The sequence below is a fragment of the Anastrepha obliqua genome, chromosome 4 (assembly GCF_027943255.1).
Source record: "Anastrepha obliqua isolate idAnaObli1 chromosome 4, idAnaObli1_1.0, whole genome shotgun sequence".
Lineage (NCBI taxonomy): Eukaryota > Metazoa > Arthropoda > Insecta > Diptera > Tephritidae > Anastrepha > Anastrepha obliqua.
In genome coordinates, this window is record NC_072895.1 from 68142772 (window position 1) to 68206763 (window position 63992).

At 38.0% G+C, this 63992-nt stretch overlaps 4 protein-coding genes across 4 annotated transcripts; 2 read left to right on the forward strand and 2 right to left on the reverse strand.

Annotated features, from left to right (window-relative positions):
• The first annotated feature begins 1894 nt into the window (after positions 1-1894).
• On the forward strand, positions 1895-14403 carry LOC129244204 (dynein regulatory complex subunit 2). Its single transcript, XM_054881817.1, has 7 exons — positions 1895-2029; positions 2104-2356; positions 2779-3002; positions 5996-6388; positions 6462-6659; positions 8566-8994; positions 14215-14403. The coding sequence occupies exons 1-7, from the start codon at positions 1895-1897 to the stop codon at positions 14401-14403; spliced, it is 1821 nt and encodes a 606-aa protein (XP_054737792.1).
• Positions 4597-5675, reverse strand: LOC129245006 (odorant-binding protein 59a). Its single transcript, XM_054882946.1, has 2 exons — positions 4982-5675; positions 4597-4919 (listed from the first exon to the last, which is right to left on the reverse strand). The coding sequence occupies exons 1-2, from the start codon at positions 5669-5671 to the stop codon at positions 4683-4685; spliced, it is 927 nt and encodes a 308-aa protein (XP_054738921.1). The 5' UTR covers positions 5672-5675; the 3' UTR covers positions 4597-4682.
• Positions 14404-21338: 6935 nt separating the features above from the next.
• LOC129244965 (cilia- and flagella-associated protein 61-like) lies at positions 21339-49571 on the forward strand. The gene is made up of 17 exons (XM_054882896.1): positions 21339-21796; positions 21868-22049; positions 22120-22264; positions 24072-24216; positions 29946-30091; positions 30865-30975; positions 31055-31221; positions 31293-31585; positions 36906-37264; positions 37362-37554; positions 39971-40254; positions 40327-40557; positions 40968-41542; positions 41617-41780; positions 46344-46595; positions 49007-49219; positions 49306-49571. Exons 1-17 carry the CDS (start codon positions 21456-21458, stop codon positions 49489-49491), a joined length of 3987 nt encoding a protein of 1328 aa, XP_054738871.1. The 5' UTR covers positions 21339-21455; the 3' UTR covers positions 49492-49571.
• Positions 49572-49658: 87 nt separating this feature from the next.
• Positions 49659-60703, reverse strand: LOC129244966 (uncharacterized). The gene is made up of 4 exons (XM_054882897.1): positions 59926-60703; positions 59775-59822; positions 50095-50211; positions 49659-50031 (listed from the first exon to the last, which is right to left on the reverse strand). The coding sequence occupies exons 1-4, from the start codon at positions 59980-59982 to the stop codon at positions 49669-49671; spliced, it is 585 nt and encodes a 194-aa protein (XP_054738872.1). The 5' UTR covers positions 59983-60703; the 3' UTR covers positions 49659-49668.
• Positions 60704-63992: the final 3289 nt, after the last annotated feature.

Sequence of the window (63992 nt, forward strand, 5' to 3'; positions counted from 1 at the left end):
CATCAATGGCACACATACACAACTAGGAGGCAGTAGTGAAATGTTGAGATGTTGAGCGAAAACCAGCAAATGGCAATGATGGAAATCGAGGTAGCGACGTGAAATTGCCTCCGGCTGAGTGACTGGTTGGCTGCTTCTTTATAGATGTTGCCGCTTTGGTTTGTGTTTGTTGTTATTGTTGTGTCTGTCAAATGCTTTACTGTCAAGATTGTTGTCATTTTTCAATGCAACACTTCCCATGTACAAATGTGGTTCCTGCAAAGGCGTCTGTGTGCGTAAGTAGTGTTTTGCGTAAACACCAACTAGTGCAGCGGGAAATTGTTTATGCCACGCAACAACATCTGCTCACTTTACTGTGTTTTAGCTTACGGTTTTTTTAGTTTATGTGATTTATATATATATATTTTTTTTTGGCATTTTATCGCCCTCATTGCCATGTTAAAGTAAATTGAATGCGTTTTTTTTTTCTGCTCTATCTTTTGCCACTTTGAAACAAAACAGAAAACTAAGAGCTGGATGGGAAAGTTCGCAGGATGTCGGGTGGCAAGTGCTACTATCTTGTGTGCATGTGGCTGACAGCAATCATGAGTGCGCGAAAATCACAATGAAATATTTTTTTTTCCTACTTCCCTCTTTTATCCATTTGTGAAGCCATTGTCAATCCACGCCCATTCTCGAGTTTTCTTTCTGTCAAATTTTTGTCTTTATTTTCCTTCTTTCGGCACCTCTTGCCATCATGCGAAACGTTATTCTTCTTCCTTTGTCGGGACAAAATCTAATTTTCATGTTGGAAATGATGCGCCGCATATGGGACACTCACGCACTCTCATGGTACGCTCAGTTTTTATTTTGTAAAAATATGTTGCATACCCACAGGCGACTACTCGTCTGACTGGATGAGCGTCTCTTGATGCTGCCATAATCTAAGGCAATTTGGTTGATTTGATTTGTGCTTGAAGATGATGTGACCAACACTAATGCGCATTACGTATTTAAGTATGTGTGCATTGAACACCCAAACCGGCATATATGTATGTATATGAGCATAAGTGTATTTTATAAATATTTATGTATCAGTACATATAGTATATATGCACTTGATTCTTCTAATAAATGTGTGCTATAGATTTACGGCACTTTTCCCATTATCCCACTTGCATTACGTAAAGCAACTTCTGAGTTTTTCATTCAGTGAAAGTGACTGAAAAAATTAAATAGGCTGGGTGAGACCAATGAGATAATTTCAGAGCAAATACTTAACGGCTTTCTTGTATTGTATATTAATGTAGCAATGTATGCTAATAATGCTTTGCTCACCCTTGTTGCTATATATTATATTACATCCCATACAAAATGAAGCTGTTTTTGCACCCGTAAGTAAATCGGAATATGTGCGACACTAGAACCCAATTTTGGTAAATCAGCGTATTTGAGTTTTTAACAGCACGACAGAATTTTTTTAAATGGCTTTAAAGTAATTTATTTTATTTTTTTTAAATGGCTTTAAAGTATAATATATGATAATGACATATGGGTAACAAATGATGAATAAGAAGAAAATTAAAAAGTGTTTTGAAGCATGTTATATCCTTAAAAATTTTTCAAAATTTTCACAAAAAATCATAAAAACTTGTGAATTTTTTCTCATCCAACTATAATAACAACTGTGCTTTTTAACGGCAAAAATAATAAAAGCATTCAAAATGCTGCGTTACAAGCAACAGCAACTTACTCATGTCACCATGGCATTATTGCGCCCTTTTGTTTTGCCAAAATAAACAATCACCAACCTCGTAGCTGACTAGACTAGCTGACCGCAGCTGAACTCAAATTGTATAACGGTTTAAAGTTTTAATAAAATAAATACAATTTCTAAATTTAAATAAAAAACAAAATGGGCAAGAAGAGCAAAGCCAACAAATTAGCCAAAATGTCGGAGGAGGAACGGGCGCGTTATATGCAAATGCGCGCCGATATCGAGGAGGAGGCAAGACGCCGCAAGGTGCAACTGCTGTCACTCTTCATGAAGGTGCTGTGAAGTGAAAAATTTCCCACATAATTATTACTCCATTTTCCAATAAACTTTATTTTTACACTCCATAGAATAAGCTGAAACGTGAGGAGGCTTTCTGTCGCCTAAATATGGCGAAAATCAATCAGGAATGGCGTTCGATACTTCGCCAAGTGAAAGTGCAAGAACTGCGCAAAGAAATCGAGGAACTGCAAAAATTCTTTCAAGAGCAGCTCGATCGCAAAGATCACATTATTAAGCGGCTACTGAACGATATAGATATAGCTGAGGATATGTATTCGACACTGCAGCAATCGCATATGGAAATTGTTAATAAAATGATTGGTAGGATAAATTTAAATGTAAAGGCATACACAAAATATAATAGCTTCCTCGACAAGTGCGCCGAGTAGACGAGATAGCAAGATAATGTCCTAAAGTACCCTTGGTAGTCGATGATAAAGAAGTGGAGAATCTAGAGTATTACTTCTGTTACTGTCCCGCTCTAGCCAAAATGTGAAACAATTACCTACATAACTACTACTTTGAAATAAAACGGATCTAAAATCGGCGGACATACGCAACATTTTTCGCTCTATTAAGTGCAACTTACATAAAATTAAAGAAAGTTCTAAGTTAGAACTCTCCCTCTGTTGGTATTACAATAGGCCCTCCCGCCTTAGCTAGCACGTGTTTATTTATTTAAAGAATATTTTCATTCAAATTGTAATGTTTTAATTTTTTACTACAAAATTCTTTCTTTCTAGGTCTTCAGCAGCAACGTATGCAATTCTTCAAGCAGTCTTATGAACAAAATAAAACTACTGTACTAGAAGAATATGCAAAGGATTTGATTGATTTTCAACAAAAACGACAATGCGCCGTGGACGAATTGGAATGTGTTAAATATCAGCTGGAAGACGAAAGTGATAAACGAGCAATGGAACGTGAGGAAAGACACTTGCAAAACTTAGATGATCTTAAGAGTGAGGTAGGAAAGAAAATTTCAATGTTTCTATTTGTATTTGCATAAGGTGCTCGATATATTGCAAAGTTTTGACTATTTATTTATTTTTTATTTAACTTTTTTATTTTTCATACTACAACAAAAATCATATAACTTTAAGATTCATACTTTACACAAAATTTTCAAAAATTCAACGAACTTCCTTAAAAATTTGAAACGTGTAGATGTGTTTTCAGCCTGAGCAGGGGAACACTAAGATGTTTTTTTAGCAATAGCATTACTTACAGTAGTAGGAGCGCTTACAACGAGTGCATCATTGAAAACAATGTAAGAAGAGTGCGAGACAACTTCAATAGCCACACTAGGAGATAATGAAGAGTTCGGGAGATCAGTGCTTTACTTACTGTTGTTTATCTTAACAGCGACAACAGTTGGCTTGGTTAATTTAGCGATATACATATATTTATAAAACATTGAAATCTGAAACTAAAACATTTTTATGATTTTCACAACTTGCAAGATTTGCAGGGGCAATACTTTCGTGGTCACCAATTTTATTTTTCATTTCACCAATTTGGCCAAATATCACATCCAGCCCTTTTTTCTTTTGAAACGCCGATAGTGAGTTTTTTTCGGGCTTAAATAGTAAATATGTCTATTCAACTTAAAAACTTCAAAGTCATAGTCATAATTGAAAATCATAGGGCCAACACAAGACGCCCGGTATAATAAGAAACCACTGCACATCACTTTAAACGAGTTATTCCGCGCAAATAAATTGTCGTATTTTCAGAAACAAATATGAAGCAATAGAAGCAAACGAATTTACAGAAGCTAAATAAAAGCTTGGATGATTAATTATTAGGTTTGGCCAATAACTATGGTGAAAAAAAATTGCGAAGGGAATTTTGGCTACCACGTAACGGGAGGGATTCTCCAGCCGAGTTCTGCATGATCATTTCACATGTATTTATATTCCCACGCTCGTCCAATCCGTCGTTGTCCAGACGCCAACGAAATGACATTGTGTCAATTTTTCGTATATCACTAACATATTCTTAGTTTTTTTCGCAAATAAACCGATTCATTACCCCTACTACGTCAGCCGAACTGATTCTATCAAATTCGCTAAGAGCCGGCTAATGGTTTTACATCTTTCTCCATGAAATAAAAGTATGTTCGCACTGTAGCACAGCTGCAAGTATTTTAAAATCATTCAACTATAGAGAGAATTATTATAATTTTTTATAATGTTCCTTTAATTGCAACGAATTTTGGTTTGTATTTAATATTCATATTACTCTACATTGATTTCCTATTAGTCTACAGTTTATTATTGTTGTATTTAAAAATGATTGGTTTTTGCCGCACTTGGATATAATACATTTTTCCACACAAAATATTCAATCTATGCTAATTTCTCCCACCCCTGCCGTAACCTACATAATCCCGGTACGTTACTACTACATAATGAAATACTATGTACACCACAGAGAGCAAACCCAAAGGGGGATGCGGATGTGGGTCCTAACTTTGAGCACACAACTTGCATAAAGGCTGTGTATTTCTATCTGTTAGTTTCCTCATCATTCAAAACACGATAGTTTTTTAAGTTGCTAAATTCTTTTTATAGCTTTGAGGTGCACAAAAAGTCCTTGTGTTATAGTTCATATGCACACTTGCATATATGTGTACATATATAATTTAATTAAAAACCATATTAAATTCCTGCCAGTCGTCACAATTCACCTTCGCATATTCACTCATACAATTTATGAGATCACGTGAGTAGTGACATTTGTCACGTCGACGCTGTGACTCCAAATAATGAAAGCAATCCTGTATTGTGTCTGTATAGAAATTGCGTAGCTCACGATCACGCATATCGCGCGTGAGCCCATATTGTACCTTATACCGATCCGGATAGTCGTCGGAGTTAAGCTGTAAGCACAAAGTAGGTTTCTTTAAAATATCAATTGCGCCAATTGCTTACCCACACGCACCATATTCATCTCCTCAAAGAAACAATGCACCACGCAAGCGGCATCTGCAGTGTCGTTGTTGGAACTTTTGTTATTGTTGTTACTGTTTGAATTTCTCTGCCCATAACTCCTTTGGCTGTTACCACTACCACTACCGCTGCCATTTCCTCCACCACTGCCACCATTGCCATTTCCATTCTCATGGCGGCCCCCATTATTATTTCCACCTGCTGATGAAGCTGATGATACAGATCTGTTGCTATCTCCGCGATTATTTTGTTGACGTTCACGATTGCGTTGCTGCAGCGCATTCCGATTGCCTTGATCGCGTTCGTAATTCCCATTGTTGTAGTTATAATTGTTATTGTTGTATTTGTTGTTATAATTGTTGTTATTGCTATTATAGCGATCGTTATCATCATCCTCATAATCATAATTATAATCGTAGCTCGAATTGCTGTTATACTGCGCGCCGAAATTCGATTGGTGCAATGGTCCATAGTGTCGGTTATTGGAAGAACTCTTTGAGCCGCCTTTGCTTGAATGCGCATTCTCACCGATCTTGCGCATACAACTGCGCGTAATTCGTTTTAGTTCAACCTCAGAGGGGCCATCGTCGGTGCGGCACTTCAATGCGTAGCAAATGGAGACTAAGAGTAGCACTGAAATCCCAGTACAACAAAAATTAAAGACAAGCGATCGCTTCGACATGATGGCCTAACTTGTTGCTTTGAACCAAAATGCAAGCATTTGTGTGCCTATTTATAGTAGCGATTTTGCCAGAATTATATAAAATATACACTCAATTTCACTTGATGATTGTCAATCAAAGCAGCATGCGATCGTTAATGTGACTACGATGGACATTTTTAGAGATACTCGTTGTATTGTGCTGCTGTCTGAAAATCATTGCCGTGAAGCAGATTTTTTTATGCATACATAATTGTGCATAATAAATTAATTTGCATTCTACTCATCCTCACTATCTTCACATCCCTCTCTCTCTCTCTCTCTTTCTCTCTCTCTTTCGCACAGATGCAACTCTACATTGAAAATGTCACTCAAAGTGGTGAAACAAAACTCGAACGCCTCTGGCAGGAATATCAGGATGTGCTCGCTGGTTACATGCAGCACACCGAGAGCTTCTACACTGAGTATATGGATCTGAAGGAGCGCGATGAAGAGAGTACAAATCTCATACGCGATCATTGCCACGAAATCGAACGTGCCAGCGATCAATTGGCCCATCTTAAAATCGTCTATGCCGATACTGCAGATCAAAATGACACGAAAACAGTTTATTTCATTAAGATGAGAGATGATCTGCAGCGTCGTATGACGGAGTCCAAAGCCGAATTCGAATCGGAACAGAAGGCTGATGAAGAGCGTTTCAAACTGATGAGCGTTGTGAGCTACAATACGCTGAAGGTATGTATTGTACAAAGTAGTATTTGCCACTTCAGTGTGAGTGCATTTGAAAGCTGTGTTATCCGGTTTACAGCAACTTAAAAGCATCGCCGCTGAGGGAGAGACGCTGTTGCAGTTGGCATTCGTTTGTCGCAAATATGAAACCGAAAGAGAGCAACTGATGCCTTTGGGCTTGCCACCACTTACGAAACCGATGTTCGAGGAGGCGCAGAGCCCTGAGGAAATGGAAGGGCTGAAGGGTTCAGAACATCCGTCAAAGCATTTGGAAGAAGTGAGTTTATTTTTAAGATTGAGTTTTATTAATTGATACTTTTCTCATATTTCGTTTATCAGGAAGAAGCCTCTAAGCATCTTAAGTGAAAAGCGGAAAGTAATAATCCGAAAACGGATTTTTCATGTAACTTCCGATATTTTTTTCAAATTCTCTACAAATTTCACTCCGAAAACTTTATTGAACTCTCTGAAATAAATCAATTCTGCAAGACATGCAAAATAGTTTTCATTTGACTGGAAAGTTGTACATCATTATACCCATTTTTCCATAATTATGCCCATTATCCAGTTAATTTCAAACTAGGGATGCTAAAGATATAAATGAAAGGGTACCTCAAAAACAAAGGTGCTGCGATTTCAAATATCTTTTATAGCCCACTAATAAGGGGTCCTTGATGGAGGAATCTCTTTAAACGATAACCAGATAAGATCACAGAATTGTTCCGTTATCAGTAAAATTGCTGATAAACCACTTCTTGTTAGCTCGAGGACAGTTTCTAATATCCCTCAAAATATCTCGAGAAATGCATTATGTTATAGCGATCCTCGGCAATCATTCGATTGGAGGAAATACTTAGGACTGCTTAGCTCTCTGAAAATAAAATAAAACTTTTTTCACCTGAAAAACGTTAGCCCACTCACCATCTCAAGGAAGAGTTTGATCAATCTATGCACCAAAGTAAGTATTTGGCATACAGATGTGGGCAGGCATGGTATTTCCAGCCGATGCAGATTCCCCTATTCATTAAGGCAATAATCCAGTACATTTCCAACCAAACAATATTTTCGACTTATTACTCAGAAATATCTCATTAGAGTATGAGATAATTTTTTCGGCCATTTAAAGATAGACTCTTTAAACTTTTCGGATTCACTTCTTCTACGACCTTTCGTCCTTTCATGACTCATGAAGTTCTGAAAGACGTTTTCTTCTGCAGGTAATTGAACTATATTCCTCGAGTTTCTATGAAAAATGTCATCTTTAGACGAGATTTATGGTCATCATTTACATATTAGCTCTCGGGCGCCAACGGACGTATAGAGATTGATTAGAGTAGAGCATGCGTGACTTTTCCTGTCAAATATCACTTTCAAATAGTAGGCAACACAACCTCTCGAATAGCAGGACTTCTCGGATATATCTTCTATGTTTGTTGCGATTTTGGTCGAGATACGGTTAAGGACCTAAATTTTGAAGGGTATTTTGAAGTTTAAGCTTTAGTGGGCTTGGTGAGGTTTCATCACGGATACTAAGTTTTTCAACTTTCCTTGAGCTTCCCTTGCAAAGAGGCGACGAAATGGAAAAAACATAGTTATCTTCCTTTTGAAAACAAATGGGCTCGCCTACCATTTTTGCAAAACTATAATATTCCAGGACTTCGCCGTATATGCATGGGCTTGTACATGATAACATTCAGGAGAGCCTGAGTTTGAGCCCCACCGTCGGCATGAAACCACAAATGATAGAAAAGGTTTTTTATGATGACGGTTGCTTCTCGGCTGGAAATGGCAAACCTCCGAAAGTATTTATACTGTGAAGAAATTTCATAAAATAATAACCTGCCCTTCGGATGCGGCATAATGCTGTAGATCTCTCCATTTGTCAAGGCACACCTCAGAAATTGCAAGAGAATTTCGGCCAAACACCTAACAAAGGATATGAGAATGTGCAAGAACATTTCTCTCTGAATTAAGTTTTTAATGCTCAACAATCCTTTTAGACCTCTTTTCACGCAGTCTGTATCCATACAATCTGTATTCAACATCCTTTAGGCCAAATTTGTCTAAGATGAACAAATCTATACACCAAAAGTTTAGAAATCCATTCTAAAATAGCTTCTAGCTTCTTAAGCTTTGTATTAAATATTTTTTTGTTTATCCCTGCTCTTATCTCTTCTATACAGAACACCTTCGTCAATTGGGTGTTGATGGAGAACTTTTGGCGTCGTGTCAACAATGCACGCGTTGATGTAGTCTGCATGAAGCGACAGAAGAAATCGCTCGAAGCCGAGAATGCCCAACTCAAAACTCAACTCCAGGAGTACCTCATAAATTTGAACATCAGCAATGGTTCTAATCTTCACATCAATGACTATCTCGCAAAACGACCTAGCAGCATGCGTGTGGATCGTGTGCAGCGGCTAACTAGCAGCGACCAACGTCAATCGAAATGTCACAGCGCTACCGAGGCGCGGCGATTATCCGGCAATTTTCGTAGCAACATCGGCTATCGGCGACCCATCACCGCTTGCATTGAAGCGAATTTCACGAACACTGTGCGGACAGCGCGTTTGTTACGCGGCAAACCCAAACTAGCGAAAATTGAGTCATTCGTGCGCCTATAAAAAAATTGCTTTTTCACTTCCCTTTTTTGCTTGGAAGCTACTTTTCTAACTGGCATGACATTAATTGTGGCGGATGAAATGGATAATTAATTTCTTAGCTTTTAAGTTATATGTTGTAATTTATGTGTATGTTTAAATTGCCATAAATCGTCGCGCGACAGTGCACAATAAAAAATAATAATAATATATTCAATCAGTAAGTTGTTATCCTTTTATATCCGTTCGATGATATATAGTTGAATGCGAGCTGTCATAAATTTGGTGGCGATGATTTATTGAAATTGCGAAATTTTCCATTAAACGTGAGAGATTTGCGTATGAATGAGTCGTGAGGCGGAGCGTTTGTGGTTTTTTGTTATATTTGTTGCTAGGTAGGTGGCTGTACGACATTTATTGTTGTGATTTAGAATCAAAAATTTAATTCTGCTAGGTACTGAGGTACCGAGCTGCAGAGGAGCAGAGTGCGAATGTAAATGCGAATGCGAATGCGGTTGTTTATCTATGAGCTCCGACTATGTCTGGCGAGCCTATTATTGTCTCACATCCTTGCCCTGTTGCTGTGGCTAAAATGTCGCTCACATGCCGTGTCATTGAAAGTTATAAAACAAAAATTACTGACAACAAATCAATTTCAGCGCAACAGCAAAAGCAGTGCCACTGATAGCGACAACAGACAGCTGGAAGCCCTAAAAGTCAACAATAACAACAATATTATGCAGCAACAAATTTTGCTGGATTGCTGTTCCCTGCTGGAGCGTGCTCTTCATTGAATATTCATGTCAAATGATGAAAGCCATTTGTCAAAAATCAGTAAAACAACAGAACTACAGAAATAAACAATTGCAATGCGGAGAGATTTGCAAAACGCAAACAAAAATTGGCAAAATTTTGGACGAAATTATTTCGAATGTCATCGTCTGGCCACGGCGCCGTCTGGCTGATTTTTGGCTGTTATTGCGGCCACCCGGCGCTTCAAAGTGACGATTCCCGCCAACTACCGCTATGCAACCAGCTGCAACATTATGTATTATGTAAGTAAATACTTTAATAAGTAAAGGATAGTCCAAGTTTTTTGTTTGTAGTAAAATAAAATGTAAAAAAATGAAATTTCCGTTTCTGAATTTTAATGAATTTTTTAGTTTTTAGAAATAAATTTTATAAGCGATTATTGTACGATCTTTGTGCAAGACTTTCCACAGTCCGGGACGGAAACTGTTTAGTAATTATAATCAATAGCGAAACGATATTCGTGCAAATAGGAAAGCGCTGTCCTGCCAAAGCAAAATTTTATTCAAATAAATACTTAGGTGTGAACCTCCCTGTATGAGTACAAAAATGCAAAAAAGGGTTTTCCAATAACAGGTGTTATTTTGAATAGCCCGCTATTTCGATTGATGCGACTTTTGAAGCTGTCATTTTTTTGATATTTGACAAGTAGAAACTACGCCATTAATAAAAATGGAACGATTCACGCTTAAACAACGCATTGAAATTATTAAAATTCACTATAAAAATGGTGAAAATTTGGCAGAGACGGTTCGTAAAACTCGAACATTTCTGGGTCATCGTGAAGCACCTTGTCGGACCGCAATACAGAAATTCGTGCAAAAATTCGAGCTGTTGCGACAAATTAGTGATGTACAGAATAAAACCCGTGCACGTCGCTTAAGAACAGCCGAAAATATTGCTGTTGTAGACGAAAGTGTTGAAGAAAAACCAGGTTTGTCCATTCCTCGTCGTTCTTTGGAATTAGGCATTCCACAAACGTCATTACACCGTATTTTGGATAAAGATTTGGGCTTATAAAGTCCAGTTAACGCAAGAACTCAAGCCGGCCGATCATCAACAACATCGTGTCTTTGCTGATTGGGTCGTTGAAATGCATGAAAATGATCCGGAATTTCATCGAAAAATCATCTTGAGTGATAAGGCCCATATCCACCTCGGATCTGGGGCTCAGAAAATCCAAGAGCTATTGTTGAAAAGCCTCTCTATCCTCAACGTGTGACTGTTTGGTGCGGTTTATGGTCCGGCGGGGCCACTAGATCTTACTTTTTCAAAAATGAAGCTGGAGCAACAGTTAAGGTGAATGGATTGCGCTATCGACAGATGATTAACGATTTTTTAAGGCCGGAATTACATAGTATTGATATTTTCAACAAGACGGCGCTACGTACCACACAAGCAACGAAACCAGTGATCTTTTATCAAAATAACACCTCTTATTGGAAAACCCTTTATAAATGTACATCTAAGCATATGCTCATGCTCGCATACGCATGTAGCCCAAATAAAGTCAGTCACAATTTCAATTTTATTCACTAGCTGTAATCAGTTTTACTTATCATTTAATATGATTTTATTCCAAAATTACTTATCCATATTTCGAAATTAAAACCACTAAGCCGGAAATTGAATGCTAATTCATTGTTGACATAATGCTCATAACGCATTTTACCTATTTTTTGGGAGTACGAATGTTATAAATGTATATAATGTAGGTCTCATACTCTCATAATACTCGTATTAGCAGAGCTAAACAAAACGTTTACTTTTATATGGTATATTTCAATATATTATAATTATCATAAATTTCAATATATGTAACTAGTTTAGGATTTTTCCAACAAAAACTTTATATATATAATATATATATATAATTATTATTTTGAAACCCTAGTAAGATTTTAAGTAAAGCTTTCAGCCGAAAAGTGGAAAGAATCTAAAACTATTATAGTTACATATATTGAAATTTATAATAATTATATTGAAATATAATGGCAACTCTATTTAAAAATATCTCCGAATTAAAGCTTATATACTCATGTTGTAGTATTTTACTTAGCTTAGAAATAGTTTGAAAAAGGAAGCAACATTCTACGAGGGATTTTAATGATATCTAAGCATAAAACATTATCTATAAATAAAAACAAATTTTGTGGCCAAATCATTAGATATTTCGTACATCTAATACTCCATTTTTTCGTTGAAAGTATTAAAAAAGAGTATATTTAAAAATCGAAATAAAAAGAAATTCGGCACACTATAAATTCATGGGAAATTTGTTAAAAATAATTTGAACTTTTTTAAGGACTTTCAATGGGATAACCATCGGTTATTATTGTCCTCATTTAAATTTATGCTTTAATACACCCAAGAATCTTTTGATTTTCTTCAAATACTGTGTTTTGCTAAGCCTGTAGATCAAGTTTCATAAATGTCAACACAAATCGGGAAAAGTCTATCTAAAACTATTAAAAGGCCTCGTCTTTCAGACCAACACTTTAGTGATAAATCATGAAAATGTTGTAGATTATTTGTTAAATGGTGGCCGTCCTTAGAAGGGTAATGCAAATTCACAAAAACCAACTTTCATTCAGAGGTAATATAAAGCTGAAGATATCCTCATAAGCAAATTTGAGAGAAGCTCGGACCCAGTTATTACATTTTATTGACAGATTGTTATTATTGCTTCACCTTATCTCTACTTTCATAAACATTTGTTTTGCCATTTTGCATAATCAAAAAATTATTTGTATTTTTATTCATCAGTTAAAAAGTGAAGAAATTTAAATGCCTAGTATTGTCAAAGTACAGACCACCCTTATGTGTTGGCATACGAACAGTCGTGTGAGAAATTTACTTTTGTGTGAATAGCGAAAATAATCTACGTCATTATATGTAAATTTTTCGTATTCAATTGTGCGGGTGCTGCGTTGCCGCTGTTTCGCTTTTACGAGGGTTTCCCCTATATTTTTATAGTAAAATAAAAGTGAAAATGGCTTTATAGTTTTTTATAAATATCTCCTAATTTCCAAAGTACTTTTGCCACTCAGAAGTTCAGAAGTAGATACCTCCAAAACGAGCTGTTTGATGGTTTCAACAGTTTCCTCAGACGTTCTTTTTTTTTTTTTTTTTTTTTTTTTTGGCGGTGAGGTTGGGTTAAAAATGCCTTCGCACTATATAGTAACCGTCGCTACTACGTGTGTGGTGATTCCACTAAAAATATCCCTCCTCTTCTCTTGGATTTTTCCCTCCACCCCGGGACTGCTTCCGCATTGCTTCGAGGTAGAGGGCCAAGACGGCGTCCTAAGAAGGACACTTACTTACTCACCCTGCGTCCAGGGTCGCCTGTTTTGAGAAGCCTATGCTCAATGCTCTTCAGCATAGCTTTCCATTTCGCGCTTCTTTTTTCGGATAATATCATCATTTTCTCAATAATTTCTTCAGGTGTAAATACACCAATAGCTCGCTGCAGACCTGATCTCTCTACGTTCCACCTCTCGCATTTAAAGAAGGTGTGTTTCGCATCATCATACTCAGTATCTCCATATATGCAGTTTAGTTGGCTCACTTTTCCCATTCGCCACAAATACTTACGAAAGGACCCATGTCCGGACAAAAACTGTGTGAGGTAATAGTTAACCTCACCGTGCTTTCTTTCTATCCACTTTTTTAGATCGGGTATTAGCCTCGCTGTCTATCTACCATACCTTTCAGAGTTCCATCTTGCCTGCCAAGGTGTGAGTGTTTGAACTCTATTATCGGAGAAGTATGGTACTGGGATTCTTGTGTTTTTTGCCTCCCATCTCCGTTTACGCTCTTGTGCTAGAATATCTATAGGGATGGTTCCGCTGATAACTAACACCGCTGCTTCAGATACTGTTCTGTATGACGAAGACACTCTGCACTTTCCTCAGACGTTGGAAATCATTGACCTGCCATTTTATTTTCGATGGTAGGGAATAAAAATTAATCACTAGGTGCCAAATCAGGGCTGTAAGATAAAGAACCCATTATTCCGATCTTTTCAGGGCTCAAAAACTCTTTTGAGTGAGCCGATATTTGAGAATTGGCGTTGTCATGGTCAAATATGGTTCGAATTCAGCGGTTGGTTTTTTTGATTCTTCGAAAACTTCTTGCACATAAATGGTTGCACATGACTCAGATGGAATACTTTAAGTTTTTCTAGTGGTGCAGTTGCGACATAGCCAGATTTTATGAAAATGCAGGCAATCAGTTATTTTGAGGTGCGAACAACTTTGTTGGATTAAGCGCGTCATAAAACGACTCATACATGGTGATTACTTGTTTCCGGCTCCCATGCATAAATCCAAGATTCATCACTTTTTTTCGTATGATGTCTACTCATCCCCACTATCTTCACATCCCTCTCTCTCTCTCTCTTTCTCTCTCTCTTTCGCACAGATGCAACTCTACATTGAAAATGTCACTCAAAGTGGTGAAACAAAACTCGAACGCCTCTGGCAGGAATATCAGGATGTGCTCGCTGGTTATATGCAGCACACCGAGAGCTTCTATACTGAGTACATGGATCTGAAGGAGCGCGATGAAGAGAGTACAAATCTCATACGCGATCATTGTCACATTAATTAAACTAATGGAAACTGTTATTGGTGGTATTTTCGACCAGAGAGGTACTAGTTCTTTAAAAGTTCTGACACTACTTCATGTCCTCAGATATGAATTACAATAGTGTTAGATCTTTTCATTCATGTTCAATGGTCAAACGTTAGAAGACAAAAGATTAAAAGTGAATGGAATAGCTGTATTGTTTGTACCCAATATCTGGGGCCCCAGTATTTATCCATTGAAGAACTCTGTGTGATGTCTTGATAACAACAAAAATTATTTCTTTATTAGGAATGAAACATTTTCGATACGTCCTCTTAGCTATCAGCTGTTAATTGTGTTTAATTTATCCCCAGAAACAGAGTTGCACGCTTGAAATGTAAGCCGATTTTCACGTTTTTGAATAGCGACATTCCTTGTGCATTCTGGGTAAGGCAAATAAACCAAATTTTATGGAGATACTGATATACACACTGCATATTAAAAGATTTAGTCTTTAATAGTTGAATCTTCGTCCATCCATACTACAACCACAATGACCCACTGTACACCCTCCCAGCTATTTACCTTTTCTCTACATACCAGCGAAGCGTAACAAGTTTCGCGACTGTCATTTTGCCACAATGACAATGCAACGAACGGAGATTATTATATTTTTGTGGTTGTTCTTGTTTCTATTGTTGTCACGATTGTTGTATGCCTTTATTTATTCAAAATAAATGACATAACAAAGACAGCAAACGTAACGCTCAAAAAAAGAGACTTTAAAAAAAGTAGAAAGAAACTAAATTCCACTAGTAACTACCGACAAAGGCGGCAGCAATCACCTCTGGCCATTGCCAACAAGCAACTTCGCTTTGTCGCAGTAAACAGAAGCAAGAGCAACAACAAACTGGAAAAAACAAGTGCAACATAAAATTGGGAGTGCAATGAATTTGGTTGTCGGGTACACTGTACGTTTAGTTACTAGCATTTCATCCACCTTTTGCAATTCTGCAGACTTATTTTCCTTAGCATTGTAATCAAAATTTAGATTGAAAGAGATTTTGAGCAATTTTCGTAATTTCAAAAAAATTTTAGATGAAATACTGCATAATATTGTAATTCTAATGCGGCTACTTTGTAGGAAGATGGTATAATGAATCAAAAAAGACACAATCACATACAGTGTGTTAAAAAAGTAACGAGAATTGGGCAATAAAACACAAATGTTTGTTTTCCATACAAATTTATTATATTGCCTTCAAAGTATGTCCCTTACTAAATAATATAATAATTACGAAGTGTGACAATTGAGTTCAGGAAATTATCAATAAAACAGAAGATTCTAAAAAAGCTCGCACGATTGGAAACACAATTTTTTTTATTGGGAGAGTGCACCGCGATTTCTGATGTGGTCGAACGAATTTAAGCACTTTACGGTAAGAGTTCGTAATTGCTCTCTATTCAGGCTTGGGAGCCTACTTCATGCTCTTTTAGAAGGAATGATAAATAGTTTTGCCCTGGACTTTCCGTCCAGTTAACTTACTTTATGTGGGGCGTGGTAGGTTAGGCTAGGTTGACATGGCTGGCTGAAAGCCAGGACCTATTGGTCCCTAGTGGTACCAGATGGAGCTAGATGGATAGTTTCAGTATGTCGCTTTCTCATTAAAAGGGCAGGTAAACTACGCCCTTGGCAGTCTTTTCTACAATTTCGTTTCTTGCAATGCCCTTATTTACGTGTACCCAATAAATATGCAGCCGTCTGTCTGCGGCCAGTCTTTCTATTTCTTCCCTGCTTTTTACAAAGCTTTTAGATGAAATTTTATATGAGAAGTAATAAACTGCCTTTATCGCTGCTTGACTGCTAGCGTATATATTTATCTTGGAGTTGCTCGATATCTTTGCGGATGCTATTTCTGCAGCCTTTCCTACAGCATTGACCTCTGCTTGAAAGATGCTGCAGTGATCATGTAGCTTGAACGGCTGCCTGTTGTTTAGCTCTGTTCAACAGATCCCTGCACCTACTTCGTTTAACATTTTCGAGCCGTCGGTAAATACATTAAGCATACTGGGGCTAGGTTTCATTCCTTTTTCCCACCCCTCTTCTTCTATTACCGTATTCCGTATATAATCCATATTTGACCTACAAGTATAACTCATACCTATTGAGTTATGTCCGAATATTTTACAGGTAAATTCAGCCGTTGCGCTAAGTCTTACGGCAGTTTTAGCTGCTAGACATTCCGCCGCAATGTCAATCGGTGACAGCTTGAGTATTCTTTCATTGCCGTTGGATTAGTTCTCATCGCCATGTAGTGCAAAGACGTGGAAGACTTTCCATAGGTACTGCGTACGTCGTTTTCCTTAGCGTGACTTATCATACTAGAGCACCATAGAGGAATATTGGCTTTACTGTAGCTAAATAGCACCAGTACATTATAGAAGAAGATAGACTCCAGGGAGTTTTACATGAATATAGTGCGTTACTGGCCTGTGCTATCCAAAATTACTCCGGGGTACTTTGGAGTACTTTGTCTTTAAGAGTCATATTCATTACGTAGCTTATAGTCTCTAGGTATTTGCTTGTCACTACTATGGCTATGTCATCTGTATATGCTACTAGTTTCGATATGTACTTTCAAATTTCTTTAAAAGTTCATTAACTGCGAGTAACCAGAGAAGTAGCGACAGAACACTTCGTCACATGCTAAAGCACATGGATTTTGGTAAGTCCGCAAAATGATTCTGATCCATGGAATTTTGATGTAGTACCTAGACAAATCGTCAAAGTTAGCCCGTTCAGCATAGCCTTTGCAGTAAAAAGTTGCTTACGAAATCCACGCCATATTAAGGTACATATTTCCCGAGAAATAATTGAGGCCCCTCTCGTTTGCCAACGACCAACTCAATCATCAAAACATTTTTCAAACGAGTTTCTTTGAATCGCCCCGCTTCTCGCCAATAATTCTATTTTATTTTTTCTAACGATTGTGTGCCTCGAAGCGATAATTAAATTAAATTAGTAGGCTTCTGAAAGAAAAAAAATCGACTGGATCAATATGGACTCAATACGGTGATTGTTCGGTGATGTTTGTTGGGTTTTAGAGCAAAACTTAATTCACAGTAGTAATCTTATGAGATGGTGCGTTATGGTGAGGATAAAAGTATAAGTTTTTCGAAGAAATCTGGATTATTTCGATGAATCTTTTTTCTACAAATCAGACATTTTCCGGAGAATTTACTCACTCAAATACCACGTAACCGCCATACAATCAATATTCTTAAAGTATCTACCATCGGATCTTTTGTTATTGAAATTTTTAACTATAACTGAATTATTTTAACTAGTTTTTTGAATCAGCGATTCCCGTTATTTTTTACACAGAATACACATACATATGTATGTATGTAAATGCATGCAACTATTTATGAGCACACAAGCGTTTGTATGCGGTTTAGTTACTTGAAAGTTGCATACGTGCTGAAGAGCTCTATTATTTTCTGGCATGAACAATGTGGTATGACCAAGTGTGGTGAGTCAATCAAGTCAATCGTCTGTAAAAGCCACAAAATTAATGGCCCCTGATAGGGGTTGGGGTTGGGCGGCTCAATTGCTTGCGGTTGAGCTCACATATTTCGTCTGATTTTCGAATCTTTTACGCAGTCTTCGATATGTGAGATTGTGAATGAGACTGCTGTAAGTCCTGTGTGACCAATAGTAGTTTCCCTAAATTGCAATTCATTCAAGTGCATCATATTTGCTTAACGCATTGATAATAATGTTGAGTGCACAAGTTTTTTTGTATTGCACAGAGATGGAGTGAGGAGGAAATAATATCATAATAATAAGTAGGATATAGGATTAGTACATAATAAGCTAAATAAACGGTTTTTATACTAAGTGAGATGAAAAATGAGGTGATGACGATGAGAGTGAGGGCCGGAAGTACTGCCGGAATAGTGGACATCTCTCCGTCGAGGAATGCATGTTATCTTAACTATATGCATACCTAGTGGCAATTATAGTTGACATTGTGGAAGCTAAATTGACAAGCACTACAATGTGGTCCAGTACCGTACCTGCAGTCATTAGAGGCTGGAATATGAAACGAGAGTGCACCGGCACCTGGCAAAATAAAAAAAAAGGAAATCGGGCTACCCAAGAGGTGAAGCAACCATTTATTAGCAACCATTAGCAGGCTCAGAAACCGTCTCACGCACAATGAAATATAGTGTTCAACATTTTGTAGTACATTTTTAGAAAATGTTTTTACGTACAATATTACATATAATATTACAATACAAAAAAATATTTCCCATCCCCAACCACAAGGAGATACGAAAAATGGACAAAAGACACTTTTAATAACTATTCCTGATCTTTTTATAAAAAAAGGTTTTAGTACATTTTTAGAACATTTTTAGCACATCGTTTTTAAGTAGATACATAAAATGGGCAAAAGACACGTTTAATAACTATTCCTGATCTTTTTATAAAACAAAAATTTTTATTGTAGTACATTTTTAGAACATTTTTAGCACATCGTTTTTAAGTAGAAACGTTTATCAATAAACATAATATATAGTATATAGTTATTAAAGAAAATACTATTAATTTATCCCATATGCTGCAAAGTAATTGTATATGTACATATGTTTATAAGTATTAACTCAAAAATCAAGTAGAAAAAATATTGCCAACTTTCGAGATCCCAAAGAAAATCAGTGGAATATACGCAAAAAGTGTTTAATTCTTCTTAGTTAGTACTAAATTTCGTATTGTGTTCATGTTTTAGTACAGTTCTAGAACATTTTTAGCACATATTTTTTAAGCAAAAATGTTCAACAATAAACTTATTTTATGTAATTAATCAAGAAAATATGCTACTATTCCATGGTTTATGCGAAAATTGCATATCGTATCTAAGCGTTTTTCAGTAAGAGCGCTTCAACTTTTTTTTTTAATAAAACACAAACGGTTTGACTTTTTTAAATAATTTTTTTTTTATTATCCAGTTTGAACATATACATTTAAGTATGAAAATCGATTTCTTTTGCATGACCACCGCGTGCACGTTTTACGAAGCCCAATCGTTGAACCCAATTTTCGACCACTCTATTGCATAAATCGGCCGAAATTCCAGCAATTTCGCGTTCAATATTGACTCTGAGCTCACAAATCGTCACCGGCTTGTTACTGTAGACCAATGATTTCACATAACTCCAAAGAAAATAGTCTAGAGGCGTCGAATCACACGAGCCCGGCGGCCATTCGACCGGTCCATTTCTGGAAATAATGCGCTCATCGAACTTACTCTTCAACAAATCAATTGTAGCGTGTGCTGTGTGGCTTGTGGCCCCGTCCTGTTGAAACCACATGTCGTTTAAGTCCATACCATTCAATCAAAAAATAATCGTTTATCATGTCGCGGTATCGATTTCCATTCACAGTAACGTGGCGATCGTTCTCGTCAACGAAAAAATATGGGTCAATTACACCGCCGGCATGTAAACCGCACCAAACAGTGATTTTCTCGGGATGCAACGGTGCCTCATGAATCATGTGTGGATTGCTTTCTGCCCAGTAACGCATATTTTGCTTGTTGACAAAGCCATTGATCCAAAAGTGAGCTTCATCACTGAAGATGATTTTTTGGAAAAAAAAGCAACAGCAACAGAACGATTATTTTCATAAAAAATTTGCACGATTTGCAATCGTTGCTCAAGTGTGTAGCGTTCCATGATGAAATGTATACTAATGAAGTTTACAAATGACAAGCGAAAAATAAAAAATATTGCGTCGTTCGCCCTCCCTATCGGATAAAAGTTGAAAAACGCTTTACTTATTAGCTCAAAAATCGAATTGAAAAAATATTTCAAAATTTCAAATCATCATGAAAACTAATAAGAGATAAGCAAAACAGGTACAAGATATAATATTTTGAATAACTGCTAATTTTTTGTGAGAAAAAGCTTTTAACAACAATTGTATCAGGCGGCAATGGTTTGTCAGAAGACACACATGTATCTCCTTGTACAACATCGAACGCCTGTTTTATTCCATTTCAAAATGGTGTGAGGCTTTGTGTTTACAAAATAGTACTTCCTTGCCATTAGGCCTCTTCTATTCACCACTTATCTGCTCGCTATCTCAACAAAAAAGCTATCAAGCAAGATTCACCTCATAAAACTGGTATAACTCACTATTTTACAAGCAACTGTAACCAGCGCTACAAAAATATGTTATTTGTTCCAGTTGCTTCATCTATTCGCTACTTGCTAACGCAGAGAACGTTAATGACGTTCTCTGGCTAACGCTTGGCGAAAAGAAGAGGCCTATTATTACAAATGCTTCATATTGGCTAGATTTGCAAACAAGTCTTAAGGTTTAGTTACAGCTAAGTAAGAACAATACTAACAAAACTAACTAAAGGCCTATTCCGACACACGTACATGGTTACAATACTACACATATTTGTTGGTTAAAAGTTTTTAACAACGAACTCTTTTAAGCAGTTATTTAAGAAAGAATACTATGTACTATTCCATGTTTGCAAGGCATTTGCATGTTTTATGCTGTAAAAAAAATGTAACATATTATATTATTACGTATATGCGGTGAAAACAACCAAATCTTTAGGTCCTTGGGGCCTTCAAGCACATACATACTTTGAAACCAGTGCGCTTTTCTATGGTTAAAGGTAATATTTAAATTTTAACAATGAATTACTTAAAAACTATAAGCCTCCGGATGGCACGGTTTTCAGTTTTAGCATGGGGATACACCCTTCTATCCCCACTTCACACCTTTTTTCCAAACCGTGCCGCATTATACTGAATATTCCCCGATTCATTTATATCTTATGAAACTCATGGCATGAAAACTTGCCTGAAAGCGATCTGTGAATGAAATGCCAATTACTTATTTTTCCGAAGGGCAATCAACTTCACTCAAAATTAGCAATCATTATTAAATTCAAACTCATCTCTCTGACATAAATAAAAACATAAGAAATTTCACAAAAGCAAAAATCATATCATATCCAAATATCTATTTTTATTTACATATTTTTTAAGAGTAAATTTATAACAAAATGGAATCTGAAATAAGTTTCAACATCAAACCTTCCCACGCAAGAATTGAGACAGATGTGGAAGAAAATCTATACATAATGTCCGGCATCACCAATATTGAGCGTGATTTCGGCTACATATCGAATATGCTGAGATGGAAGGAAATCCGTTTTTTCGGTCCATCCCCGCATGGTTTCCATAACGCATCTGACTTCTTTTCAGAATATTCAACACAACGCGTCATGGTGCGCAAACGGGTTGCAGATGTGACGATTATAGGTTATGCGGAATTCAGTTACTATCCACTGATAGGAGCGCTGCCACCGGATTGCTGGACAAACTGGTTGCAACATCATTTCTGGTGCGTATCCTGCTGTGCTAAATATCTGTACTAAATATTTGTACTAAAGAGCATTTTCGCATACTAAACAGCACCACCAAAGAGTACAATCTTAACAGGGGCGACACAATGTTTTTTACACGCTTCATATTTTTCCCAAAATATAATCCGACGCTCTTGCTTCGTATACTTAATGAGTTCTTTCATCGTGAATTTAAAATATACTACGTTGTGATACTGGAAATGCCTACTGACCCTAATATGCCGCCAGAAGGTGGGTGTAGAGAATATTGGAATTCCATTTAATTGAAATGTTTTGCTGATTGACTATTTCACTTTTGTAGATACTCCTTGCTATGATATGCTGCAGGGCATGAGCACTATTTTGTATCCGCGCAATTTTAGCGTACAACAATGCCACAATGTTCAACGGATACATATAATACATCGCAATAATGTTATAGAGCGCATGCGTTACCGTAGAGCCCTGTGAGTAACGGAAATCCGTTATGTAATTTCGAAAAGTTATTACGTACATGCGGCTTAAAATAATGTGAAACTAAAGTTAAAATATCATATAAACGAATACAGCCGCTAGCTGTCATGAGCTGCAGATGAAAAAGATCCCATCAGTTTCCCCTTGGATACCTGGTTTCAGTTGAACTAACGAACGTTTATTACAATTAAAACTTAAGCGCTCCACACAGATAGCGAGATTTAGTGCATCATTAACAAGAGACTTATTAATTGTACCATAAACAAAAGAAGTTTTGAGTGCTTAAAATCCGATGTCAGATTTGAATTGAGTGATCGCAAAAGCCCCCGAGTAACAAACTTTAATCACTTTCACAATTTTTTTCTGAAACTTCTATCACATTATTGGCTATAATAGAGCAACCATTTCAAATTTTAAATAATGTCACTTTGTGATTGAATGTGGACATGAGTGCCACTATGGCATGGGTGTAGGAGTGTGGACTGTGAGCCACATGCGAGTTATTGGTGTACTCGTGTTGGTTATCCCACTTTTTTAGTATGAAGAGAACCCCAAGGCAATGCCCCAAAGAATATTTTTATTAAACACTTTAACCCTTCATCATCTAAGTCCTTTTTCCTTTTTTTTCTATTACGTATCAAAATTGCCCACACGGTAAAGAAATATTGAATTCAGATACAGTCTGTGTCAGAAAAAAGAAACCACGATTATTTATGATTATTCATTTTTTACATAACTACGAGTCGCAATTACTCAATAAGTAGTGTAATTTTCATCGTTGTCGAGTATAGCCTGGCATCTTCTTCATGACTTGAACCAGCTTTTCTGCGTAGCTCGTCGGCAAAAAGGACTAGATTTTGCGAACTTGACGCACGAGTTGCTTTAAATCATAGACTGGCCTTCCGGCAAAATGCGTTTTCATAGTTCCCCACATATTTTCAATGGGGTTGGCGTCTGGGGACTGGGCTGACCCCCAATACTTTGACGCCATTTTCTTGTTTTCTTGTTTTTCAATGTGTTTTTCTGGAAGCAGTGGTTTTGAAGATGTGGGACGGTATCCTTCACCTCCTTCAGTCGACGTTCGATGGTGTTGATACTCACATCTATTCCCTTTTTATCAAGAACTGATCGTGCTTGGCGTAGTCAAGTTGGACGATCACTTTATCCTGATTTTTTGTCCTCACTCGCTTCAAGCCGCGCTCGGAAAAGTCATCAACGTTTTTGTACAGCTGTACCGCTGATTCCACATCACAACAAACTTTTTTGATTTTTTAATTACTTTTGCAGCCGCGGCATAAGACAATTTGGGCCCTTTCGAATGCGCGCATAAAAGTACCGCCTCAAAACGCTTCGCGCAATTCTCACTTATTTTTGTTTGGTTGCGTTTACGAGAAAGTTTCGAACGACACTAACCTGAGTTAGCACTGGCGTTGAAGCCCTTGAGTGGAACTATTAGGCAGCAAAAAGCAGAACGAAATATGTCTTGAAGAAAAAAACCGGTTATTTTCTTCTGACACAGACTGTAAAAACAAAAATATCCGCTATTAAATTTTACTATGGTACGATATTAATTTTAAAGGCAGTGTTATACGATTTTTGCAATATTTTATATCAACTTGAGACTAAATTAGAAATACTGAAATACAACATACAAAATTCTAACTTTTAGGGACGAAACAGCAGATGGCTTAATAGTATACATCTCTTCCCCTTTTGTATTTGCTATACCGCAATCCTGTCGTCCTGTTCATTCCTGTCTTTCGGCTACATTTTTTATAAATACTGAACGTCTACTTTTAGGCCTGAAGATAATGACGACATCGTAGAAGTGATTGATGTGGATCGTCCGGATTTGCGTGAGGAATATGGTGACTTTTACATAGCCGAAGAACTGCTAAAAGAAATGGATGAAGGCGATAAACACAATACTTTCATAGCTTGTGAGGTATGTACGTTATGCCGAGTAAAAAAGGCATTCTTTAAATTCAGGGTGGCTGATGTACATTGTTTAAGCAATCTCCAATTTCAAAATAAGGATCCAGAAGAATAGGTTTACTGGCTCAGTTACCAGATTGCTGCCAAGGAATCGCATTCTTAAAATGTTCTCTAAGTTGCTGAAAGTTTTAGTAGAATTGTCGAGCGCTCTTCACTTGTCCAATGACCGTGGCTTTTCGCACTTATATATTTCGGGCTTTTTTCCAAATATGTAAATGTTTCTGTTTCTTCCTCAACTCGCAGTAGCTATCCCACAGAGCTCGCGTTGCATTCATTCGCGAAAGATTCTAGAAAATGCATTGATAAATGCCTAACTGTGCTCAAGAATTTGTTAATATCGTCAGAACATCGTTTTGTTGGTACTAGGACATGTATGATGACAACGAGCAGGTTGATTGCTTAGCGAAATTAGGATACTAAAGCCGACATATAGGGTTTTTCAGTAAGAGCGCTTCAACTTTTGAACTTTATTGAATAAAGCGCAAAGGGTTTGACTTTTTTAACTAATTTTTTTTTTTTTATCGAGTTTGAACATTTACATTTAAGTATGAAATTCGATTTCTTTTGCATGACCACCGCGTGCACGTTTTACGAAGTCCAATCGTTGAACCCAATTTTCGACCACTCTTTTGCATAAATCGGTCGAAATTCCAGCAATTTCGCGTTCAATATTGGCTCTGAGCTCACAAATCGTCGCCGGCTTGTTACTGTAGACCAATGACTTCACATAACCCCAAATCGGGACGGCTTGTTAAATGGACCGTAAAATGGCCGTAATGCTCTTAAAGTAGCAGCAACAGAACGATTATTTTCATAAAAAATTTGCACGATTTGCAATCGTTGCTCAAGTGTGTAGCGTTCCATGATGAAATGTATACTAATGAAGTTTACAAATGACAAGCGAAAAATAAAAAATATTGCGTCGTTCGCCCTCCCTATCGGAAAAAAGTTGAAGCGCACCTATTAAAAAACCCTATATATGTAGGATAGGGAGCACGTACAACATTAGCTGGAGAGTTCACGACAGAGGCAGACTAAACAGTGTATCCTTCACATCAGAAGAGCACCGGCTTCTAAGCCTAGATAGGGAGGGCTTACGAACTCTCACTGGATATTTTACGGAGCAATAAAGTGTCGTATAATTTCAGGAAACTAGAATTATAAATAGGTATATATGCATATATATATAATTGGCGCTTATACCCTTTTTGGGTGTTTGGCCGAGCTCCTCCTCCTATTTGTGGTGTGCGTCTTGATGTTGTTTCACAAATGGAGGGACCTACAGTTTCAAGCCGACTCCGAACGGCAGATATTTTTGTGAGGAGCTTTTTCATGGCAGAAATACACTCGGAGGTTTGCCATTGCCTGCAGAGGGGCGACCGCTATTAGAAAAATGTTTTTCTTAATTTTGGTGTTTCACCGAGATTCGAACCGACGTTCTCTCTGTAAATGGCGAATGGCAACCCATTCGGCTACGGCGGCTAGAATTAGTAAAAACAATAATCTGCCATTTTTGCGAACTGGTGGATGAAACCCTTGAGTGCATTCGAATGTACGAATATTATATATTTAAATAAAACTATTACATCCAAGTGGTGCGACCCTAAGTCCATTATTTGTATGGCACAAAAAGCCTGAGGAGGTATTCAAGTTGTCTAGTGGAACTCGCTGGAAAGGATGACATCAGTTAAGAAGCTGAGAGGTTCAAAGGTCTGCCCTCATTGGAATCAGTGGGGCGCTTCGGACCACAGCTACTCATTGTACACCCTCGCTAGGTCCGAGCGGAACTTTTTCCATTCATATTCCTTCAAGGGAAGACTGGGCGGGGTGCAACATTTGGAGACAGAGCATGGCAAATATGTTTTGCGGATGGCTCGAAGTTGGACGGCAGAGTTGGTGGGGGAGGATTCTGCGAGGAGCTCCCCATCAAGCTCAAATTTAGGCTTCCGGACCACTGTAGTGTTTTCCAAGCAAAAGTAGCCGCAATTAAGAAAGCTGTGGATTGGTTGCTCATTTCTGTAATTACAGTAAAGGAGAAAAATATCTACTCCGACAGCCAAGCGGCAATTAGGGCCTTGGCCTTATTGTTTGTGTGTACGAAATTAGTCAGGGAATGCCGACTTCTCTCTCGATTGCATCGGAATACTTCTATGTTAGGCTCATTTGGGTTCCCGATAACAGCGGCATAGAGGGAAACTCCAGGGCGAATGAGTTGGCTTGACAGGGGACCCTTGAGACGGCTTTATCGCAATATGAGAGGATTGGAGCTCCCTTAAGAACCTGTGATCTACTCCTGGAAAGATGGGTTTCGCCTCAACTCAGCGAGTGCTGAGCTAGAGCGCAAACATGCAAGGTAGCGAGACCCTTCTGGCCGCGGGTAGATCGGGGGCGCTCGAGAGAACTTCTAAGGCTAACAAAGCCACAGCTATCGAATTTGATAGGTATCCTCACCAGACATTGTCCGTTAGGTGTCCATGCGGTGAGGCTAGGCATTGCATCAAGCCCTTTCTGCAGAAGCTGTCTAGGTCATGAGTTGGAAACATCCTCTTCTCAGCTGCCCTGCTCTCGTCGGGCTAAGGTTTGAACATCTGAGCTCTCACTGTTTCGCTACACCAGTGGATATTGCGATTTTAAATATTACACATCCGGTGAAATTCATCAGCAGCTTGAAACAGTCAAATCCTCTAATCGAAGCCCTCGATTCTGTCTGGTTCCTCCCTTTCTCCTATTCCCCCTTTTATGGTATCACAATTAAACCCAATGCTTTTTACAAACTCTGTTCAATTACACGTATGATAAGCTTTAACCGCGCTAATAATTTTGAGACTGTGGAGTTTATTTCAATTCAAAGTAAAGTTTTGATTACCGTCGGGAGTATGTCATTTCAAGCAAAGCCCCGAAGTATTCATTAACCTGCTGACCCTAAAAAATGTATTTTAATACCTAGTAGATCTTACTCATATTTTATATTTTAAAACTGCATTCGACAGCACAAAAAAGAGTTACCTATATGTCGTGATGTCTGAATTTGATTTACCCCCCAAACTAAAACGGCTATGCAAAATGACGTTGCTCAATACGAGTGAAGAACTGATAAGAGCCTCTCCGAGCCATTCGATACCAAACGAGGTTTCAGACAGGGTGATCCTCTGCCGTCTGACTTCTTTAACCTGATGTTGGGGAAAAAATCGAGGAGAGCCGCAGATCGATATCATCAGCCTTAACAACCCCGTTGTTTATTCAGTTTTTTTCCACTCTGGATAAAAAAGCAAAGGGTTTGGTGGTAAACGAGGACAAAACGAAGTACCTCCTGTCATCAAACAAATAGTTGGCGCACTCGCCTATCGGCACCCACGTCACTGTTGACAGTTATGATTCCGAGGTTGTAAAAGACTTCGTTTATCTAAGAATCAGCATTAACATCGATGGCAATGTCAGCCTTAAAATCCAAAGGATAATCTATCTGGCCAATAAGTGCGGCTTTCTACTAAGTAGGCAATTGGATGGATCATGTCGTCCGGTACCAGCTGGTGGTTTTGAGGAAGAGGAAGCCCTCCTCTGCGTTGAAAATATTAAGTGCAAAAGGTGGAGAAAGTTTGTGTGTCCAACTGACGCCGATTAGCCTGAGAAAGAAACGGCTTGCGTGCTTTGCTAAGCTCGGCCAAAATCGCGTTAGTGGCTATTGTGCCAATCATCGAGAGAGAGTTTAGAAAACATCACTCAATTCGTTCTTCATCAAATATTGTCCAACCTACAGCCTGCGTTGTCGAAGTTTGAACTTACCGAGCCTTTCAAACAGAAGAAAAAGAGAGAGTAGGTTCTTCTGAACTATAAGGCCCGCCATCAATCGTTACGGATTTGAACTAAGTATTATTTGAAGAATGGTAACACTTAGCTGTCATCTGATTTGACAGAAAATTAGTTTTATTTTTCCGCTGAACGAAAATGGTTGTGTATACGGTCAAAGAACGCTGGGAATTATTGCGACATTACTTTGAAAATCTTGGTAATATTGCAGAATGTGTACGAAAATTACGTACGGCAATGGGAAGAAGAAAAGCAGCGAATGAAGCGTATGTGCGTTACTTTGCGAAAAAAGTAAGAGAAACTGGGTTGCTTATTGACAAACCAACGCGTCGTTCTCAACAATTGGACATTTCGGAGACATCATTGAGACGAATTTTGCGTAAAGACCTTGGTATGACGCCGTACAAAGTCCAAGCCAAGAGCCATATGAATGAAGTTGTGTTCCATCATTAACCGGAAGGATTGTACTTCAAAATAAAAAAAATAGTTTGGAAAAATATTGAGTAGTTTCTTTTTTATAGCATTTTTAATTCCGTAAAGTTATATGGCGGACCCTGTATTACATATTTATTTCGTCTTTAAATTTTCCTCAAGACTTTGAAGAGATAAGTGTATATTTTATCATATATCCCAATTTTTATTTAAATTTATCAAAATATTCAAACAAATAAATTATTGTACTAGGCGAAAAATTAATCTTCAGATATGTTTTTGAATAACTGTTTTACTAAATAATAAAATTAAATGATTTTGAGTGATCGGAATCTTTATTTTGATCTTAGTCGATTTTGTTCGAATCTGTGAGGGTCAAAAATTTACTGAACATTTTATAAAAGGTGATGAACTCAGAGGTATCAGATTTTAAATTGAAATAAAAAAAGGGAAATTCAAATTGATTGGACAATCTTTATTATTTTTGTGTAGAACCATTCATGACGTTTCATGAGATAATCCTTTTCAAATGTTGGCCGCAACTACACCGTAATTCGGCCATTAGTAAACACCAATTTTGACTGACTCGCTGGAGGACTTCGGTCTGTACCTCGTAAATAACTTTAGTAATATTGGCTTCCAATACCTCATCGAAGCTGGTTTAATCACAAAGCATTTGGACTTTACATACCCCCTCAAATAAAAGACCAATGGTGTGATATCATACAATCTTGGTGGCCAATCCACTAGTTCGGGGCGAGAGATAAATTGCTCACCAAAGCGATGATGTAGTAAACCCATTGTTTCACGGGCCGTCTTGTTAGAACCAAATGTTACACTGTCACATTGTCTTTGAATAAATATGAGCCGATGATTCCTCCAGCCCATGGGCGGCACCAAACGTTTGTTTTCAATTAATGTAATGGGTATTTGTGAATGGCTTCGGGTTGCTCTTCAGCCCAAATACGGAAATTTTGCTTATTGACGTAATGAGCGCACGATGAACGCTTTTTACAGAGTGTCGATTTTCGTAATACAATCGTATGTTTTTTATACGTTGTTGATGCGAAAATCTTTCCGTGATGGAATGTCAATAAATACTGGAAAAAATTATGTATTTAGTTTCACAGTAGTCAAGCGTGATCCGTCAAAAAAAACATATTGGAAAAAAGTACCTCTAATCTGAACACCTTTTATTTTATATCTCAAACGTAATGATCTTATGATTTTGTAAGGGGAAGACTTAGGATCCCCATAAAAACGAATTCATATGCAGACTTTGAAAACGATGTACGGCATATGTTTTGTTGTTAGCGCACTTAACCGGAAGTTGCTGCCTGAGCCTCATTATGAAGAAAAAAGTTAGATTTTATGTATTTGTACAATATTTGTAGGCAGTACACATGAATTTGTTTGTAATATTTTGTGCTTCTTTAACAGTTACAACACCAAACAGTCGGCTTCATATGGCTTAATGACGATGTCAATGTTCTGGCACTGGTGGAAAACTTCGAATGCGAAGGGTTTGGTAATATGATAAAGTTCTCGGCAGATAAACCCTCTTTTGACAAACGAGTTGTTGTTTCGTAAGTACATACAAGTGTGGGATTCTTATAAAATAATAATAATTGATTTATTTAATATATTTTTCTTACTTACTTACTATTTTACTTTTTATGAAAAGGATTTTTTTTAGAATTTTGAATTAGAAAGTTTTTGTCAAGAACTCAATATATAAATTTTTGCTTTAATATACTTAGTCCAGAACTTATTCTGTTACAAGTTAAGCCTGTTATAGATATGAAATTATATATTTTTTTAATAAAATTAGTTTTATTTAATCGTGTTAATATTAAAAAATAAAATTTTAAATTTTCATTCGAAATGGTCACCACTTGCTTTTATACAAGCCTTCAAACGATTAGGCCATTCAGCTATTACAGCTCGCACGGTTTCTATGGCGTCCCTGCTCGAGCCAAAGATTGTTTGGAACTCTCCAAATTTCTGTGAGGTCTTTGACAAGTCATGTTCGTCAATTCTGGCCACAAACTGTAGTTCAATGGATTCAGATCTGGACTTCCAGGCGGCCAATCTTCTGCGGCTATGAACCCAGGAATCTTGTTTTTTAGCCACTGCTGAGCGATTTTTGCTTTATGGGCAGGAGCGAGAGAGAGCACTGCTCAAACCATTACGGAGGCTGTATACATAGTGGCCACGCTGAAACCTTGGAGCAACATTTATTGCGTCTTTAGAAATTTTAGCATAGATTTTGAAGTTTTGCTTTTTTAAAACTTCTCCCATACAAATTGACTCACCGTAATATTCATAGATATATATATTATACTATATTACGTTTCAGTGGCACTGAGAAGAAGCCCTACTATAGTCTTTTTACATCAGAAGCAATCGAGGAAATATATGAGCAGGAATTACATACATTAACCGCTGCAACGAAAAAGATGGACTCTAGGTAAACCTTTCATCTACTAACTTAGAGAAACTACATCTACTGGTATTTGAATATTAATTAAAAAACGAACAAAAAACAGTAAAACGTGCAAAAGTCCAACATGCCCGAAATATCCAGGCAAATGCCTCGTAACCTCTATTCCAAATCAAGATGGCACAAATTTCAATTATGGCATCAGCGATACGGACAATGATTACTTTCGCTTACGAGAAGAGTTCCTGCGCAAAATGCAAATACTCGAAACTTGTGTGTAGTATTCGAAACTTGGAAACTTCCCAATTAGCAGTATTTCATTTTCAATATCTCGTTACTAATAGGTTTGAAGAGTCATGAACACTACCAATTGGATTTTCGCAAACGTTTGCGCATTCCGTACAATGTACCAGATACACATAAGGTCGACAACGATCGTACTTTTCCATTCGATGCATATCCCAATGTGTTCGCCATAAAATTGTTGGGCATTAACGAAGCTACGGACACACGTTTTGCTTCACGTTTTATTGCGGTTGCTTTCACCGCACATCCGGATCGTGATTACTGTGTCATATCCATTCCCAATAGAATGAATTTACCGAGAAGTGTTGCAATGCTGCTGGGATTGTTTGTGGTGAGTACGAGTAGAAATTATACTTTGCTCTACTTTTTATACTTCCTTTACTTTTATGCAAAATTTTAAATTTTATGCAAATATTCTCGAGTTAAATTTTAGAGTGCATTAGGGTGGAGTGAGATTTTTTAATCACTTTTGGCAGACCTGCAGAAAGTTGATTATCTATTCTAGAAATAAGGTTGCAAAATATTATGTGCTTATTCGCTATTTCGCTTAGTCCATTATATTTTGAAAACATGTAAAATTCAATAACTTTGCTTCTTATAATTTTGTGACACCAAATGTGATGAGTAAGCAATTCATGTAATACGTAGTGTCGGTTTTTATTATTTACTAGCTGACCCGGCTGTCGCCAAGTACTGTCGTTCACTCCGGTGGACGAGCGTCTCGCAATAATCTGCATCAAAACGCGATTTTTTAACATCTCGCTAATTTGCGCTCACGCCCCGACGGAAGAGAAGGACGATGCGACCAAAGATTCCTTCTATGAGCGCTTGGAACGTTCTTATGAGCGCTGCACCCGCCACGACATAAAAATCGTGCTTGGCGACTTCAACGCCAGGGTGGGCAAGGAGGGAATTTTTGGTCCCACAATCGGAAAATTCAGCCTGCACAACGAAACATCCGGTAACGGACAGAGGCTGATCGATTTCGCCGGGGCCCGAAACATGGTAGTCTGCAGCACCAGATTCCAGCATAAGAAGATTCACCAAGCCACCTGGCTGTCTCCTGATCGAAAAACACGAAACCAGATCGATCATGTTGTGATAGATGGAAGACACGCTTCTAGTGTATTAGATGTACGTACGATCCGAGGACCCAACATCGACTCGGATCACTACCTTGTTGCAGCCATATTGCGCATACGCCTCTGTGCAGCAAAAAACGTACATCTAGAAGATTCGCCACTCGACTCTCACTTCTACTCTCAGAGAGCACTGCCCAACAAACCGGCATGCACGAACAATGGAGCAACATTTCTGGTTCTCTACGTACCGCCGCCGAAGAAGAAATCGGATTCCGGCGAGCCCGAAAAAACAATTGGTACGACGAGGAATGTCATACTGCCGCAGAAAGAAAGGATGCTGCCTAAAGAGCCACGCTGCGATCGGGCACAACGCGAGCCATGTGAGATCGCTACAGAGAGCTGAAAAAGGAAGAGAGACGTATTATCCGGCTGAGCTATTCAAGCGCCGAGGAGCTGGTAAGGTGCATGCATCAGCTTCTATGAAAAATATGGTCGGATGAAAGCATGCCTACCGATTGGAATTTAAGTCTGCTCTGCCCAATCCTTAAGAAGGGCGATCCTGCAATTTGTGCCAATTACCGTGGGATTAGTCTTCTAAATATCGCCTATAAGGTTCTAGCGAGCGTATTGTGTGAAAGGCTGTAGCCCACCATCAACCAACTGATTGGACCTTATCAGTGTGGCTTTAGACCTGGAAAGTCTACCATCGACCAAATATTCAGAATGCGCGAAATCTTGGAAAAGACCCATGAAAGGAGAATCGGCATACACCATCTTTTCGTCGACTTCAAAGCTGCATTCGACAGTACGGAAAGGAGTTACCTGTATGCCGCAATGTCTGAAATTGGTATCCCCGCAAAACTAATACGGCTATGTAAGATGACGTTGCTCATCACCAGCAGCGCGGTCAGAATTGGGAAGGACCTCTCCGAGCCGTTTGATACCAAACGAGGTTTCAGACAGGGTGAGTCGCTGTCGTGTGACTTCTTTAACCTGATGTTAGAGAGCATCGTACGAGCCGCAGAACTTAAGCGCTCAGGCACAATATTTTATAAGAGCGTACAATTGCTGGCGTATGCCGATGATATTGACATTATCGGCCTTAACAACCGCGCTGTTAGTTCTGCCTTCTCCAAACTGGATAAAGAGGCAAAGCGAATGGGTCTGGTGGTGAACGAGGACAAAACGAAGTACCTCCTGTCATCAAACAAACAGTCGGCACACTCGCGTATCGGCACCCACGTCACTGTTGACAGTTATGATTTCGAGGTTGTAAAAGACTTCGTTTATTTAGGAACCAGTATTATCACCGATAACAATGTCAGCCTTGAAATCCAACGTAGAATCTCTCTTGCCAACAAGTGCTACTTTGGACTAAGTAGGCAATTGAGCAGTAAAGTCCTCTCTCGACGAACAAAACTAACACTCTACAAGACTCTCATCATGCCTGTCCTAACGTATAACGCGGAAGCTTGGACGATGACAATATCCGATGAAGCGACGCTTGGACTGTTCGAGAGAAAGATTCTGCGTAAGATTTTTGGACTTTTGCACGTGACAACGGCGAATATCGTAGACGATGGAACGATGAGCTGTATGAGCTTTTCGACGACATAGACATAGCGCAGCGAATAAAGACCCAGCGTCTTCTTTGGCTGGGTCATGTCGCCCGAATGGATACAAACGCTCCGGCTTTGAAAGTATTCGATGCGGTACCAGCTGGTGGTAGCAGAGGAAGAGGAAGGCCTCCTCTGCGTTGGAAAGATCAGGTGGAGAAGGACTTGGCTTCACTTGGTGTGTCCAATTGGCGCCGGTTAGCACGAGAAAGAAGCGACTGGCGCACTTTGTTAAACTCGGCCAAAATCGCGTAAGCGATTATCGCGCCAATTAAGAAGAAGAAAGAAATAAAAGACCTAAACTTTTGTATGAAATAATTTTGAAACAAACAAAATGAGTCCGTATTTAATAAAAAAAACATATTTTGAATTAAGCATAAAGTTTTATCATTATTTTCGACACATCATGTTGCTTAATTATAAAATACAGTTTTCCTGAGATACTGGCTATGGAAGTTATAAGCGTTTAAAATCGAAAAGTAAATCCGTTGGAATCATCGGTATCCGCGCCATCGAGACATCCTCTCCTTTGTTTTTTCCTTTTATGATTGTTGCCTCAATGACATTATTCATCAGCTTTTTCACAGCCAGTGTTGTTCCATTGCACAGTCGAGGTTGATTAATGTTACTCAGCATGATGACAACTGACCCTATTTTTAACTACATCAAATTGTGAGGTGGTAATCCAGACAATTCCAGTGAATTTAAAAACTCCGTGGGATAGTTGACTACGTCACCGTGGTTCATAACGGTGTCGACTGATTTGAAGGAAACCAACTGTTTTGGAAGAAAATTCTGAATGGTCGCATTAAGGTCCTCGATATCTTTATTTTTCGCTGCCAATATTGCTCGTTCACCCAGCCAATTATAGATATTGAACTTTTGCGCTATATCTGGGAAAACACGCTGAATAAGCTCCTCTTTTGAGTCTGTGATTTGACAGAAATCTGTGGGTAACGCGATTAATCCGGTCGAGGTGTCCACTGCAACTTTATTATTTCCAATGTCTAACAATCTTGTTGCAAAAATACTCGCATGTTAGTTGTTAATTGGAGTGTCTTTACATACTGCCATAAATTGGATGATTTTAGGCATGCATTTAGTTCATCAGCAACAGTTGATCTGGGAATTACTGGAAGAGTCTGACTAAAATCACCTGACAACAGTATCATGGCCCCACCAAAAATATTTTGGTTGTCACGAAGATCTTTCAACGTTCTGTTCAGTGCCTCCAGTGACCTTATGGGCCAAATGAAGCCAACGCTAGAGCAACATCATTTCGCGATCGTTCTCAAATGCAATAGTTGACATGCCTCACGGTAAGTCGCACACAGCTGTCCATTAACTGTTCTCAGTTGTTCAAAAGATATCGCACCACGAACATTCACGAACAACAGCCGCAAATAATAACATTCATCGTTATTTGGATGTACTGTGTAGATGCGACCCAGAGCATCTGAAGAAAATACATTTGGATGTCCTTCAACTGGTGTTCCTTGTTTTCGACGCTGAAACGATTTCGATGATGCATTCCAGGTGTAATATCGTGGCATGTCAGCATACAGCAAAGTGTAAGCAAAATCATCAGTTTGACAGACTGTGAAGAAACTTGTTAATGTTGTCGACGGTGGACGTGCCGCTCTGTCTGCCGCGTTCGATTCATTAAAGTAAACTCGTTGACCAGTTCCTAAATGGACTGCCAAATGGACTGTAGGGTGTCTTTCATGGATCCCAAATGAAAAGATACGCCAAATTGCTTCGTTGCTACTTACATAGCGACCCATCTGGTACTGTGATATTTCATCATTTGCATTGGTTACAGCGAATACAGCGAATACAGCCATATCGCTACCTTTGTTAACATATTTACATATGTACTTTATCGACTTCACAGAGTTACAATATTCTACATTTATGTGAGTCTCAAAAGCTTTGGACAATATTGGGGAGTATGGCGCAATCCAAAGATTACCTACATCAACATTTTGTCCTCTAACCTTCACAACTACCGATCGCCCATTATCCGCAACTGATCGCCGACGATATAATGGGTATCCATTACGGTTTCAGCAAGCACTTCTCTTGGGTACCGCTGTGAACAATTGCCGTCGACCATACAGCGTGAATTGTAGTTGAAAAGTCCGTAAAGTCCATGTATCATGTGTTTGGTAACTACTGCATGCAATTTTGGGTCAACTGTTTCATCTGGAATTTCAGCTGAAATTATGGAATCAATCTCATCTGGCCTTATTTTGTCCACTACACTTGAAGTTACGTTTTGGTTCAGTAAATTAAAAAAAAAGTTTGATAAAATTTGGTCAAAGTGCTCTCCCATACAGTAACATAAAGGACTTAAGAGAGGGGAGGAAATATATAGCGCTAAGTTGATGAATTAAGTTAACAAATGCATTTCTTTTTTGTGCAACTCCTTTTTTTTCAATTTATACTCAAATCATTGCCGAAAACAAAAAATATTTTTATAGAAGTTTTAATAGCAATTTTTTTTTGGTAAGCACTTTTTTTTAATTTTTAAAATTTAAAATTAAAATTAAAACAATCAGCATTTTCTTTTTCTTTTGAAGATTTCTGAGTTTTTAAATTATGCTTAAATGACGGCTTGAAAATTTCCCTTTAAAATGATACCAAACTCTCAATGGAGAGACAAAATGTCAGTATTCAGTGTTCAGAAAACAATAAATAAATTTACAACAAACAACTTGAATTTTTGATTGATTTGCTCAAAAAGTATGGCTGTTTACCTTCTGAAAATACATCCAGGTTCAAGTCATAGCTGCTAAATTAGCGATAAAGCCCCACGTGTACTTAAACTCAAACTAAAAACAATAACCCGTCATATTTAGTATCTATCGACCAATTTTTTTTAAAACCTGCATTGTAGGAAATATTTTCAATCAATCATAAATCACTTATTTATTACATTTTCAACCTTCAGAGCCTCGTTCCACGTCCTGGCTCAAAAATCGATGACACCGTTTACATCATTAACCGGAGTTCCATTTTCGGTTACATGGGTGTAATGAATGCATTGCCCGAGGATGTTCCTTTCATTGAAAAACTTGTAAAAAAATCAACAGCAATGCTCAATAAGCGTGCCTCGACCTTTTCAGTAGTCCTTTCCAAGCAGTCGTTACTTGCACCACCCGAAACGCTGGTCGAATCCAAACTCATTCGCACCGTATTGGCAGATGTCTTCGAAAATCCAAATAGCGAATACAATTTTTTAACAATCCGTTGTGGCGATCCGAAGCGCCCTTTGGAAAGCAACACCATTGTTGGCTTCGTCATAGTGAGGTACGTTGAAGTACCAAGAATATGGGCATTTTCTACAGCTAAATACAATGGCGCAAATAATTAGAACAACCATTTTTCTTTTCTCTCACCCGCACAGACCCTTCAACAAGCAGCAAGAATTGGAGTATAAATATAATTGCATGCGTAATGAGACGAGGTTGAAATGTGCTCCAGGCGAAATTGTCGTGTTAAGACTACATCCAAATTACACGTGGGAGTCGGATGTCATATTTCGTCAAATATCCTGTGTGACTGGTTACTGGGAGTTCTATTACCTGCAGTCGACAATGGTGAGTACGCTTTGTTCATACAGGGTTACCGGTAAAGTCTAAGAATAATGTAGATGAATAGACTCAGCAGCTAGTCCAACATAACGGAACATCGATTCTGAACCCTATCTGTTTCTGGCCGGACCGGTGAATATTTTTTTGCGATCGGAAACTCCCCATGCTGCTGTTTAATCGTTTTTGTTTTGCTTTAATCTGTAGTAATACTTGTTACATAAGAACAAAAAAAATTCAAGGGCACTCACACACGTTTCCCCTTAGAAAACCTTTAAATTCTTTTTACTTTTTAAAATAAAAACTTAAAATTCTTTAACTTTTTTACCAAATAAAAAAAAAAATTGAGTGTTGGGAATCTTTATTTTGACCTTTTCGCGTTTCATTGCTAGTGTGAAATATGATTGAAGTACAACGCCATTAGCAAAATTTTTGTGCCAATTTGTATATAAAACTACTGCCGTTTTGTTTAACAAACAAAGTTGATTTTCGTCGCATGATAGCCAACCCTGCTTAGAGTGGAAGCATTTGTTTTTGAAAATCAAAGATGTTTTCAATGAATGTAGTGGCTGTTTGTGAATGGCTCCGGATTGCCCTTCAGCTCAAGTACGGCAATTTTGCTTATTGACGTAGCATTAAGCCAAAATTGGGCCTCATCGCTGAACACCAGGAAAGAAAAGTTGTAAAGTTTTTTTTAATTAGCTACCATCCTATAGTTTATCTAAGTGGATTTTGGTAATGTCAATCCATCTCAATTGAGATAAAAACTGTAAGCACCATAAAAACACAGTTGAGAGCAAGGATGATAGATTTACAAGTTTTGGCCCATAACCATGGTGAAAAAGAAAATTTTGAGGGGAATTCCGGCTGCCACGCAGCGGGGACTCGGCAGCCGAATTCTGCACTATCATTTCACACACTCGTCCAATCAGTCGGTGTTCAGACAGCAATGAAGTGACATTGTATTGATTTCTTTCATATATCACCACACGATCTAACCTGTTTCGTAAACATCCCGCTTTGACACCCAAGTTACGTCAGCCTATCAGCTGATTCTGTCTGCAAAAATACACAAAATATTAATTTTACATTATTTTGTCTTTACAGATTGTTAAAATACAGAATTGTGGCCCAAAAGTTCTTTTAGGCTGTTTAAAATATTTTCACATCTTTTCCAGTGTAAAAATTGGAAAATAAGTGTCGCAATATTTCTCCAAACTCTTCAAAGTCGTTTACCAGGCATCTCGGCACTAAACTTTTGATTATTTTCAATGGTCAATTTCAACGAAATTGTCAATCGAAACAGCAAATTGAATGAGTTGGCAATTTATGGCATGAACATTTTGAAGTCAGATATTGCCAACATCTGTGAAGGAATGGGCTGCCATTTTACACACAGCCAATTTCTATTTTTTTTGTGACACTCGGATTTGCGGCATCTTTGCTGATTTTAGTTTACCAGACTTTGCATTTCCCTCCTTGCAAAAAAGAATTCCCCCATAATCTCGACGTCCTTCTTTCCTCTTCATCGTATAAATCAGACAATGTTTTAAAACAACCAAGAGCGCGGGCACAACTTAACGGCTTACCTAAGGACATTTTCGAAATGACGATAACATAACATGGCAATGCCTGCACTTAAAATATTGCCGTCGCATTCAATCAAATTTGGCAGTTGTTATACAACGAAAAATTGAGTATCGAGATGTTGACTTATGTAATATTTGGTCGCGCATCATGGTTCATGAGCGCTTGGCATTCTCCAAAATCGAGTTCCCAGCCGAAGTGAAATTAAAAAAATAAGCCCATAACACCCCCTCTGAATATTGTCAAATATGATAGATTACCAGGATTGGTAAGTCGTTATGTTGAAAAACAAAATTGAGCGAGCATCTTTGGCTGCCACATCATAGAAGTACTCGGGTGCCGAACTCTACCTGCTCGTTTCACACGTATTCACACACTCGTTAAATCAGCCGTTGTTCAGACGGCGGCGAAGCAACATGACCGAAGGCTGTTTCGATTTTTTTTCGTATAGCACCAGTTTTGTAGTAAAGAAACCGATTCATAATTCCGGCTACAACAGCCCATTATCTGATTTTGCCAAATTCGCTAAGAGTCTGATGTTGGCCACACTCTTGCATTCTGTACATCGTGGCTACATTCTCCTGAGTTCGCACTGAGTTCGAGACCAGTGGACTGTGCATGTTGCCCATTCTCAAACCAGCCCTCTAAACATTTTTCGAAAACTCGGTGTTAAACAACATACAGAAATATATTTTTATTTGTACTACTCTGTTAATCAGAATCTTGTAAATAAAAATCGCCCAAAACGGGTTTCCTAACCTTTTTGTTTCTAATATTTCTCATTAAATTTGCTTAATCACATCTATTACGTCTCATACGGCTCATCGCCCTCAAACAGAGCGGTGTTAAAGCACTAACCAATGATTTGGTCAAACAAATGCAACCCATCGAACCGCGGGAAATTGCACAATTCCACCGTCGAGATTCAAACGAACCAACAGTCACAGCTTCTACCGACACCATTAATCCTCTGGACTTTAAAAACGATAGTTTTGCTTTTTACTATCACAATTTATTGCCGTCAAAACCATTTGGTAATTCAGAACCCATTGTAATACTGGGCTTCAATAGTATGACTCGGGCCCTTCTACGAATACTTCTTTTCAACTTTATAAACTCCAGGTAACACATTTTTAATACTAAAAACCCATTTTTCTTTATCGAACACTTCTATTGATTTTTTATTTGATTTAGCGAAATGAAATGTCATTGTTGCCTGCCGCGCCCGCGCGTTACCATCGTTTCACCAATGGGCGTAGTGGAAGGCATCTACGATCGTAATTTTAAATGCAGTGTCTGTGAGGATCAGAGTAACTGTTATGTTAATACTGAGAATAGTAACAGTTTTATTCGCGACACTTTGAGTTGCATGGATTTTCGAAAATTTTTCTGTTTCACCAGCTCCAACGTGAAGATGATCAATAGGTAAGGTCACGCGAATGCACATGCATACGTAAGTAAAGTTATACTTACATATATACGTTTATGTGTTACACGTATATACATATGTACAATTAGAGTTGGTGTTGGCGAGATCCTCCTATTTGTGGAGTGCGTCTTGATGTTGCCACGCAAATGGAGGGACCTACAGTCTTAAGCCGTCTCCGAATAGCAAAGGGTTTTTTATAAGAAGTTTTTTTCATGCCGGAAATACTCTTGGAAGCTTTTCATAGCCTGCCTAGGGGCCACCGATAAAATACAATTAATAAAACGTTTTATAGAAGCGAGAGATTTCGCATTCAAAAGAGGGAATCACGCTAAACATTAATTCGTAAACAGCTCAAAAACTATCTAAATAATCAACTAATTCTGCACTCTTGCACTTTCTTTCACAGAGAAGAACGCAAGCTTGTGTTAGTGAATGGCTGTGAACTTTTATATCAAAGTCTCATTTTTGCACTAAGTCAGCGTTTTGGTGTTCCACCAGCTGTACAACGTGAACAACGCCCCTCAAACTATATGCATATGAATAATCGTTTTGATAAAATCATTATGTATTATAAACTCGAAGCCCTTCTGAATGATCGCAATGCGAATGATATCAATATAATTGTGTTTGGCTCTCGCTTAGGCACCTTTGAGTTCATAAATTTCCTAATTACCCATAATACACCCCCACAAGCCATCACATTGGTCTTGCCATGGGATCCGAGAGCAAATGCAAATTACATGAAGTATAATATAAGTAATATGGATATTAATATTGAGACAATACTGCAAGAGATGACCGAAGATTTGGGTGTGAAAGTGAAAGCAAATTACGTTCTGAAAAAATGGATTTACTACGAAAATGAGAAAATCATATCGCATGCAGTGTTCGAGAATCAGAATGACGGCAATATAATGACATTAGCTTGTGATCTATTTGCCAGTTTCCATTCACATGTCATCAGCACAGAAGTATTGGACAGTGAGGGTCGAAAATCTATTTCCATATATGGTAATATTTTACTTTTGCCTAATATTTACCTTTGTATTCGGTAGTAATGGCAAATGCGGATATTGAAATGGATGGATTGCATATTCTAATTGATGAAAATTATCGCACCAGTGACCCGAATATTTTCGCTGTGGGAAACTGCGCCCGTTTGAGAGTAACTCCGAACCATCAGTATACACATTGTGCCAAGGATGAATTAGCGGCTAAGGTAAGGAAATTTATGCATTTGTGATTTTATGTATTACATCTTGGCCTTTTTTTCTGGAACTCTTAACCCTCGGTTAAATATTTCACTACTTTTTTTCTTTCTATGAATCTTCCAATTTTCCAATTTAATGAAGAATGTGTCAAAAAAGTACTACAGTACTATAATTCGTATATCGTTTAACACTTAGCCTACCAGAGCGGTCAAATGACCGCTTTTGAGACTTTAAACAAAATTATGAAATTCCAGGTTTTTTATTTTTCTTGAACTTACTGCACGACTTTTTCTATATTGTACAGCTGTTTAATTTTTCAATATATACTTCTCGTCTTCTTTCATTTTTCCTCATAATAATATGTACTCTACCGTTGTCTACCCTGAGCGGTCTTTTGACCGCTAGAATATATATGAAATTTTATGAAGTTATCTGCCTTGAAATCTCAAACTTAACACAAAAACAGTAGTTTTCGAAGAAAATGTCATCCGATTGTGTTCTAGGACAACGCCATACTTACAGTTTGTTTTATTCTGGGTACAGAGTGACTGCTGGTAACTCACGAGTTGAGGCAAAATATCGATCATTCAAATTAGATTACTCGCTCTGTACGCGGCATTACAAATATTTGCAACGTGATTAGTTCTATTTGCAATAGTAGAATACGCTGCTAAGTTTGGGAAATAAACAAATAAAAATAATAAATACTAATTTCTGCATTTTATTATTGGTGAATTTTTGAAACTTACTTACTTACTTAGGTGGCCATAACAACCCGTTACCGAGTTACGGCCGACCTCACTAGCTCTCTCCAGACGCCTCTGCTCCGCGCGCGCCTTCACCAATTCTGTATACCAAGCGAGCATAGGGTTTCCTCCACCTAGTCTTTCCACCGGAGCAATGGTCTTCCTCTTCGTCAGCTCCCTTGGACTTCGCCCTCGAACACCTTCTTTGCTGGAGCTTCTTCATCCATACGCACGACATGCCCTAACCAACGCAAGCGTTGGATGGCGATGCGTTGAACTACGTCAATATCGGCGTAGAGCTCATACAGCTCGTGGTTCATTCTTGAACGGTAGTCTTCGCCAACGCGCACAGGACCGAAGATCTTACGAAGAACTTTTCTCTCGAACACCCCAAGAGCGGCTGCATCGCTTTGTGACACTACCCATGCCTCTGCGCCATAAAGCAACACGGGTATGATGAGCGTCTTGTAAAGTGTCAGTTTGGTCATGCGAGAGAGGGCTCGACTACTCAATTGCTTACTTAGCCCATAGTAACACCTATTAGCAAGAGTGATTCTCCGTTTGATCTCCAGGCTGATATCGTTGTTGCTGTTAACGGCGGTGCCAAGATAAACAAACTCTGGCACAACTTCGAAAGTATAGTTGTCCGCAATGACGTGCGTTCCTACACGCCGTGTGTTCCGCGTTGTAGACAACATATACTTCGTTTTACCCTCGTTCACCGCCAGACCCACTCGTGATGATTCCTTCTCGATAGCAGAAAACGCAGCCGTGACATCTCGCTTACAGCGGCCGATAATGTCAATGTCATCGGCGTACGCAAGGAGCTGGACACATTTGTAGAAAATAGTGCCTTTACGATGCACACCTGCTTTTCGGAGCACCCCTTCCATCACGAAGTTGAAGAGGTTGCATGACAGTGGATCGCCTTGTCTGAAACCTCGAACGGTACTGAATGGCTCGGAGAGGTTATTTCCTACCTTGACGGAGCTGGTTGTGTTGCTCAACGTCATTCTGCAAAGCCGTATGAGCTTCGCTGGTATACCGAACTCAGACATGGTCGCCAGTCTTGAACAATTCAGCGGGCAAGCCGTCAGCGCCAGCCGCTTTGTTGTTCTTGAGCCGCTGAATGGCAACTCTGACTTCGGCATGACTAGGTGGTGGAACGTCCAAATTATCGTCGATTGGCGGTATCGGGTCATCTTCTACTGTGTCGGAATTGTGTGCGTCATCGCCAGCAAGCAAATTACAGAAGTGTTCCCTCCAATACAAATTCAAAAATTTATCCCTAAAATGTCAATGCAAATTGCTGGAAGAAATAAATAATATAAGCGAACTATGCTCTGAAGTAGATGAAGAAGAAAATTCTGGGCGTAGGGATAGTAGATATGATCCATTAGACACTGACTCTGAGCTATTCGACACGGATAATGAGGATGAGAACATTGTGAACACACGTAGAGGATGAAAAAGAATGCGATTGTTCTTCAGTTCCGAAGATGAATGTGAAGAAAACTATCAGAATACTGAAACTTCAGTTGATTAACCCTTCTATCTAAAAATGTACTCCTAAAGCCAGAAAAATAATTTTTTTTTAAATATTATATGATAATTATTTTAGTTTATTGTTTAAGCTAAATTCTGAAATAATTACAATCAACTGGAAAATACTATAATGTTCATTTCAAAGGCGGTCATTTGACCGCCATCGGTAGAAATAGGTATATATAATATGTCGGTAGGTTTAGTGTTAAAGTATTTCACAGGTTCAGATACCACCCAACACCACTACAAGCCTAAGGTGATCCGCAAAACGTCAAAGAGGACGAAAACGCTATTTCCTTATTTTTCCAGTGAACAGTGAAAATGCAGGTTAAATTAGATTGATGATGCTGCCGCCAAAAGATTAATAATGAAGACCTAGTGTAACACCACAGCTTAGCTCACCAGTAACGTGGGACCACAGTTACTCTCATAATTTCCTTTTTCAGTACAGCGGATGGCCAAATCTGGAAAACTATCATCATTTCTATATGCTCTGAACCAAACAGCGTCCCCGAATAAGTTCCATTAGACTTTTTAAATGTGAAGTTGATAAATCATCCTTCTCATTATTCTTACAGTCCCTGTAAGCATCTTCGAAAAGAAGCTCTATCCTGTCTATAAGTTTTCCTATTAGGGAATGCCTCATAAGAACTGAGATGGTAGTAGATATATCGCGTTTTTTTCTGGGAGTATGCACCTCGTGTGCAGTCTGGTTCATTTTCATCACCATTTCATTGAGAGCCAACGAACTATACTTTGATCTTATTTTTCAACAGCTCCTCTAGTGATGTAATGTGATTTAATATGAACTCAATTTACGTTATGCGATATTGTAATGGTCTATGGATAAGTTCGTGCGGTTTTACAACAGATGGCGTAACTTGATTATTATTCCATCGATCCACATTTCCAAACATTCATTGGAGAGCTACTGTCGTAAGGCACAAACGTCAGTATAAGTTTTTTATTTGAAGCGTAAACAACAATATTTTTACCACACTTGAAAATGTCGAATTTCGTGCCAAATAATGTGTTTTTGCGGGGAATTCTTTAATATGAAGAAAAAAGCAGCCGAAAGTCATCGTATCTTGGTGGAAGTTTATGGTGAGCATGCTCTAGCTGAGCGAACGTGCCAGAAGTGGTTTGCACGCTTTAAAAGTGGTGATTTGGCCGCGCCGCCAAAGTTCATGGATACCGAATTGGAGGAATTGCTCGATCAAGATCCGGCTCAAACGCAAGAAGAGGTTGCAAAAACTTTGGGAGTTGATCAATCAACCATTTCCAAACGTTTAAAAGCCATGGGAATGATCCGAAATTCAAATTTCGAAAAAAAACCGCACGAACTTATTCATATTTTAATACGATGCGGTGAAATATTATATAACATAAGTATATTCCGGTGGCCCCGAGATCACCCCACAAAGGTGCATATCTAATATAATTTCTTGTGATTTGGCACGATACTTTATACAAGTATAACTTGATGTCAAGTGACGCGATATGATGTGAAGCGACGTTGCCCCCTGTGATATGATGTGATCGCCGCGATATGATGTGATAAGGTATGGTCTCTCGTTTATTTAAACGACATATGATGTGATATGATGAACTGAGTTCTTAGTGTGAACTTATGTATGTCAATATGATGCGATATCATGTGATGTGAGTTTATATCAAATCCTTCATTTGTTGCAAAAGTGTCATGATATAAGTGCGCAGAAATTACTACAGGTTGTTCTGTTCTGACGATAAAACAAATTTTGGCTATATTGATAAACAGTATCTTTTAGACGAAAATATGTCCTTATTTATGTACTAAGGGAGGTTTAGTGAACTTAAAATCTGAAGCCGTTTTTCTCTACATTTTGGTTTGTTGGGTTATGATGTAGTATTATAAATTATGATACGCTATCATATGATGCGATTTTAAATCATGTAACGTAATATGATGCGATATCAAGTGATGTGATTTTATATCATGTGATATTTTAGTGATCTGATATACGTGAACTAATCACTAATTCAATTGGTACTACGCGCATTGTATATTATATAATTTGAATCCTCCCGATTCTTGGGGAGGATACAGAGCCACACTGAATAACCAGCCAGCTGAGATCAAACCTATTTATATACATAGTTTAAAGTCAAGCAACCATTTTTTCCCCCAAAAACTACGTTGCCTCGTTAAACTTCTATCCAAATTTCACAAAATCACATTTTTCCATATTCTTGGTCAGTGTTGACCGCACTTTAACAAAAAATATTCACTTCCTTTAGCTAATTAACAGCCTCAACTTGAATCTAAATGAAAAGGCGGAGCATTCTGAAAAATTTATCAAACCGGTCTACTTTCAAGCACAACTACCATTAGGCTACTTTATGGCTAAAGTAATTCTGCCCAAGCTGTATATTGCACGTCATTTGGATAACAGTTATGTGGTATCGCTTAACACATACGATGGAAATTTTTCACGCGTGCGCATCAACGAGCATGGTATCGTAGAAGAGATTGTGTGTGTAGCTAAAACTGTAAGTAAAACGCTCTACTAGCTACTTATACATACATATGCAGTAGAAACTCATTCTTGCACGTAATGAAAACCGGGCTCGATATAAGCGTGTCGCGAGCACTTGCATTTTTCTCCATACAAATTAGAATACTTTTTTACTGATAGCAATCCAAGTTAGTTTTCATTATTGCATATTAATTAAATACACTTCAAAGCGATAAGTTTCATTTGAAATTAAAAAAAATATTCGATTTTGGTCTGTTTTGCACAAACTCTGCCCAATGCAAGCAAATATTGAATGCTGATATTGCCTCCTCCAATGTAATTTTATTCGTATTTAGCATCACGTCGTTGGTCCCTTTACCAACTGTGTCGTCGTCTTCATTACAGTATTCTTCATTTAAAACTGTAGGTTCCGAAAGTGGTTCAACCATCCATTACTCCATTTCAGATTGGAAGATTTGCTGAAATGCAATGGTCCTACTTCCCGAAGCAAAGATGCAATGAAATGAATATTCGATGCATCATCGGCCAGCTGTAATCGTAACTCCGAAAGAGCATTGATATCGTCACAATCCTAGTCAAACGCTTTTTCAAACAGTTTTTGAATTGAAGTTACAGTATGAGCATCCCATTCACTAGCTAAAAAGCATATTGTACTTTTCAGGTCGATATTTCGCAGTGAGTCATCGATAGTTCCTCTACGAGCAATAATGTGACTTAAGATGGGTTTTTTAATTCAATTTACTAAGCCTCATAACGTTTTGATCCATGGGCTGTATTGGAGCGTACAGTTTAGAGGAAGACACATTACCGATATTTGGCCTCTTTGCATGGCATGTAGCATTATCATTAAGAAGAAGAGCGTTTCGGGAAGTATTGCGCACGAAGGAACTCCTTTACTTGTTTATTTAAGCAATTTTTGATTTGTTTTGACAAAAAAGGAAAATACTGCTGGAACAAATGTTCTGTTAAGCCATTCTTCAAATAGAATGAGGGTCAATCACGCACTTTGATTTTCCTTTTTAGACAACAGGCTTATTAGTAAAATCGTTTAATGAACGCGGATTAACCAATTTCGCAATAAACATCATTTTTACTTTATTATTTTCAGCAGCATTTGTACAAGCAAGGAACGTTATTCTCTCCTTACTGATCTCATGCCCCGGAACCGAGATTTCTTTTAAGCCCACATGAATTTTATCGGTAAGAGCTTCCAAAATAAGCCAGACTCATCGGCATTGTTTTGTTAAATTTGTCCAAGAATGGGTGGATGGAGTCAGTCTTATTTGATAATTTGTTCCGCAAATTTTTAGCAATCGTATGCATGCCTCATTTTAAAGTTGCTGGCGGAAATTCAGAGAGAACGTAGGTTTAATCTCGGCGAAAGACAAAATTAAGAAAAAGTGGTTTTCTAACAACGGTCACCCCTCGACAGGCAATGACAATATATATATATTTATATATATAACGCAACCATTGCTAACGTAGAAGCCTTCAGGCTTTTCCTGAATTTTGTCATGTAAGAACTTTGCTTTGTAATTGGTAAGTTTTTGGTCCTTTGATTCGCAAACCAATTGAACAACGCCTTTTCCAGTTTTGGAAACTCAGAAATCTTAAGAGTTTTCTTTTTTTCTGGACCGGGTTGAGATCACGTAACAACATTTATGGACTGTTCACGTGAAAGTTTTTAGCTAATGCTTTTATGGAAATTCTCGCATTTAATGTTTTCAGAATGTCAGCTTTTTCTTTTACTGCATAAACTTTATCTTTGCCATTATGAGACCACACCAAGCAAAAGTTAACGCAAAAATGTCACTTCGTCAGTAAATAAATTAGAGGGTACTTCTCCTAAATTCATTCCGGTGATTCAGATACTTAATAGATACCAGAATAACAACGACGGTACGTCCACGAGCTTTATTCTCAAAAATACAACGTCAAAACAAAAAAAGAGTAAGACAAAACAAAAAGTGTTCCAAGTATTGTAGTATTCCATTTTCTAATGTCGCAAGTGCTGAGTACGCAATAAAAAAAATTGTGTCGCAAGAACCGTGGTGTGCAAGTATCGAGTTTCTACTGTATGTACGTACCGTACCACTTCACAGGAAAACAAAAACAAGTTCGTATTAAATTCTGAGTCCTGAGTCCAAAGGGGCAGTCAAGACGGAAACATCGATGTATCATACTTTCAGAGTAGACTGTACTCGTAAATGCCGAAGATAGGTATGTCGGAAAATGTACAAAGGTGACTCTAACATTCGACCAAAAAACAAATTTTATGAAATTACCTTGGCAAAATACATTAGGTTCAGGGCTTCGTGTACGGCTAACTTTTTTTTGGGTACGGCTAACTTTTTTGAATTAACATTATTTTTTATATTCATCAATCTATCTATGTAAATGGTTTATACCTCTGTCCATAAGCAGAAGCGCAGCTTTGATCACCTGCAATATTTCGTGGGTAAACATGAGACATTATTGAATGATTTGCATGTACGCTGGTATCTAAAGGGAATAACTAGTTTTGTTGATTTTTTCGAGGAGCCTTGGACTGAGCTGATCATGCATCCGGGCTTTGATGATTTACGTCGTAAAATTCGTATCCTCGCGCTCGATACTGCTAAGGAAGTTATGAGTATGGTAAGATACAATATTGCATATATACATACATGCATACATTTGAGCGGAACTCGGTGTTATAAAATTATTTGTCTAAACTTGAACAGGACCCGCAAATGGATCGCAGAACGCGCAAGGAGTTTATGAAGCGTCACATGGCCGAATCGAAGAACACGCACGAGGTAGAGAAAGCATTATTGCGCTTCTTGAGAAAAAATCGCGATGACTTTATATATCCTTTTGCCTTGCCTGAGGACTTTCATCTTAATCTCGCCAGTAAATTAAATATGTGAAATACCGATTTTGTAGTAGCACACATAGTTAGTTCTATTCTTTATTACTGTACTAAAAATTATTCAGTGTATTGGTTACTTTTGCCTATATATTGCTTAAATTTGCTTAAATAGATATTAAATACATATTTGTTGTTCAATTATATACACAATGCAATGTGTCTACGAGTGTGTATGTTAGGCGCCCAAGCTGCATTGCGTCACAAATTGTTTCGCCAAAGCGCATTGTTCATTATCGGTCCAGCGATGTGCCGGACAATTCTTGAAGTATTCCATATATGAACAGCCGAGCAGCATGCCAGAGTAGGGACTGCAGCCGCGTCGCAGTGCAGCAGCACCTCCTCCGAGTGGTGTCCGTTTGAAGACCTGCAACTTTTGCTGCACCACAGGTTCACATTTACGATAGGCTTGCATCATGGTCTCCACATAGGCGGAATCATTACTGAATTTGTTCTGCAAATGAGCGCGCATAGCATCATAGTTGAGCTTCTCCGGTACTTGCATATATTGCGTCTCTTTGAGAATACACTCGGCGAAGCACTGTCAGAGGAGCATTTGTTCCACATTAGTTACGTACGTACATATGTATATGAATGTGCTTACCGTAGCCTTTTCTACTGTGGGTGGTCCATTGTTGTGTTGGCCGCCAATACCCATACGCTGAGCGCATGCCTCTGTGGTTTGATCGCGGCCGCCATCTTTACAGCAAAGCGATGGATCCTGCGAAAGAAAGAAAGGTGTAGATAAGTTAATGAATGAATAGCAGATTAAGAAGAAAATATGAAATATCTACGAACAAGTGTAATTCTCCGAAATAATACAAATACGAGCGATTTATATCGGCATCCAAAATATGATTACATGATGAGATCTAACGTTCGTTTTAGCACAACTTCCAAGGAGAAATTTCTTCTTACTCGAACCAATATTGTAAAATTACTATCAACCAATGTTTTCAGCATGCCTTAGTTATCTCTGTATAATTTTAGTAGAGGTTGATCTATCAGGCATTATATTCAACAAATGTGATAAATGTTCTCAGAGAAGTATTTCAAGCACTCCGATCAAAAGCAAAATGTTTCAGTTTAAAGATCAAATAAAATGGAACGAAGTATCTCGCATGGCTTAATACGTTAAGAAATGCGCCAGATCTTAGAATTGGCGATCACGAATTTGAAAGCGTGGATGAATTAAATACCTCGGACTGCTTCTCAGTAGAACAGATGATACAACGATTGCTATCCAAGGGCGTCCGTGTACAGGCGGCAAACAGAACATATTTTGCCTACGTTAAACTATTAAAAAGCAAGCTCTTGAGTAGGAAAAGGAAAATTAAAATATATAAAACACTAATTCAACCAGTGGCAACGTGGGGTGCAAAACGTGGACATTGAAAGCGAATACAAGAAACAATCTGGAAATAAGAGTACTGAGGATAGTACTCCGATGCTAGGGCACGTTTGCAATGCATGATGAAAGAATACCTTGCAAAGCACTAGATGCGCGCATGCTTGGTGAAAAGCGAAGAGGGCGGCCGCGGAAACGGTGGTTAGACGACGTTGAGGACTACCTCAGATGCATAGGAGTGACCAACTATCGTAGTCTGGCTATGGGCTGAGATGCATGGAGAAGAATTGTGGAGAAAGCTAAGGCTCACATCGAGCTGTAATGATATGAACGATGATGAATAGGTATGGGCGCGTTTTTGGAAAGGCACAGTGGTGTTAGGTTGAGTTAAAAGTTCTGACCATTTTCCGCTAGATGCCTTAAGACAGTCATCACGACGTACGCACTGTGTTGTCACTATTTCGTACACATATCATTATCGGGACTTCGAATAGTTTCAAAGTAATCCCGGGATCCTGGTGTGATCCACCATGGGCATAACTTTTGTAATATGAGTAAAACTCAATAACTGAAAGCATTTAAACATACCTTGTAATAATACCAGAAACTGATTTTAAAAATTACATAGGGAATGGTAGGCAATTATAAGTCATCGACCAAGGCAATCATTTTCAAATAGCGTGAATTGACCAAACACAGAAAACTGCTATTTTTTTGTATTTTCAGTAAGCTCACTTTATATCCAGCAGCCGCTGCACTATGGGCTGGCATCAAGAAAGGTGGCCAAAAGTCGGTTTTGGAACTGGGACCAATGGAGTATATTTTTGATATCTATACACTTTAGAGCAGCTATGAGCAAAATTTCAGAGAATTTCGTTTAGTAGTTTTGCCATTAAAGGGCGATAACCATTCATACTTCGGCTTTTTTTGCACTTGGTCATATAGTTAAAAACAGTGCGAAATTCGAATATCGCTCAAAATATTTTTGGTAAATTTTACGTTTTTGTATTCAGTTAGAATATTCCAACACAGATTATACTGAAAAAGCTTTGAAATAAAGGAACTTGACAAAAAAAAATTAATTTTATTCTTAAAATGTTGTTTTTTACCAAAAAGTTTTAGCCGTCGAATGCTGGCAACTTTTGGCACTCCATGATATTAACAAAATTTCAATATGAAAATATTCTTTGAAGTATCTATTATTACCTATTAATGCGCAAATGTGCGCTTTTTAGTATTTTCAGAGATAACGGTAAAAACGTATGTGCGCTCTGAACAGCTTTTGTACTGTGTCTATGTTCAAATGCCCATAACGTTTTACTGAATTGACAGATTTGAGTCATTTTTGATATATTAAAAATATTTTTAAAAAATCGTTACACAGCCAATAGAAATGTTTTTTTTTGTTTACATTACAAAAGTAACAAAGTAGCCATGATAAATTAAAAAAATCGTTGGGAGAACGTAATTCTGATTGGGGGAAGGTTTTTTTAAATGTCTAGAATTTTGCTTCTAACAACATAGTAGGCATTAAATCAAAAATAAATTTCAGAAAATTCGAAACTTAATTGGTCGGCTCATTGTTAAATGCAATTTAATCAAAGCTGTTTCATTATAATGGCGACATTCACGAAGAAGGAAATTTTAGATGCCAATGATGCTGAAAAAGGAAGCGGTGTAAAATATATTTTAAATAAATTACTAATTGAAGAAAATAAGGTACATTCTGAGGATCTTAAGCGTTTAGTTAAGATGGTTGCGTCTCTTATTTCTAAAAGAAAGGTTAAATACAAAAAAACCAAAAAAAATAATAAATCATTTACAGAGAAAAATGTCGAATGGATTAATTCACAGTTTCTCATTCCAGAATTAAGAATAAAGTCTAGTTCCGATTCTTCTTCCTTGAAACGTGGTCGCCCATGTGTTGAATTTGAAAAAATGTCAGATCGATCGAAGCGGCGGGCAATTGCAAAAATAAGCCAGCAATGTGAAAACGATCCTCTAAAAATATTATTGGCGGCACGACAAGCTGCAATAAAGTCTCAGGAGTGCGAATTAAGTTCGGTTTTGAAGAAAATCATAGAAAACCCAGAGTATTGCGTGAAAATAAAGCAATCCAGTAAAGCCACGCTTTCACTTATCGTGAAATCTCCTGAAGAAGCTCTGGCTTTTTTGATCGATAATGGGCTTTCAAAATCAGTTTATACAAATATAAGGTTAGCAACAAAATTAAGCGGAGCTGATGTTTGGCCTCCTTACGATCGATTAAAGGAAGCTAAAGAGCAATGTAGACCTCTAAAAGAATTCATTCAAATAAATGAGAATGAAGCTAAGTGCGATCTTCAAGCGCTTTTAAATCATACTGCCAGAAGAATTGCCGAGTTGCAGCAAGAAGTAGTACTTTTATATGCACAGAAGTCTAATTTTTGCGACATTGAAGCTGTTTTTATTTTTTCTTGGGGGTTTGATGGAACCAGTGGATTTCCATCATTCAAACAACCTTATTCTGAATCAAGTGTAGAAAAAGTTGATACAAATTTACTTGCTTGTACATGCATTCCTTTAAGATTAGTAACGTCAAATGGGACCATTTTGTGGAACAACGCTATTTCTCAATCTGAAAAATTTTGTCGCCCAATTTCACTTAAATGGATAAAAGAAACTACTGAAATTATTAAATCACAAAAGCAAATAATGGACGAACAAATTAATAAGCTCGAGTGCTTGGAAATTGAGGTACAACATTTTCGTATACGTTTACATTTTTCTTTGCATATGACTCTAATAGATGGTAAAGTTTAAATGCACTTACTGACACAACATCATCACAGTCATGTCCAATTTGCCACGCGACACCAAAACAATTCAATGATCTTTCCAATATTGCGACAGATGTTTTCTTACCAATTACTGGCTCCCTGCAGCATGGCATAAGTCCATTGCACGCTTGGATTAAAATTTTGGAATGCTGTTTAAATATTTCATACAGGAAAAATATAAGAAAGTGGAGAGTCTCAAACGAAGTTGATAAAAAAGAATATTCGCGCAGAAAAGCAGAAATACAAGATATTTTGTGGAAGAAATTGGGATTGAAAGTGGACATGCCCAAGGATAGAGGTTGCGGAAACAGTAATGATGGCAATTCAGCTCGTCGGGCTTTTCAAAATTCAGAAGTCTTTGCAAATTGTTTAGAGTTGAATACAGAATTAGTAACCAACTTTTCAATAATATTAATGGCTTTATCCTGCCATCTGCCGATAGATCCTAATAAATTCAATATACTGTGCCATCAGACTGCAAGAATTTATGTTGCGAACTACAATTGGTATTTTATGCCTGCGACGGTTCATAAAATATTAATTCACGGCTCTGCGATTATAGAAAATAGTATTTTACCTGTAGGAATGTTTGCAGAAGAAGCTTCTGAAGCCCGCAATAAAAATTATAAGTGTTACCGTGAGCGGCACAGTCGGAAATGTAGTCGAGAAGCTACAATGCAAGATATAATAGCGTCTCATAGCTTGAGTTCACGACTACAAAAACGAAAAAAATTGCCTCTTCCATCTGCAGTAATTGCATTACTCGCATTACCAGAGGTTCCGCAAAGTGAAGAGTAACGGCCACTCCTCAAAAGAGATAAAAAAAAAGTAAATCATAAAAAAAATATAAAAATATAAAAAAATTAAAAAAAAAAAAATCTTAAAAAAGCAAAAAAAAATATTTTCAGTTGAAATCAATTTTATTTTCCTAAAATATCTTTAATTTTCAAATTAAGAAAAATATAAAATAAAAAAATCTTAAAAAAAAATCGTTTTAATAAAAAAAAACCAAAAAACCGTAAAAAAAAATTTAAAAAATAAAGAAAAAATAAAAAAAAATAAAAAAAAAATTAAAAAAAATAAAAAAAAAATTAAAGTGGAGTCTTCTAAACCTGTAACCTCCTCGTGGTAGGCTCTGGAAACTGCAAATGTTCACCAAACTTTGCAGGCTAATAACAGGCTTATGAAAGTGCTGGAATTTTCAACTTAGGCGCTTGGTATAAAGATTTTTCAAATTCTGAGTCCAGATTCGAAATCAGCGACCTCGAAAACCCCTTTATGCAAATATTTGTATAAAAAATTGATTTTTTTTAATTTCGGCCGCCATATTGAATTTTTAAATTCTGAGTCCAGATTCGAAATCAGCGACCTCGAAAACCCCTGTATGCAAATATTTGTATAAAAAAATTGATTTTTTAAAATTTCGGTCGCCATATTGGATCCGCCATATTGAATTTTTAAATCCTGAGTCCAGATTCGAAATCAGCGACCTCGAAAACCCATGTATGCAAATATTTGTATAAAAATATGGATTTTTTAAATTTTCGGTCGCCATATTGGATCCGCCATATTGAATTTCTAAAATCTGATTTCAGATTCGACATCAGCGACCCCAAAAACATTTATATACCAAGTTTCACGAAAAAATGTTTTGATTTCGATTTATGGCCGCTTTTCCTTGATGCCAGCCCATAGTGCGCTGGTATCTTATAGCTCGAGCATACATTTTTTATTTCAAAAGTTTAATTTTAGAGTTTCTATTTGCCAAATTTCCGGGAACTGTAGCCGAATCACTTAGTGCATGATCACCATGCGGTAGTGCCCAGGTTCGAAACCACGCGCATGAAGAACCAAATGATAGAAAAGGAGGACAGCATTGCTCGGCAGGCAAGGGCAAACCTCCGAGTGTATTTCTGTAAAGAAAAAGCTCCTCATATAAAACAACCACCTGCCGTTTGGAGTCGGCATGGAACTGCAGGTCTCTCCATTTGTGGAAAAATAGCAAGGCGCTCGCCACAAATAGGAGAAGCTCGATCAAACCTCCAAAAACAAAAACACGCCAAATATATTTATATATATTAGAATAATATATCTAGTATATTTGGGAAATTTTCACATACACTTAAAAGCGATACCAAAAAGTGGATGTATTTTAAACTATTGTTGTTAAATCGCCTTGACGGCTATAGAAGCATTTTTGCATAAACATTACATAAATCGAATTTTAAAATGTTATGCGAGAAAGAAATTATAAACAGTTTCAAGAAATATTTGTGATATGCAGTTTTATAGCTTATTAAAGACGAGTATTAATTAGTATAATAAAGTACAAGTTCGAAGTTGTATTTTTTTCTTCAGCGGTGTTACGCATTTTCCCTATATGAAAAAAAAATCGTGAATTATAAAAAAACAGCAGAATTTTGTAGCAACTTGCTTACATGTGTAAATGTTTCCCCTGATTCCGAATATGCATCCCTCGATGGTATTGTGAGTGTCGATCGCTCGCTAAATCAGTGGCTGTGAACAGTTTTCAAAAGCTTGTTTTTCTAGAACAATTTCTTAGTCGTTGAAAGCCAAAGCGTAAAGGAAGTAGCAAAATAATCGGGAAAGGTTAGCTATTTGTATTTAAAATTGTAAAAAATGTATGAAATTAATTTAAATGAAATTGTGTATTACGGAACTAAAGTGATAAGTAATACAAAAATAGCGCCCAAGCTACTCTCCAAGTGATGCAGGCTCATCAAGATTTAGCGAAAGGAGTCAGTGCAGAAGCACAGCAACAGAACTAAACACCTTAGAACCACTAGTGAGGTCGTGGAAAAGTGGTTAAAGGTAAAATATTCCAATTGTGATTTAATAAATGAAATAGTACGGGATTTTCAACGTAGGTTTGGACAGATGCTAAAAGCAAAAGCAAGAAGAAATTGTTTCAAAACCGAGCTGAACTTTGTGCAGCTGGTGGGGATCCAAACGTTTTGCATGTTCTAACAAATCTGGAAGAAGCCATAGTGAGCTTCTTAAAATAAGATGTTTGCGTCGATCCACCAGGAAATGATATTGGAATCAGTGACTCGCAAGATGAATTGAGAAGAAGCACTGGTGAGCAGGAAGCTTGGCACAGAGATTTAAATTAATTACCTGCGGAAGATTATGAAATGGTTGAAAATCAGGAACCTGAATTACCTGAAGCACAGCTCATTTCAAAAACATTAAAAACTATAATATAAATAAGAAAAACTCAAAAAATGTAAATGGCGCTGTAAACGAAAAGAGCAGCATTAGAATCGCAAGTGAACAGCCAAGCGGAACATTTCAAAATGATGAAGGATGATATAGTTTATAGGAAAGAAAGTCTTGGATGAATTAAATGATGTGCAAGAAGGGCTCACTTAATTAAGAGGAAGCTTTTGGCACTGCAAAATATGATCATTCACAATAGAGTAAATTTTTTCCGATCAAGTTACACAATACAAAAATAAAATATAATCGACTCATTCGACAAGAGTCTATTCTACTCCCAGTCGACATTCGCAATAAGAGTGGTGATGTCAGATATTATTACTAAATTAGAATAGTTGTCGAAATATAGCAAAAAAGCTCAGATTTTTGTAAAGTTGTATTAAAAATTGGACAAAATTCTAAAAAAATTCATATATACCTCCTAAACTGGCAGCCTAATTAAAAGTGCTATATATGGTACATCTTTTCGTCGACTTCAAAGCTGCATTCGACAGTACGGAAAGGAGTTACCTGTATGCCGCTATGTCTGAATTTGGTATCCCCGCAAAACTAATACGGCTATGTAAGATGACGTTGCTCAACACCAGCAGCGCGGTCAGAATTGGGAAGGACCTCTCCGAGCCGTTTGATACCAAACAAGGTTTCAGACAGGGTGACTCACTGTCGTGTGACTTCTTTAACCTGATGTTGGAGAGCATCGTACGAGCCGCAGAACTTAATCGCTCAGGCACAATATTTTATAAGAGCGTACAATTGTTGGCGTATGCCGATGATATTGATATCATCGGCCTTAACAACCGCGCTGTTAGTTCTGCCTTCTCCAAACTGGATAAAGAGGCAAAGCGAATGGGTTTGGTGGTGAACGAGGACAAAACGAAGTACCTCCTGTCTTCAAACAAACAGTCGGCGCACTCGCGTATCGGCACCCACGTCACTGTAGACAGTTATAATTTCGAGGTTGTAAAAGACTTCGTTTATTTAGGAACCAGCATTAACACCGATAACAATGTCAGCCTTGAAATCCAACGTAGAATCTCTCTTGCCAACAAGTGCTACTTTGGACTAAGTAGGCAACTGAGCAGTAAAGTCCTCTCTCGACGAACAAAACTACTACAAGACTCTCATCATGCCCGTCCTAACGTATGGCGCAGAAGCTTGGACGATGACAACATCCGATGAAGCGACGCTTGGAGTGTTCGAGAGAAAGATTCTGCGTAAGATTTTTGGACCTTTGCACGTTGGCAATGGCGAATATCGCAGGCGATGGAACGATGAGCTGTATGAGCTTTACGGCGACATAGACATAGCGCAGCGAATAAAGATCCAGCGGCTTCGTTGGCTGGGTCATGTCGTCCGAATGGATACAAACGCTCCGGCTTTAAAAGTATTCGATGCGGTACCAGCTGGTGGTAGCAGAGGAAGAGGAAGGCCTCCTCTGCGTTGGAAAGATCAGGTGGAGAAGGACTTGGCTTCACTTGGTGTGTCCAACTGGCGCCGGTTAGCACGAGAAAGAAACGACTGGCGCGCTTTGTTAAACTCGGCCAAAATCGCGTAAGCGGTTATCGCGCCAATTAAGAAGAAGAAGATATGGTACATCTTTGACAGAAAATGTAAATAGCTTTAATTTCATAAAAGGAATTTTCAAATGAACTAGCTATGTTCATGGGGAAGATTTTTAAAAATTGGGACATTTTACGGCTTACGTCCTGAATCTTTAATATCAGGATCACATATAAATTTTAATCCAAAATGGAGATGGTGTAGGCGTCTCGTTCAGGAGTCAAAACTCTACCTTATGATAACTCAAAAAAGTAAAATTAATTATTTTAATCTAAAACCAAAAATAAATACTACTAAAAAGAAGATATCACATATACAATTTGGTCCTGATCCGTTTAATATAATACTAAATTTGGTTTATTTCCATTTACTTTTAATTTTATCTCTAAATCTAGGAAAGCTCCATAAAGGGAATCTGTATTTTGCTCTCTGTACGACACATCTTAGCCGTCTCCAATCGGGGACAAAACTAATATGTGTTATCTTCGACCATATCAGTATTTACTAATGGCTTGAAGTTAATGAAATTTAATGTAAAAATTGGCTTTCTACATTTATTGATCACCCTAATGTGTATCCGGAGACTGAATTCACTTTTTTCAGAACTCAAAAAATTGAAGTTAGCTACACATCTCGAAAACTATGAATATCTGACTTCAAATTATACATAAAATGTGACAATCGAATGCGACAGATAAAAATCATTTTAAAAAAGTAAAGTTAAGTTTATGCCATTGGTATTTAAAAATTATTTTGAAGGTATGTGGCCGAGGCATTCTCAAATAAAGCACAATCTGGAAGTCCAGTTTTCGATGGTTCTTTTAAGTATCAGTGGTTGCATATGCGTAATAATACGAGGGATGTCTTTACCTTTTTTTTTTCTTTTAATATTTTTTCTTATACATATTCTTCCATACAACACTTGAACGCTTGGAGCGAAGGAAATCAGAAACCGTCAGCAGAAAAATTATTCAAAATCAACGCGAATTTTCAATTTTGCACTTTGTTGCACTCGCATTAAATGAACTAAAAAACTGCATACCAGAAAAAGGTTTAAGAATTCTGAGTAAAAAGTTCGAAATACTTATAGAAATTGCATACTTCTTTTTTATTTATTTTTTGTATTTTGGACAGCTTTTATTATACATAACTATTAAAAACTGTATTTTCATTCAAATGAAAACAGAAAAAATGTCGCATTCTGAATATTAAAAACAGCACTGTGTCTGACTTTTTTAACTGCCTGTATGTATGCATGCAATATGCACTTGGAATAACTTTCACACTCTTCAAAGCAAATATTCACTTCATACTTACCACTAAGCGCGGCGGCCGCTGGCAATCGATTTCCACTGCTTCGGCACACTGTGAAGTAATATATGTATGAAAAAACAACAATAATGTCATTACTATTAGCAGCAACTCCATGCAAATACTTGCATATCTTCTGTAGAAAAAAATAACTCACACTGTAGCTAACGATCAAGAACACACAGGACACAAGAAATTTCAGTGCCAATATCATTTTAAGATCAAAAATTCCGTGATTTTTTTATTAAAAAATTTAAAGTAAATAACAGCACGAATTTCAATTTTCGGCAAACAGTAGCACACAACAAATAACTTAAGCGTGGAAATGTGGTGTTGCTTTTATAGGTTAATTTGTGGAAAAGGAAATTCAAAAAAAGTATATTTTTTTCGGCGGAATTGACTTATTACCACTCGCTTTTGACAAAAAGTTCTATAATATTTTTTAATAAAAGTTTCGATCACTGCTCTGTGCCGAAGTAGTCGACGAATGAATACAATTATGGTCGGTTGAGGAAATTTATACAAAAATTGGAAAGAAAAAATAAAAATGGCAATATTAATTGTTTTTCGTTTTTTTACAACAATGCACCAATAATTATGAAAATGTGGCATATAAACATTAACACAGTTTGTCGTGTCAACACAGCTGTCCAATGGCTATTTATTGTTGTTGGTATTCTTTCTGTTCATTTCTAGCAGTTCACTTAATCGCCCCAACCACGCATGACCAATGACCAACATTGCTGGACAACCAACCCCTTACATAAATTGAACAGAGCACTGCTGACTCACTTTTCGAGAAGCTTGCAGTATTGCTCTTGTTGCCTGCAGTCAGCTACTTGCTCACCTGCTGCATACGGCAGACGTCGCGCACTTCACTTAACTGGCTGTTGACATCAGTTTGTTGACTATTTGCGTCCATGCGCGAAGGTTAATTTTACTCATAAAGTCATTTAATAGCTGGCAGGTTCTCCTCCATACACCGGAAAGTTGAGGTATTTAACAAAAATATATTTTTTCTGGTTCTCAAATGAACTTGAGAAGCAGCTAATGGCACTTCTGAAATTTCAAAATAATGAATGTTTGAACCAAATACAATGATCGCTCTCAATGACACGGTCAATTGCCTGACGAGACAACTATTGACCGAAAAAGAGTATATTTACCATTAGTCAGTGGACGCAATTATGGAAAAATATGAAAAGTTAAAGTGTTTAACAGTAGCAAAATAAAGTTGGTAAAATTTATGATCTATTTCAGTTTGTTATTTTGTCCCTTTCTCGCATTTCCGCTACAGACCAAACGGATGTTCATATCGAATTAGAAAGTATTGGAATCAAAAACACTGGTAGAGTAGCTATGTTAAGAAGTACACTACTTTGACCAGGGTGATCTGCTCTAGTCCCCAATCACTGGGCAGTCGTTTAGTCGTAAACTGGATATATCAGAGTTACTTGTCTGAACAATTCTTCTCGATTATTATCGTAACGGGCTTTTCAAAGCATGAACTCGATCTTTAACGGTATAGAGTGGTCATTAGGGCGGGTCGATTTAAAAATCGCTCATTGCTCTGTGAAAATCATATTCTAGGGATCAAAATAAGAAATGCCGAAGGAACCATATCTCTAAAACGAATTCTGATGTCCCCCAATTTGGGTGGAATGAAAAATCCCACTTTGACCCATTTAGAGTGCTCCAATCGAATCCAAATGTATGACCGACCCCCACTAACTTTGGACGGCCGATCCACCCATGCCAGTGGCACACCCCCTGGAACTCCCCTGGGGGGTTCCCCATACAATCATTTCAAAATATCACCATTTCTGGCCTTTACATGAGAAAAGAAACTAAAAAGTTCAACCCTAATTGGGGGACATCAGAATTCGTTTTAGAGGTATGGTTCCATCGGCAAAGTTTCTTATTTTGATCCCTAGAATATGATTTTCACAGAGCAATGGGCGATTTTTTTGCCTCCCCACAAATCGACCCGGCCTAGTGGTCATACTGTTAAAGCGGGAATCCAAATTTGACCCTGTGAAGTGAGAATCCATATTTAACTGTGGCTATACAATTCTTCACTATGCTAAAGCTTGAAAAAAAATAACCATCAGTGACGCGACTCATTTCTAATAATTTCATAATTGGGCTCTTACACCCTTTTTGGGTGTTTGGCCGAGCTCCTCCTCCTACTTGTGATGTACGTCTTGATGTTGTTCCACAAATGGAAGGGCCTACAGTTTTAAGCCGACACCGAACAGCAAATGGTTTTTTATGAGGAGCGTTTTCATGGCTGTGGCTCTAGAGCCAGACGTGGTATTTTAAATTATAAGTCTTCGTCTTTTAAATGCCGTTGAGCTTGCTCAAATATCTTAATTTTTCACTGAGATATCGCATTTTGAAGTCTCCATGTTATTTTTTTTTTGTGCGACTATGTAATCGACCGTTCACGTCTCATATTATCTCAATGGATTTTCGAATATCGAAAAATTCACAAACATGGAAACTTCAAAATGCGATAAGAAAGACTTATACTTTAAAATACTATGTTTACTTTTTTATGAAGAGCAAAATCTGCGTAGCTACATAATCTCAAAAATGGGCAAAAACAGCGTTTTGCACTTTTAGGTTAGGATATCTCAAAATCCTGACGTGATAGAGCAATTTAAACCCGGGATTCGGATTCTACGCAAAAAATTACTTCGAAAATGACCCTACGCTTTCCTAGAACAAAACGTTGTTGACCTGTGTTATCATTAGCGAAATGAAGAAATGGAGGATGGTTCCATGTGTAGAAGTCCACACAAGTGGGGAAAGTTACTGATCGCCATTCTTCTGCATATGGTTCAAGCAGCTCACAACGTCCGGGATTAGCCCACGTATCTTCTGGGTAGCTTCCGAACACCCTTCGGGAGTGAGCTAACGTGAGAAGGCGAAGCATTCCAGGATAGCTGGTTGTGCGCTAGGATTGGGACCCGCCACTTAAAAAGCCCCCCCAATGAAAACAGCAACAAAGACTCGGATGAGAACTACCTTTACTTTTGACCACGCCTGCGAACGAAATAAGGACTACGATTTGAGGGCATGCACCTGGAATGTCCGGTCCCTTAATGGGGAAGGTGCCCGGCTGGTTGATGTCCTCGTGAGAGTAAAGGCTGACATCACTGCCATCCAAGAGATGCGAAGGATGGGGCAAGGCAAGAAAACCATAGGACCTTGCGACGTCTACTACAGCTGCCATGTAAAGGAGCGCAAATTCGGTGTCGGATTTGTTGTGGGAGAGAGACTTCATCGCCAAGTACTGTCGTTCACTCCGGTGGACGAGCGTCTCGCAATAATCCGCATCAAAGCGCGATTTTGTAACATCTCGCTAACTTGCGCCCACGCCCCGACGGAAGAGAAGGACGATACGACCAAAGATTCCTTCTATGAGCGCTTGGAACGTTCTTACGAGCGCTGCCCCCGCCACGACATAAAAATCGTGCTTGGAGACTTCAACGCCAGAGTGGGCAAGGAGGGAATTTTCGGAAAATTCAGCCTGCACAACGAAACATCCGGTAACGGACAGAGGCTGATCGACTTCACCGGGGTCCGAAGCATGGTAGTCTGTAGCACCAGATTCCAGCATAAAAAGATCCACCAAGCTATCTGGCTGTCCCCTGATCGAAAAACGCAAAACCAGATCGATCATGTTGTGATAGATGGAAGACACGCTTCTAGTGTATTAGATGTACGTACGATCCGAGGACCCAGCATCGACTCGGATCACTACCTTGTTGCAGCCAAATTACGCACGCGCCTCTGTGCAGCAAAAAACGTACATCTACATACCTACGCAAAGAATGTTCGACATCGAAAAGCTGCAATCACCCACCAATAGCCAGAAGATTCGCCACTCGACTCTCACTCCTGTTCTCAGAGAGCACTGCCCAACAAACCGGCATGGAGTGTTCGAGAGAAAGATTCTGCGTAAGATTTTTTGACCTTTGCACGTTGGCAACGACGAATATCGCAGACGATGGAACGATGAGCTGTATGAGCTTTACGACGACATAGACATAGCGCAGCGAATAAAGATCCAGTGGCTACGTTGGCTGGGTCATGTCGTCCGAATGGATACAAACGCTCCGGCTTTGAAAGTATTCGATGCGGTACCAGCTGGTGGTAGCAGAGGAAGAGGAAGGCCTCCTCTGCGTTGGAAAGATCAGGTGGAGAAGGACTTGGCTT

What these genes read in the sequence shown, in the direction of transcription:
- LOC129244204 (XM_054881817.1), top strand. Translation starts at nt 1,895, where the DNA reads ATGGGCAAGAAGAGCAAAGCCAACAAATTAGCCAAAATGTCGGAGGAG. An exon ending in TGCTGTCACTCTTCATGAAG is followed by an intron (nt 2,030 to 2,103) that starts GTGCTGTGAAGT and finishes TACACTCCATAG; the next exon opens with AATAAGCTGAAACGTGAGGA. An exon ending in TGAGCTACAATACGCTGAAG is followed by an intron (nt 6,389 to 6,461) that starts GTATGTATTGTA and finishes TCCGGTTTACAG; the next exon opens with CAACTTAAAAGCATCGCCGC.
- LOC129245006 (XM_054882946.1), bottom strand. Translation starts at nt 5,671, where the DNA reads ATGTCGAAGCGATCGCTTGTCTTTAATTTTTGTTGTACTGGGATTTCA. An exon ending in TCTTTGAGGAGATGAATATG is followed by an intron (nt 4,920 to 4,981) that starts GTGCGTGTGGGT and finishes TTGTGCTTACAG; the next exon opens with CTTAACTCCGACGACTATCC.
- LOC129244965 (XM_054882896.1), top strand. Translation starts at nt 21,456, where the DNA reads ATGGAATCTGAAATAAGTTTCAACATCAAACCTTCCCACGCAAGAATT. An exon ending in AATGCAAATACTCGAAACTT is followed by an intron (nt 31,222 to 31,292) that starts GTGTGTAGTATT and finishes CGTTACTAATAG; the next exon opens with GTTTGAAGAGTCATGAACAC. An exon ending in GTTGGCTTCGTCATAGTGAG is followed by an intron (nt 37,265 to 37,361) that starts GTACGTTGAAGT and finishes TCACCCGCACAG; the next exon opens with ACCCTTCAACAAGCAGCAAG.
- LOC129244966 (XM_054882897.1), bottom strand. Translation starts at nt 59,982, where the DNA reads ATGATATTGGCACTGAAATTTCTTGTGTCCTGTGTGTTCTTGATCGTT. An exon ending in TCTTGATCGTTAGCTACAGT is followed by an intron (nt 59,823 to 59,925) that starts GTGAGTTATTTT and finishes ATTACTTCACAG; the next exon opens with TGTGCCGAAGCAGTGGAAAT. An exon ending in CCACAGTAGAAAAGGCTACG is followed by an intron (nt 50,032 to 50,094) that starts GTAAGCACATTC and finishes CTCCTCTGACAG; the next exon opens with TGCTTCGCCGAGTGTATTCT.